This window comes from Blennius ocellaris (assembly GCF_963422515.1).
Source record: "Blennius ocellaris genome assembly, chromosome: 4".
NCBI classification, from domain to species: Eukaryota; Metazoa; Chordata; class Actinopteri; order Blenniiformes; family Blenniidae; genus Blennius; species Blennius ocellaris.
In genome coordinates, this window is record NC_137653.1 from 13,593,083 (window position 1) to 13,646,571 (window position 53,489).

Here is a 53,489-nt window from a genome sequence, read left to right on the forward strand (position 1 = left end):
TGTTGTGTGAAAATTATTTTGCATTACATTTCTGTCACAACACATACTCTCATACTCAGCATCACAGCTCACCTTTCAGTAGCAAGTATTAAATCAACTACAGTGTTTGTGTTGGTCCTTTTACCCTCTCTTGTATCTGTCTGTCTTTCCTGTTGCGATACATGTATTGGTTCCTTTTATGTAAAACAGTGGTACAACTTCCTCAGCCTCAGGGCGTCTATCAGTCCACAACTGATAACACATCAAACAAATGTCCAAGAAGAAACTGTATGGAAGTCGATGGAAACTGTACTGTAAACAAGGGACTCAGGAAGAGCATCCTGTTCACCACCAGTGATCTGCTCCGGCTGGCAGCGTGTTTGATGCCGAGCTGGCTCGACTGCCAGGCCGCCGTGTGGGCTTGTCTTTGCGTTTGTACTGGAATTATGTGCTTTCCACCACGGTCCCACTACGACCTCCGGATGAGGGTCAACATGCAAGACGCCCCTTCCAACATACACAATGGACCCCCATTCACAACCCGGCATTGAGAGAAGGAGTAAAAGAAGAAGAAAACGAGTGTTCGTTCAGACATCAGATCTCCTATCGCTCCATCGTTTCCCCTCAATTGTCTGACCAGAGCAGGCCACATGGGCTCTGCCCACATCCTCATGGGGCGAGCAGACCCCCTGTCTGCCGCCCGGCTCTTAAACTAACCCACTCAGCCCACAACCCTTGGCTCAAGCAGGCCAGCTTGGTCACTATGACTGAACCCAGGCCAAAGAAGCCTGGGGAAAGCCTGCAGCACGAATACCACACTCCCATGGAACATAATGACACGCAGTCCATCTTCTCCTGAATACCAGCTGAGTGTGAAGCACCCATGTATCACCTGCTGCCTCGTGTGACTACAGCCTGATGCCACCATCACAGTCAGAATGGTGCTGGTGGAGGGGTGGGAGAAGACGGCGTGGACCCTCGGGGCTGGGGCGGGCGGGGGGGGGGTCTGAGCAGAGAGAAGTGGAGGATAGCGGTTGTGAGTGGTGGTGGGTGGTGGTGGGTGTACAGGGCTGGTGTTGATGGGTGGGCGGGGAGACAGCGAGGATTTAAATGGAGATTGACGCCCCGGGGGTAACCTGGCAACAGGCAGGAGCTGCTGTCAGATTAGGATCTGAAAGAGAGAGATAACCACTTTACTGCCCCCTGGACTGAGGAAAGCTGGAGGGCTGCTGTGTGTGTGTGTGTGTGTGTGTGTGTGTGTGTGTGTGTGTGTGTGTGTGTGTGTGTGTGTGTGTGTGTGTGTGTGTGTGCGTGTGTGCGTGCGTGCGTGCGTGCGTGCGTGCGTGCGTGCGTGCGTGCGTTTTAACCCGCAGTGTTAAACACACACAGAAGGCAGCTGCAGAGCTGCTTCTAAAGACCTGGTTAAAATAACAGCAAAGAAAATCCATCCAATGGAAAAGAGAGAACACATCCACATAACATAAAGAGGTACCAACAGCAATGAGGGAGAAACTCTAATCTGTTGAAAGGTATGGGATGAACGCTCCCCCTATACTCTGCTGTTGTACATAAAATAATATGTTTTACAAATCAACAATTACAAACCTTGTATATAAATTAATTTAACATGATAGAGAATAGGCCAGAGAGGCAGCTTGTATTTACATGACAATAGTTTTTCAGCACAGCTTTTAACATCATAATCACTGCAAAGGCAAACAGCAACCTCTTTGCGTTGTATTTCTGGGCAAAGATCACATATCAGGAAATCTGCTGATAAACAAAAGATTTACAAATAGGAGCCTTGTTCAGCCTTGAATTTTACAGCAAAACCAACAGAGCTGAGCAGGAGGGAGGTGAAACATCTTGTCGTATAAATTTCACATGGACAAGTTGTCGTCTCCAGGTCAGGGAGGCTTCATGGTCGTTGCTTTATCTGCATATTGATACACGTTTCTTTGATCAGAGTTTTTCACAGCAGCCTGCATTCATTTACATATAACTTGGCACAGTCATCTCTGAGGCCTGCGGATGAATCGCATTGACTTGATTCATGTACTTCTCCTGTGGCACAGTGCAATTTCAGTCAGTCCATTGCCAGAGGTGGAGGCTGTATACTGAGGATGTAATCTCAAGTTAAACTACAGTCGCATTGCTCACATTGCACTCAGATACATGTCTACATGTTGTTAGTGAAAATACTCAAGTAAAAATAACTAGCGTATTACATAATTTTACTCACACCTATTTGCATCGTCAATAGCATACATTTCACTGAATTCACTCAAATAAAATATCAATATTTAACACACATTTCTCAAATAGATTGCATTGCTGACAATTCCACTATAAAAATCTGTTTTGTACACAACTCCAGATGTGAATATAGTGTAAATGTCTGAATTTTCTCTGTTTTTAACTTTCGGTCCTCAAAAACCCAGATCACAAGGTCACATCATCAATTTAAAACATGCATGTACACAGTAGAGTGCAATGATTTCAAAAGCATCATAATGAATTACATGATGTGAATTGTACTCAAGAAGAGTGAAATATTAATTTGGAAAAAAAAAAGAATACAACAAAACTGGTCTTGGCTGTAGACTCGCGCTTATGCTTCGTATCAGATCTTAAACGTAGTCATTTAGACAAGCGGTGATGGGTTCCCAGGATCATATACAGGTTACACCATACAAGACGATGGTCGGCACTTCTCACCTTCAGCGTACAGCTATTGAATGGTGCACCAGTCGCACACAGAGGATAGTGCAGATCTCAACAATGCATCAGGGTTGTATTTTTACCTGCCTTAGCAATAAATGCCGCTCCGCAGACAGTAATCTTCAGTGAAACTTCTTACCGTGGAAGACAAGATAAGATGGCTTTATAGGAAGGCTGAGTCTCCAAGGATGCAAATACAATAATGTGCAGTGACAAACTGATCGGACAGAGGATTGATGAATGCAACACACCGGCTCAAAACAAACTTGTATCGATGTCCATTACACTGATAAGCTCCTGAAATCAATGAATTGAGTGCGTGTCACTAGTTTTCTCTTCAAAAGTGATAATCAAGTAAGGTCTCTCTTGATCCGTTCTACAAACAGTCTGGGAAATAATTATGAACAATCACTCGTGCCACCTATACATAACTGTTGCGATTGACACCAAGCCCGAGCAGTGAGAGAGTTAGTCACATTAATACAGAAGCCATAAAACACACAGACGCACACACTCCAAAACTGAGGACGGTTTTAGACAAACAGACACACACACACACACACACACACACACACACACACACACACACACACACACACACACACACACACACACACACACACACACACACACACACACACACACACACACACACACACACACACACACACACACACACACACAAGCCCACTCAGGGCCTGCTGGCTGGTGGATTGAGAGGGATTTGTTGGACGGCACGCGACTGTGTTCTGGCAGAGCCTCCACCTCCTGTCAGCTGTGTTTGTGCAGGGCTGGGGAGGAGGGAGGCAGGAGCAGGGGAGGAGGTGGCCCGACGCAGGAGGACAATCTCTACATAAAGGAGTTCAGGGGGGTGTCGGGGGGGGGGGGGGGTTGTCATGTAAATTTTCTTGACAAGAGAGACGGCTGAGGAGAAAAGAGGGGGCACGGATGAGAGTTGAAACAATAACTTTTTCTTTTGTGCAGGTGTTTTTGTGTGCGCACGTGTGGAAAAGAGAGGAACAGTAGACTGGCTGTGTGCAAAGTGAAGAAGACACAGGCCGACGTAATGGCATTAACCAAATAATCTGAGTTCAGAACTGCTTGTTCTGCCGGTTTAACTTTTGCTCAATTTGCATCTGTCATTTAACACACACTGCTTGTGCTTGTGGACTTCAATGCAACTATTCTGAGCCAAATAAAGAGCCTGTTATTCATGTCTGGGCTATGACAACTGTGTTTTAAACTGAAAACTGTTTTTTAATCATATATCATGATAGAGACTTGTACACTATCACTGCTTATCTGGATGATTTGCATCACATATGTTTGGTCCAATCACAGCTGTTTGATGAAATCGGACTGTAATAAATACTATCATAGCAAAAATACCACGTGATCCTACAAATGGAAACTAAGGCTTTAATTACAAGACCCAAAGGACATCAATGGAGGATGGTCAGTACCGCGTGTTTTATTGTGTAGCTATAAAACCTAATTTATGTTTTGACTATAAACCTTATCCATCTTTAGAACCATGAGTGTGGTCCGAGAATCTTCAAAAGAAATTTAACAGTATACTGAGAGTTTATTGCTGGTGTGTAATCTGTATATGCTGTTGTTATCAAGGACTAATTTAACATATTTATGTGATTTATAAACAGGTAATTCCATCCTGAAAACCCAATAAAAATAGAGCAGGTCAACATTTCACTTCAAATGATGATAATAATGTTCAAAAGGCAGAAAGAAATGTCTTAAATGCTTGAAATGCTTTTGAAATGATAACATAATAGAGGAATGTTTCATGATGAGAGTTCTATAAGTCAAGAGGCAAATATACAACAACCTGGAGTTAAGTGACGATTGACGAAATCGTCGAGTGACGAAACTTAACAGGGAAAGACAACAGTTGCGTTCAATTACTTGGCTATATTTTATTCCCCAAAGCAGATGTACGGGCCACATTTGATCTGGTGAGTGGTGCCTCTTCATACAGCCACTGCTTTGGTTGCATTATGACACAAATCGAAATTCAAAGCTTCATCTCAGGTGTGATCTTGAATTTTGGGAGAAGTTCACCCCACCGTTGAAGGCAACACTTCAACAATGTTGTTGTTGTTTGAGGTTTTTTTTTTTTTTTTTGCATGTGTAGACTTCGAGTAGTTGTGGTTCTGTAAACGTTACCATGGAAACCAAAACGGAGCGTCCACATGGGCGTGTGTTCGAACACACATTCGTGTGACGCAGCGGAAGAGGAAAAATGTCCATTCAAGGAGCAGTCATGTGCCTCAAGTTGTATTCTCACTTACTTTTAGGCACCAGTCAGCCATACATCCAGTTTTCTTTATACAAGTCAGAGTTCGAGGGGGCTGAGCCGGATCCCAGCTGACTGCAGGCGAGGGCAGTACACACCCAGGCCAGGACCCCAGTCCATCACAAGGCAAACAAACAATGACAAACACACTCACATTCACACCGGCGGGAAATTTAGAGTCGTCAAATGGCATCAAGTGCATATTCTTGGACTGTGGGAGGAAATGCTTGTTTACCGGTGGCAGGCTGCGTTGGTGCAGTCCAAGCTGTGCACTGGGAGTCAAAGTAGAGCCCTGTAAGCATTGGGATTTAAACCTACGACCCTCAGAAGCTAAGCCTGCTTCTCTAACCTATAGGCCACCGCCCTGGAGAGGAGTCCTCAGGACTCATGAGGAGACATGGCGAAGCCTTTAACATAAACAATCCGCCCGTATTTATTCAACAGTCTTTAGGTCTGAGATGTTGAGTTATTATTGAATATAAAGTGAAGCACGCAATTTAGGAACAAAGCCATTGCTGGATAGAACAATTTAATTAAAAATGTTGTGGTTGTCCACAATTTTGTTTTTACAGAAATAATGAATAAAGCAAGTGAGAAAAGCTGACTACAGGAAATAAGTAGCATTCATGATATAATAATCAACAGTCAACACTTGGCAGGGATAGAAGGAGAGCACAGTAAAGATGAGGGGATAAAAGAAAAAGAGAGCCATCCCTGGTTCTCATTTCCAGTCTGTAGACATTACCGCTTCATTAGCAGGCAGCATGTGCTAAATATTATTCTGACTCCGATGGCTATCACACTCCTATGTAATGAGATACAGGCCCTCTGAACACTCATATCTTAGACGTTTTCTCTTCCCCTCCGACACCTCCTGACCCTCCTTTTACCCTGACATGAGTGTGTATGTTTGTGTCTGTGTGAGTGCGTGAATACAGAGCTGTACATTTGTAAGGGCTTTTCTGGAAACATCAGGGGACAGAGGGAAGAAAAAGTTAAAAAAAAAAAAAAAAATGAGGAGAGAATGATAGAGATCCCTAAACTCTAATCCATATCATATTCTACTATGTGTCTCTCTCGCTGTGATACCCAGATCTCATTTCATTTTCAGGAGTTTGGGGCCTCGCTCTTCACTCTTATATCTCCCTCTGGCTGATTTAGAGAATTATTCAAATGAAGCAGAAACTTTGTCCGATAAAGACCCTCAGATGTTCTTTTAAGGACCTTTGAAGGTTGCAGATGGAGGAGGGATTCCTCCAGAGTCGCTCCCTCATTAAGAATGATAATTGAGATCTGGATGTGTTTGATATAGTGTACACCATTAAACTAAAGGCCTGAGCTGGTTACTGGGGGAGAGAATGGCCGAGTTCAGGGCGAAAGAAATTTTCCACTGTGGGGGAAAAACCTCAAGAGGATTTTATATAATTTGCCTTTTAATTCTCTTTAACTCAACGTTGTCGTTATCGTTGGAAGAAAAATAGGCATGAAATATTTGACGGTGTAGTTCTGATCAAAGTAATGGTCATTTTCTATGGAAAGTATCCATACCATTTAATATACATACTATCCTAACAAGAGTATATAAACAAAAACATGTATTTTTTTTATTTTATCAGTACTTATTTGCAGAAAAACCTCTGACATTTAATTGAAACATTATTGCTGGTGCAATAATCTGTGAGCACTGCCTAAATTTTGTGTTTTATGGACACGTCTCTTTTTTTAAATGGTATTTTTTTAATCAATAAACGTTTCCTTACATGGATTATGCTTTATGCTTGAGTAAATGTACTTTCTAAAACTCCTGGTTTCACAGTTGATTAAATTATTTATCTCATAAGCCTGTAAACTTTAATTTGATTACAGATTTAAACATTGAATTGCCGTAAACTGATATCATTTCTTTACCTTTGACCGAACATCTATTTTAAAAGCTACAGCTCTGATAATGCATTGAAACGCACATAAAGATTTAATATTTACTGATGTTTTAGTAATACATCCGGAAAGAATTTAAAAAAAAAGCAGATGATGTTTATATGTTATTAAAAACTATTTAGGAGGAATGTTCATTTCTCCCAATAATTCCTCAAAAAAAGAGACAAACGTTTCAGCAAGAGAGGATAATCAGTTGACTAACTGATGATGAATCATCATGCAGCATGGCAGACATTTTTCTTATCAGTCTTCTAAATACATATTTTTATCACTTATTTACATCAAGCACTTGAATCTGCTCTTCTCTTTTCAATGAAAGAAAAAAAAACTCAAAACAGTATTGTTCATTGAAATTGAGTTGATTTTTGTCATCTTTTCTTGTGGGACAAACTGAAAATTCAGCAGGTTAAACAACATATAGACATAAACTCTTTTTTTTTTTCAAAATTAGTAATTGTAAATGCAATACAAATGTAGAAAAAAAAGATTGAATATGTATGGTAAAGTATTTCATCAATGAGGTTGATTGATTGACTTGACATGAAAATAGGAAGAAAAAAGTGTTTTAACATATAAATAAATGAGTGAAAGTTGAACAGCCTAATTTATAGGACATTTTTTTATGCTATGAATAGACATTTTTATATAATTTTAGGACAGTTTGATGCTTTTAAATTGATTTGTTTTAAATGTAAATGGCCCATAAGGGCTATTTTTGTTTTACACTTCTTCATACTTTCACAAGTTTGAAATTTCCAATTAATGAGGGTTTGTTAAATCTACATTGACCTGCACAGGATTATCCTGATTAGAAAAGAGGAAGTGGTGAATATATACAGTAGGATTTAGGAATATCCACAAAATAAAATATATGTATAATGTAAGAAAAATGTTCTCTCGGTTCACACTACATATGAAGCAATACATCAATGTGGGAGGTTTGTTTGTGTTTTTTGGAGCTTTTTTGCTATAAAGTAAATAGATAAATATACTATGGCAAACTATAAAAAAAAATCAAGTCAGTATTCTAACATACATTTTATTATTTGTTTCTCACTTCAATTGAAAATCTGAATAATATGTATTTGTCTTCAACAAAACTGATTTAAAAAGAGAAAAGCTTAACAAATGTCAATGTATCTGTATAAGTACTGTAAATAGTGTGAAAATCCTTATTACATAACATTATACAGCAGTTGTTTTTGTTATGGATGAGGCAGGTGGGAACTGTATTAGGGCCAGGATATAATGTTGAGTACTATCAGTGTGTCGGAGCTGAACTCTGGTATCAGTGTGTTATCGGGCTATTTATGCTCCACTGCAGCGAGGCGTTATGACCTCCCAATCAGAGCTGGCCCAGAGATAAAGGCCAATCAGAGCTCAGAGGGCTGATAAAAGCCAATCAGAAAGGCAGAAAGTGATAAGAGAGCAGACCTGGTCCTGCAGGTGATGAGCTCAAGCCTCCGAGCCATGCAAACCACATGCAAACACACACACACACACACACACACACACACACACACACACACACACACACACACACACACACACACACACACACACGGAAGTGTAAAGTTCATACTTGCTACATTGAACTGAGTCACAGGATCTTCCTCTTCATGTTTGTTTGCAATTCTTATCATTTGAGTCAACATCTATATATTGTTTTAAGTTTACAACAAACAGATTTACAATACAAACATATTTCTTAATAATTTTTTTGACTTTTTTGATTAAAAGTAACGTATTCCAAAGTATTGGCAAGAAATAGATTAAAAAAAAGACTAAAATATCTTCAGAACCCCTCCCCACTTCGCTACATAAAAGCTCAGACTGTGTTGTTTTCAGCAGAATAAACATGTGTAAAATCCTGCATTGTCAAAAGCGTTGCTGTTTTGTTGGTTACCTAATATGTGTGGCGTCTGCACACATGCAGTTCACGCACAGACTTGACAGAGTTCACTCGGTGTTTTTTGTCAACAAAAAACTGATTTTCTTTTCAAGTATGTGGAGGAAAAGGGTTGAAAGGTGACACGGTGGGTGGAGGAGAACATTTGAAAGACCTTCAAAAAAAAAAAAATCTTCTAAGGAAAATGAGAGCTGGGCCAGAAAGAGATCACAGACTGCAATTACAACAGCGTGCTGCAGCGATGGATGTGATAACACGTACTCCGGGTTGAACAAAAAACTGGCACTCTGAACCTCAGCTCACCCCGTCTTCCTCCACTTTGGGCCCAAAGCAGTTGAGTTGAGTCCTTCACTCCTCTGAAAAGAAGGTTTCCCACAGGTCAGGCAGAGGTCGGGTACAGGAAGGACGGAGGAAGTGCCCAGTGCAATCACAACTTCTCATCAAACATTCATTCTGTGTAATTTTTTTTTTTTTTGAGTGTGTGTTTTTTTTTTACTGTTACTTTTATTGTTTTGTTTTAGGATTTTTCTGTGATTGACATTTTGAATCACCTTTTCCTGCCTGCATTCAGTAAATCACAGTAAATCAACGCGGACCAAAGGAAAACTATGCCAGGTGCCGTGTGTGTCTGCATCATTTTATCATTCAGACGAATGCATGGGGTGTTAACAATTTGCAAAAACTATTATCTGAATAGATTAAAAAAAAAAAAAAAATCTAATCAAAATGCAGAATATCTGAGTCTGGACTTGCAATTTCAAACTACCTTGATTTGAACTAATGGCGTTTCTGTCACGCACATTTACGTTTGTGGTTACAACTTTACATTTTGTATTTCTTCAAACCTCAAATGTTGGTAACAATGTACTGATAAATAATTATTATTAAGATATGAATACAGCACTTGTGATGACTCAAGGGTTTGTGAGCTTGTTACTCACCACTTTTATCATGAATGAAAAGTTGTGTGGCTGCTGCTGCTTTCTGTCCTGTGCTCTGTCATGACAGTTAGCTTTAGCATTATCCCACAAAATTTACTTTTTTTCAGAACCTCCTGTTTACGGGAGGAGCAGCACCTCATTAATCCTGAACTAAGTCCTCCGGACAGCATAAAGACTGTCTATCTAAACTATCCATCTATCTGACTGCACGTTAAGTCAGTCTACATTAGTCTGTAATGTATCACAGCAACACTACGGTGACATAACTTTGAGTACATTAAGTGATCATCATAATAGAGACAGTTCAAAGCAATCAACTCAACTCAACTGTATTTCTAGAGCTCATGAAAACAACCACAGCCAAATAAAGCAGTAGCAGAGACTCAAGCTGGGTTAGAAGCAAAGGAATAAAAATAGGTTTTAAGAGTTTTAAAAATTAACAGAGAGAGGAGCTTGTCTTATTCGCAAAACACAAAATACATTTCCAAGTAACTACTTAATGACCCCTACTTTTTAAAGAACTTGTAATCACGTAATAGATTTCGTGGAAAGTGTAGTTCGTAGACATCTCCATCAACAGGCCCTTCTCGAGATTAAACAATTTAATCTCATAATTCTATAGAATTGTAGGGACTGATAAACAGCCTGACACAAGATAGCCTAACATAGATCACATGTTTATGAGTAAATCTACACATTTTTTTCAGTAAAAACAACAAGCGTGTTTGAATCATTTAGGTCTGGCTCAAATGTAATTGATGTACCATAAATCCAGCAGTGATTTCTAGGTATCTATTTCCATTTTAACCGCAATGGTTTTAACATTTAGTTCTTTAACGTCTTACCTCTTTCTGCCAGCAAACTGAATAAGTGAGTAAAATCAACCCAGGAAGGAGTTTAATGTCACAAAACTCTCTGTTGAAGAGAACTGGATATGTTTAGAAATCGAAAAGGTACCGTAAATAATACATATGAACATATATCACACACAATGTGGCATGCATGTCAAATCTCCGTATGTGCGCACACACACACACACACACACACACACACACACACACACACACACACACACACACACACACACACACACACACACACACACACACACACACACACACACACACACACACACACACACACAAACACAAACGTCTGTATTCACGCAGTCACAACTCACCTCCCACTCACCCCTCTTCCCTGGGTGGGAGACCATTTCCGTCTCTTGATACATAAATAAATAAAGGGGTATATAGTGCCCCAGGACTGGGATGGAAGACACAATGTTAGGGCCAGAATGAAAAGAATAGTGGTGGACAGACAGTCGAGAAATGAAGGGAAGGAGGAGGGCGAGGAGACGGGAAAGCAGTAATTGTTTCCCAGCTCGGGGAAGTTCAGTCCCAAAGCGACCGGGCCCGTCTCTCCCCACGGAGCCCCCCCCCACCCCCCACCGCCTTGCGTTCCCCCAGACACGAAAGGGAGGCCTCAATCAAACACATGAGCCACAGAACATGACCTGGCAAGTTCAGCAGGAAAAGAGGGGAGGAGGACAGAGTTAGTGTGAATTGATTGAATTACACTTGGCCAAAAACACCATGTGTGGGACTGAAAGTGGAGAGAATGACAGGCTGTGGTTAATAATGTCAGAGTACGCTGATTAAGAGCACTGTTACCACTGCTTATTTAATAATAAAGTTGAGCCATTATGGTTCTAGTATCATGGCCATTATACAGTATATATATATATATCTGTATGCTTGGGCTGGTTGGAGTGTCTTAGAAATAGAGAACCGACGGGGAGAACTAAGGTTAATCGAGTTTGTTTTGTTTGGTGCCAATCTAATGAGGGGTGAGAAAAATAAAGTAATGCCTATGGGCGACAAAAGAAGAGGGAAAGAAGGAGTCAAATAATTTAAGTAAACACATCTGAATTTGTTTTCTAGGGATCATATATCCCTTCTCCTTGCCTCATCTCATCCCTCACTTTGCCATAGAGGAGAATAATAGCTCAGAGCAGCAAAAAATAATTAAGCCTCCAAATTTATTCATCTAATTTAAAATGGCCATCTGCACAAGAGCATTGTCTTTGGTAGGAAGGGGTTTCCTGCGCTAATTCTAGCTGTAAGTGTTTACCGTCCTATCTCTTGCAGTCGTATCAGTTTGGGCAACAGAAACAAACTTCACCTGCCAATCATTAACAACCCGTAAGCGGCCTTAATTACTCATCAATGATGGTGGGAAAATGCTACAAAACAAAGACTGCACTGCTGCGGAGCTAAACTTAGAAATTTACTTTAAAACTGCATTTATCTGACAGGAGAAGTTTACATTTTTTTTAATTCTGTTTTAACAAGTGATAAGATACAGATACATGTGATTCAATGAAGGATAATAATCTGTGATAATGTTGGCAAGGTGAGGTGTTTTTTTTTTTTATTTCGTTGTTGGGTTTTGGTTTTTGTTGTTTTTAAGCTGCCCATGTATGTGGCAGCATGTAAGGCTCCATCCAAATGATATTGTGAGAACTCATGAAATCAAATCTCTCAGTGCAATACTGGATGAAAAAATAAACTAGAAAATTCATGTTAGACAAACTGTCATGAAACATTTCAATACTCAGTAAGGAAAAATAACACTTTCTGAACCACAAGTCACTCCACGTTCTCTACTTTTCACTCATATAAACATATTTAATTTACTGTGCAGCGCTTTGGGGCAATGCATATAAATGTACACTGGACAGTCACCGTCTCCACTGCACAAAAGAGCCAAAAGGATGACTGACAACACTGGTCAGAGAGATCATACAGCTCCATTATTCTTACATTAAAAAATTTTTTTTTTTTAAACTCTAAAAACAGTTAAAATCATGTACAAAAGATCAGATAACTCCCAGAGAACAAAAGCTGTTTCTTAAAAGAGAAAAAGGATATACATTTAGGGAGGAACAAAATTTCAAACATCCATGTTCCCCCCTTGACTTTAAAAAACGTTTGTGTTTCTATTTGCGGAGTAAAATTGTGGAGCAGATTGCCGGCGGAGCTCCGGCAGAGTCCAACCATGAAGCAGTTCAAACAGCGGCACAAGCAAATGGTGTTCACAGGGAGGAGTGGTGCCTGTTTTTTATTCATATATTGTGTTTATTTACTTTTTGATTGCTTTCTTTGCTTTGTTTTGTGGTTATTTAAGGTCTGGGTATGTGATTGGTTGGAAAAATAAACTCACAAAATGCAAACAGGAGGACTGGAGAAGGGGTAGGATTTAATAAGCTTATGCTTCTTTCTTCAACTTTTTGAGCAAGTTTTCGTATTCATTCTATTCATTTTTTAATTAGTTTATGATGTTTAGAATAAAATAAAACAAAGTAATATACAAGTATGCATGTGGTATTTCAATACATGTCCTGCTGTGTCTTCATGAGCCCGTGTGTTTAAAGTTGTCCACTATTGAGATGGTTGCGATCGGCACGTTGGAGTATTTGAGGTCACGCTGCGAGTCCACCGGTCGGACCTGTTCGTCCAGACGGGAGCTGACAGATAACGTACTGACTTGCAAACACGGTGCATTTGCTTACATTTTCATGCGTGCCGCTTTCATACTGGAACACGCAGATTACCTGGAGCCTTCATTGTTGCTAAATGGTGCGTTCAAGACCCAGGTCACCAGACAACAAAAACCCACCTAAAAGCATTCCCCAAAAGATAACATCGCAATGTAATGTACAAAGAAAAAACATTTAAACATTAAAAAAATCCAGCAGGCTGACTGACCGGTGACAGAAATAACTCGGCCACAGAGTGTAATCAACTGTGTGGTAAAACATTAAGTGACAGAGTGCATCGCAATCATCTGAAACTGGGCCATAGAAACAATGTTTGATTCTCGAAAATCCACTGCAGCAGTCGTCTACAAATCTCCAGCATCAGTGGGATATTGGGGTTTGAATGTAATTACTCTATGGGCACTTAGTTCAGGCTGTCACTGCTAAGGTCACATGAATAAGCCTCCATATTTGTCTCTAATCGAGCGACTAATCTGAAAGATCTAAGAGCCTGAATCAATCCTCCATTCTGCCTCTATTGATCTCATCTCCTCCGTCTACCAGTTTCACTCCAGCTTTTTTCCCCTCTCTGTGTCCTCACTGCTCGGCTCTTTGCAGTAATGGATACTGAAGATGTCAGGCAGATTTAACATTTATTGCTTATTCAAAACGGCCTCTGACCCGTGCACAATGCCCCAGACCATATCTCTGTCGGCGGGGCTAAAAAGAGGAGGCAGTGCATCTCCGCGGGTGTAGTTAACGTTAAGGGGCCGCCGCTCTTATTGTTGGGGCAGCCGTGGAATGATCAACCGAGGCTAATGGCTGCCTTATCTCTCCAGCAGCCTTAATAATGGCTGTTCAAAGCCTGCTTCTCCAGGTGGGAGTTATGCCATCACATTTCAATGTTACACATTAGAAAGACGACGATAACCATGTGGGCCGAGCTAAACGCCACACACTGAAAGGCTTTGAAAGCCTCAAGGCCCTATAACCAGAGAATCCGCGTCAGAAAGCCTGATTGTAAATGTCTACATGTGTCTGTCCCTCCTGTGTTCGCAATTATGTGTGTACAGTCAGTTGCACTAATGCCTGGCAGTGTTTACACAAGCTTGCAGAAAGTCAAATGACCTCTCTTTCCAACTTGGTATGATGAATAAAATTGAAGTGCTTCATGCATATTCATGCAAACGAAGCAGACATGTGAAAACCCCACAGGAGAAACTCCACATGCTGTAGCAGAGAATCATGCAGGGCTTCACTATGATCATGAAACTGACTTTTAAAACACCGTAATATCACAATTATTCAATAGATACATCAAAACAAAAACAGCGGTGATAGTGAGAAAGCCGACTGTTTCCACAGGCCCCAGTGGCTCCGCCAATGAAAACACATTGTTGATTTATGTACATAATAGAAACACAAGATATTTTCAGTACAAATGTAAACACCTGTTGAGTTGTGGTGAGTTTGTCAGTGTCTCAGGCCATGTCTAATCCAACACATGATGCCAGTGGATGCACTAATACGTGCTCACCTCTTCTCGTCCATCAGAGTTTAAGTTGAATGTCTTTCCAACAATTGAGCTCAAATTGCAATTCTCAGTGCATATACAGCCTAATGGTGCATGAGGCTGAATTTTGCTGCCTCACGGCGACCAAATTAGCACCAGGAAAGTAAAATAAAACGTTCTCACAGCTTAGTGGATGAACAGGAAGCAGTAATGGAGAGAAAACGTTAGACGCACAAAACAAGAGCTTAAAAACAGTTTTGCTTCATTAGGCTGAAGAGGAAAGAAAATAAAGTAGTAAAGGAAAGAAGCTGAATGAATTAAAGAAGACACGTCCTCCGCCAGTCAAAAATGTCTCCAGATGAGTGAGCTAACGCTTTCCATATGATATCATTCTGCCCCATGAGTTCACTGAGGTTTCAAATCAACTGTGCATTTTGTTAAACAAACAGTGGGATTACAGAGATTAATACATGGGGAAAGGAGTCGATGCCGAGCGATCAGGCCAAACAATGAAGATCCTGGCGATGGTGAGCAGAGTATTTACATGAACTCTGGGGACTTCATATCACTGCTGCGAAAACATACGCTGCAAAAACAAAAGCATACTGCGCAGCAGGGGTAAACACAAATGTGACAGCTTCTAATCCTCAAAATGGAAGATGAGGGACACGTTTCAGTGTTTCGGAGCTCGTGTTTACTGACAATATGAAGGAAAGGGGGGGGGGGGGGGAAATCTGTGAACAACATTTTTGAAGTGAGTATTCCTGACACCAGCAGCCTCAGATGAGGGTTTGTCAGTTCAGGCTGTTTGAGGTTTGAGCTTCATATTTCAACATTTGTTTTGCCAACAATACACTTCTTTTACTGTAATGTCCTGCTTTATGTGTGTTTTCATATGATCATTTAAAAAAATATTCCAACATTAGATGTTTAGATGTACAACTGTATGTGTTATTTAGAAAGATGTAACTTTACCTACACATGTTTAATTGATCTAGTGTATAGAAAATAAAACCAGTTCAATATTCTTATGAGCGAAATGTGGATGTATTGATCTTATCTGTCTTCAGCTTTAGATAGTCAACAGTGGAAACACTTTTGTGCTTTAGGGAAGTAGAACACATTTTAATGACAAGAGCACGAAATTAGAGATTATCATTTCGCGTTTGATACTTCATTCATTACAGAACGTAATTAGACAAACCAGCGCCTATAGATACATCCATTATTGATCGTCCACAGTCCAGCACACATCAACGTGTCTCTACTTGTAATGAGTTTTTCATTTCATCATTATCATTTCTTCCTGTTTGTATTCAAGAGTTTTTCTTTTAAGTTGAGAGAAGGCCAGAATATTATTTTCGAGGTCCATAAAGTGAAAACCAATCACCACTATAGATGTGTTTCTGTTCTGGGAGTCTAATCTTAAATGCTCACTGGGAACTTTCTAAACAATTGTAAACTACAGAATAATTAAGGGTTACATTTTAGACTGATGGTGAGAGGGGGAAACGATTGTCATCAATTATGTTTTTATGTTCTTCAGATCTTTTTTTCTGGTTTTAGGTTCAAGGTTATTTTTTTTGTACCTGCCGGTAGAAAACTATTTCTTTGTCTTTTGTTGTTGGTTTTATTGTTTTGGGGTTTTTGTTTGTAAGATGTACATGCTCTTGGTTAGTCCAGAGAATTCACAGGATAGGCAAACTGAACAGTGTTTGCGTTTTCTACATGATGATTTGTGATGATAAATAAATAATTCATTCATTCGTAAAGCCTTCTGCAGAGCTTTGTGATGAAACAAATCCTCTGTTTGTTGAAGCAGGGAGACATTTGTAATGTGGAGTGACTGTCGGAGTTCCTCGACAGATTTTCAAACAATTTGGAGAAGCAGACCAGAAAATGCCTCCTCAGATTTGTTTGATGTTTGCTGAATTTGTTTTGAGGGTCTCGGAGCTGCTCATCTATGCCTCCACGAGGCCTTTTCTTTCCGTCACTCTTCACCGCGGCTGTACGATCGCTCACCTCCTCGCCGTCTGGATTGCACTCACATCAAAGATGTGCTCAGAGCACCAATCCTGGCCGTGTACCAGCTGATAAAACAACACTTTATCCGTGGCCTCCACCACATCCCTTACGTCTCTGTTATCGTCCTATCTGCCTCAAACCAGTATGCAAGGCTGGGGTTTGTTTCGCAACCACGAATCAAAATGGCAGAAAAATGCTGTAGGGTGGAAAACTAGAGCAGAAAGCAGAGTGTGCATCTAACTCTGCTGCTAGACTATGACATGTAGAGATCCAGTTACATGCTTTAACTGTCTGGGCAAATAGGAAGCATTTAGGACACCCAACCCCCTCGCTGATATTGCCGATGAAATAATAAAACCATGATAATTGAAGTTTCCATTTATGAAATTGAACTCACAGTCCAAGCTACCATCAGGCCGTCTCCCCCTTCCCCAAAATCAAAACCAAACAGCCGACTTGTCACACACGCCCCGTGCCAAATGCAGACAAGGAAGAGGGGAAAAGAGTAAAATAAATAAATCCTCCATTTTAATGGCTCACTTCCATGGGAAACTACCCTTAAGCCTTGGGCCTGACATCGGTGAAGAGGCGCCTTCTCAGCCCCCATTCTCCACTAAATCTCCCGTCCACACACAATGTGAGCCGGACGAAGAGTTAGGAGTGTGTCTGATCCGATTTTTTCTGTCCGGCCCTTTTCTCCACACTGTTGGACCTGCTAATGGCAGAACAGGTGAGACGAGCTCAAACATGCTGAAGTCACAATAAACTACTTGTATGCTTGCACGTGTTTATATGTTTATATCTGGGAAAATCATCAACGAGAGAACAGAGATTGAATGTAGCATTTGCGAGATGGCAGTACAGTAAGTGTTCTCCCTATATATGATAATGTCGACCTGTAATATTAAAATACTCTATTTTTTGCCGATTTTGCTGATTATAATTTTCAAAAGAATAAAAATTGTGTGATTTAAATGCTTTGGAGACATGGAAGATCATGACAACAGAAGTAATTCTGTTGAGAATAAGAAATACTATAAGAAATACAACATAAGGAACAACATAAGGAATACAACTATAAGAAATAATTTTCTTATAGTTGTTCAAGATTTGGAAACAGTAAAAAATTACAATAGATAAATGGACATTGTTAAAGCTAAAAGTTTGTGAAATTCAATGGTTTAATGATTTGTTAAGTTCTGTTATACCATTTAAATTTCACATGATCTCCTGTATCATCTATCATATTTAAAATGAATTAAAACACAAAACTTTATTTTTATGGAACCTAATAATTATTCTCTGATTCACTAAATTTTAAAAATCCCTCTTTTAATGTTTGCAAATTTACTGCAAACTTATATTATCAGCATAACATTTTTCAAAAAACATATGGATTGTGTTTATTATGCTGACTGGACTGTACCCTTGTATTACTCATATTCATGTAAATATTTACTCTTTACACTGAATTCCAAGTGTGTGTTTAGCAAATATCACTTTCATCTGTTTTTCCACGGCTCAAAACTATTTCCTAACCAGTTATTTGAAATGGGAACGCTATATGTAACAGTAAGCATCAGTTTCGTTCAAAAGCTAATGAATGTGAAATTTTTAATTATAATCAAACAAGAGAAAAACAGATGGTCACATAAATTTAATTTCAGGTCACATTAACTCCTGTACATTGTTGCATCCAGACTAATATATCCCACAGAGTTATAAATAAAAGCCATCTGATGCTTTAATAAGCAAATGTGAAATCTGATGAAGAAAGAAAAGAGAGAGATATTTTGTTCGGCATTATCAGCCATTGTATCTCCCGTCCGCTGATACCCTTGAATGGTCTCTGCTCCTCTGTTGTCTGCACACTGCTGTGTGTGTCTGTGAAATGATGCTATGTACACACACCTGATGATTAATATGCAGCAATGAAGCAGTGAAAAGAAGGACGGTGGGATAAAGGAAAAACAAGCGGGAGAAAGGGCTGATGGGAATCTCTTCGGCACAGTAAACACTGCATGAATTAACCTATCAGAGCTCTGACAAGATGAGACGTGAGCTGCAAACGAAGTGCGCGTCAGAGTGAATACAGTATGGAAGGCTGGGTGTACTTTGCATCAGTAACATTACTCTGCAAAAAATTTTAAACAGTTGGGATTATCATCAGAGAGGCGTCTGATTGGTCTGAAATTAATTATTTGTCATGGCAATGACCCCGAACACACAACTATGAAAAGGTCCTTCATATCAATCAGTCCTGCAGCAGATGGTCTCTACATAACCTGGACAGATTTCAGTCTGGGACTTTGTGCAGCACCACACACGCTCAGAAATGTTCATCAAGATACTTGAAACAATCACCTCGGGGGAAAAAAAAGAAAAGAAAATTATTGTGTAAACTAAAGAGAACTGCTTTGGCTCAATGAAAACGGGTGTTCACACTTAACATTGCAAATATTACCCAAGTTCGAGGTGATTTATATTGTTACACAAAATGCTTATGTATGCATGTGTGCATAAGTGTGTATAGTGCACGCTCAACGTCAGTCAAGCTGGATTCCAATTAAGAGTTGCTGTGCAAGGTTAGCGATAGTTGCTAGGGAAGGAAATCACTATCAGGCTCCCATTTTCATATGAATGAGCTCATTTAATTAAACTGAACAGCTAATGAGAGCCTATATCAAAATAATAGAATGTTTTACCAGCTATGTAAGAAATGAACAAAAAAGAAAAACCCATGAGGATGACATATAGGACATTAAGAAAAGCAGAAAAGAGAGACAAACAGAGTGAAAGGCAGGGAGATTAACGGGTTCTGAGCAGGAAACAGATATCTGTTGTCTTTGAACCTGTAATGTTAATGCTATTTCAGCTCCGACAGAAGTTCAAAGAATCTGAGAGCCGAGATTGAGTTAGACTTTGGTGCACAAAAGGAGCGAGGAGGAGAAAGAGAGAATAAATGTCGACTTGCATGTTGTCTGTGTGTGTGTGTGTGTTTGAGAGAGAGAGAGAGAGAGAGAGAGAGAGAGAGAGAGGCATGAAGGGAGATCTCAGATGAAGGCAGAAGAGAAACTCCTCCATTGTTGAGACTGCGTGTGCTCGTGCCCGTGTGGCTGTCAAGCGCGCACACGTACTTGTGCGCCGACTATAATTTCTCCATTTGAAGGTTAATTAACGCTTGGAGTAAAAGCTACAGGACTGCAAATCAAAGGCAGTAAACAGTCTTCCAGCTGCCTGAGGGGATTATTAGAAAAATAAATGAAAGCTGCATAAAACAATTAAAAATATTTGAAATGTGAACTTTGAGGAGCAGTTTTTCCTCCTCTTTCCTTTGATAATGCTGAATGATCAAGGGCAAGTGAAATAAACTTAAAGTGTGTGAGCACAGCACTGCAAAAAAAACTATACACACCGTGCACACTGGATCTACAATGAAAAAGGATTTACAACAATCACAGATATGAAAACGTGTCGAACCGAGTATTGTCTGTGAAGCACAGTGTGATCGGTAAAGACTTGTGTTTGAAACATAGTATTGTCAGTGCTTCAATATTCATGCAGCACAAAAAGAATCCTAAATTATAATATGAAAGAAATACGTTAAAATGGTGTTCTACTGTGTTTGCAACTATAAATAAACAGATAATCGCTCCAGTCAAACTCCAATAAGAGCAAGAGCCACATAAATGCATTTTAGCAGCCTTCAAAGTGGCAGAGGAAGTTTGGGTGTGTGACGCTAACGGTCGGGAGAGCTAAATGTGTTTTGATTTCAGGCTGTGCCTCGTGCATGTCAACACCCCCAATCTGGCAAACCAGGGGGATATGAGCTAATTAAGGAGAAAGACAACCGAAGGGGCATAACAGGGGGAAGAAATCATATTAAAGGAAGGAGCGGATTAGCGGGAAAGGCAAAGTAGTTTCTACTTTTTGGAGAGTTTTGTGGAAAACATTTGGGAGAAGAGTGAAAGAGGCAAACGGTGATGGAGGAGAGAGACTGACGAAGAGAGCGTTCGAAGAGGTACTTCAGAACAAATCTGCATGGTCTTGTTTTTTATGTTTAGTTTGTTTTGCTGTCCATCTTTTATGTCTTTTTTTTTTTTTTGTTCTTTCCTCCGTCTTTGTCTGTCCTCCCATCTCCGCTTGCTCCCTCCGAGGAGCTGTCCCTGTCCCAGCCTCGGGGTTTATATCAGATGGGCGGTGAGCCACTGTTTTCATAAACACAGTTTTTGGAGGGCGAGCGTACATACATAAACAGCAGCACCACAGGCTGCAGTGTCAGATCTCCTCTAAACCTCCGTCACTCACGCTGCTCTTCTAAAAGCCCCATCAGCCAGTGTTTGGGCCAGCTTGACAAGTGCTGGGCTTTCAGACGGGTCCCAGGCAGAACCAGAGCCACAATTGGTTCCCCCTGCAGACACAGAGGCCCCCCAGCCCATCAGAACGACACTGTCAGTCCGGGATTAACTCTGTATACATGCAGGCCCATTAAAGTACGCACAGTGTAGGCCTCGAGGCACAATAAATAATCTTTAATCTGATAACTTTGTGTTTGCCTGAAAAAAAAAAAAAAAGAAAGTCATTTTGAGTTTTCTGGGGGTTTAAAATACTGTTAGCATAATAGCAAAGAAGCTGTAAATCTGGAAGCACTTTCTCACTGACAGTTAAAGAATTATTTGTGGCTTCCTGGGGCGACAATCCTGAGTGTGCTTTGGTTTTGTGATGCTCCACTTCATAGCTGCCCCATACAAGTACATTGTGAGAAGAATTAAAATTGTATGGAAAATTTTCCAGTCAGTCAATCCTTGCCTCAGGTAATACAGCTCTGTCCTCTAAGTTTGTTTGTTTGATATAAACAAGAAAAATGAACAGCCGATTGCCTTTCAGAGTTACTATATTGTGGGTAAAGTTCTCACCTTATACCAAGAAGGGCCAAGGGTTAATTCCAGGTTGGACTTCAGTGTTTGTCTGTGCAGAGTCTGCAGGTTTTCGCCGTGCAGACATGGATTTTCATACACTCCTCTGGTGTCCTTAAATTGTGCAAAATCACACATTTGATGATTACTGGTGACTTTAAATGGATGGATGGATGGATGGATGGATGGATGGATGGATGGATGGATGGATGGATGGATGGATGGATGGCAGCCCGCCACTGTCGTCAGCACTGTTTCCAGAGTCAGTGTGAACTTCCTGCCCTGCACCACAGAGCAGACGGACATAACTCAATAGTTTTGGCTGTAAACAATATTTCCCTTGGGACAAAGGAGAAACCAGTACCAGAGCTCAATGGAGAGATGATTATTGAATCACATTAATCCCATAAATTTGAGTGAAGAATTCAGATAAATTTGATTTAAGTGATAAAAATACGTCTTTGTTCACTTGTTCCCTTCAAAGTTTTCAAACTCCAAATAGCATTTGAAAACTTTTGCTCGTACCAAATACAATCAAGACTTGTTTTCGATCGAGAATCGGCAACAATTTGTTTGCCTGGGAGTATCCCCAAATCCAGAGACTTACATTTTTCAGATGCATCTTGTTTGAAGCGTGTAAATCTATTCACTTGTCCTATACATTTGTGTCCATCCCACTGACATTTAGGACTCCTGAGATTCAGGTAACGAGCAACATAACTTGCGTGACACATGCGGAGAGAGTTAAGATGGGCTTCTTCTGCTTGAGACTATCGTGTTTGGTGATTAATGGAAGCCTAACATCTACCTCTGGGTAGCAGCAGCCCAGATGGGCTCCTCACGACAACCTGGAGACATTTCATTAGACTGCATAACAGGCATGGAGATCCAAGAATAGTTGACATGGATTTGACATCCTTTACAAGGTTAAGCAGAGTGTACGTGACTTTTCACATGACCCTACACATCACATGACCCCCAACAGCAGTGATTTCACTGCTGGACCCCCGATTTTAGACCCTCCTCCCCGCAGCCTGAAGCTCCCTGCGCAGTAACAGAACGCTAGAGAGGGAACCGCTTCGGGCCTTTCCTTCAAATTCATTAAAATGTTGTTTTAACATAATTATGGGAAACATTTTGGAGCTACACAGGAACTCCGACCAAATTCCTGTCATTTAACAATAGTTGAGGTCATATTCTGAGCTGATGGCTTTGCTGAGGAGCAATAATACTACAGGGTTATTGGGACCGAACTCACATTAGTTGTAAGAAGTGAATGCCAGTGTGGAAATAAGAGTTATTCTGTTGAGATTGGAGAGTCATTTTGGATTGTAAATCGTGTATTCTCCTGATAAACAGCAGTGTGCACTTTAGTAGTTACTCCGACAAGTAATATTCGTCATACTTTCTATCGTTTCTCAAATGAATCGCCTATGAAAAGTTTTATATTTCCAATTAAACTGCAGAATTAAGCTCAACTGTACCAGATTTATGAGGCTGACACTAAAACTCAGAGTTAAACTCAATAATTAATATATTTTATAGTGATAGATTGTGGTTTGTATGAATCGTTAGCAAAGTGCGAGGATCTTTTACAGTTGAATCATAAACTCGTTTCAAACAACTTATATTAAAATGTTAAGAGGCTGAAATTACTGCCTCTATGTGCTGCAATTTCTGGTTGTCATCGTTGTAAAATGTACATATAAAATAAAGATGCTACAACCTCTTCCGCTCAATCTTTCAACATGTTGTTGAGGTGTGCTACGTTGGTACTATCTAACATTTTAGAAATCATCTTTGAATATTGTTTACAGGAACATTACACAGTTTAGCCTTGCACTTTGTTGTGCTGAGATTTTTTATGGATGAAAGTGTGGCAGGTGTTATATATATATATATATATATATATATATATTACACTTAAATAGAAAGACAAAAACGATGAAAAAACATTTCGGTATCAAAGCATTATTGTTTGTTCTTCTATGTGGGATTAAATGTGAAATTTGTGTAAACAGGATGTCTACTGGAAGAGGTCTCAGGGTTAAAAGTTGACATGGTAAATGTTGTGTCCTCCAACCTATTGATTACCTTCATTGTTTCAGTTTTCTCATTGTTTTATCCTTCGTCTCTGAGCTGCAAGTGCCTCCCTCACTCCTCGGTGAGGATCATGAATGACGACAACTGGCACACAGATAAAAAAAGCTGTTTTTTTTTTTTTTAAGGGCGAACTTTGACCTAGACAACCGCTTTCTCCTGAGCTCAGCTGTAAATGATTGAGTGTTGTTCTTCAGCCACTAGCCTCTCTGCCTTTCACTGACTGTCCACCCAACCTGAGCTGAGGAAGGAGCTGTGTGTGTGTGTGTGTGTGTGTGTGTGTGTGTGTGTGTGTGTGTGTGTGTGTGTGTGTGTGTGTGTGTGTGTGTGTGTGTGTGTGTGTGTGTGTGTATTTGCATGTTGTTGTTTTTTTCTGGTCAATGTAAATGAGACAGGAATGGATATGCAAACAACTTAGTGATGATGGCAGAATAATGATGAGTTTAACCCCCCCCCTTTTTTTTTTTTACCTATTATGGTGGTCGCCTGTTGTCTCACAGCAGAACAGATCAGCTGGGTCTTTTTAATAAGCAGAAGAAACAAGAAAATAAAACAACAACAATTAAAGACCTAAGTCACTGTCTGGAAATATGAAGCAGGATCAACATAGCTAATGAACATTTTAAGCTCATTGTAAAAAACAACAACATTCCTTTAAATGATCACATGAACTAAGAAAAAATATTAGTAAATATTGTTTTGATATATTTATAGCTGCAGTCAGGATGGCCGATTGTTGAATCAAGGCGTGTTTCATGGAAGGTCTGGCGTAGTGCTCGATCACCTGTATGGCTTCATAGCAGAAGAGCGGAGGTTCTGAACTGGCCTGCATGCCGTCCCGGCCTTTTCACCGATAAAAACGTGAATCCTTAAATGAGAAATTGACTGAATTATGATGAGCTGGGGTATGAGCACTATGATGCCACATGTTTCATGACATGCTGGGAGCCTTCTGTGTGGAGCATTCATGTCCCCCCAAAGTGTGTGCTTGGCTTTTTGTCTGGATAACCCTGTTTTCTCCCACAGCCCAAAAACTTGTCTCGGAGGTTAACTGATCAGTTTGTCTCCTGTCTCTTCGTGTTTTTTACTGTGAAGGACTGGAGGCATGTTCAAGTTATACCCCGTCTTCACTCACAGGCAGGTGGGAGTGGCTACAGCTCCATGAGACCCGAAATCTATGAAATTAGTGTAGAAAACGGGTGGAAATTACAAGAAGAGGGAATATTATACAGTGATAAACACTGTTCTGTCTCAACTATTCCACTACCATCAAATTCAAAGGTAGAAATAATTTTCCATGAGGAGAAATGTAAAAGTAATTCGATATTTATTGTGGATAAGCAACCTCTCACAATACAGGCAATCTCTACAGTTTACAAAAAACAACAACAATGCTTTAAAATATGTACGTATGTGTGTATGTATGACATTCATGGCCATTACAGTTAGTAGATCTCAAACCTATTAAACAACTAAGATTCAGGACTAATGTGTCAGCGTCTTTTATATTTACTATCAAAAAGTCAAGAGAAGACAATAATTTACTCCAGATTTTTTAAAGAGATTTAGAATAATGTTTTGATGGATCTGGACTGTAAAAGTGGCATAACACTTCCATCTGCAATACACAGGGTGCAGGGAAACTTTGGATGTGTGAATGTGAATGTATTACGGAAGATCAATTCTCCTTTCTGTTAAGTTGCGCAGTTAAACACGGTAATGTAAGTTAAACATGAATATTGACCTTGTACAAAAAGATTTTTAACAAAATGAACAATTCTCATAACACACCATATGACTACATTCAGCTGGTTTAAGTTCCTTAAAACTTTTCAATACAAAACCCATCAATATTGACTCTATTATTGCAAGACCTGATTTTCCATTTGCCTTGTTGGATTTTCTCTGTAAGAGTGCCTTCAAAAGACAGTGTTGTATTTGGTGCTAAATCAATAAAGTTAAATTGAATTGTATTCATTTGAAGGATTCCAAAATGTCAAAAATAAAAATAAAAAACTAATGCACCTATATAATTTTGTATCGCTATAATATTTTGTGCAAGTTAAGATTTATGTTCATGATTTATACATTTTTTTTTTTAAAAAGCAGATGTCAAGAACAAAGCATGGAGAAAGACATGGCAGATGAGAGGATTGGAGATAAGAAGCACCGGAAATGGAAAAGTCGATTGAAAGAAGCTGCTGTGGCATTAATTAAACAATGCCCATTTTAATCATAGCTAATTATATTTGCATGCAGGGGCTCAGAGGAATGGGAGAGGGGCTCAGGCTGATTCTATCTACGTCTGTGCTCATTAGGAGGATGGAGCTGTCTGATGGTAAAGTCGAGCTTCTGTCATCACATGATCAGCAATAAATATCACCCCTGTCAGAGGTGATACTGTGAAAACGGCGACAGTATCCAAAACATGAAATACTCACCAGAGGTAATAGAAAGATCACAAAAAATGTATTTCTGAAACTGTTTTCAAGCAAGAAAAGCAAAACGCTGAACAATACAGTGTGGACTATGTCGCAAAATAGAGCGTCTTAGGAGCCTGACTACCTCCCCACTGGTTAGATTGTTAATTATCTTCATCCATTTATCAGTCAAACAGCTGCTAATTACTCTTTTCAGACTCCTCTGCCTTCAACCACTGTTCTTCTGTCCTTCTCCTCTGCCTTGTCAATAATCCCGCCGCCATACTCTTCCCTCTTTTTCTTTCTCTTCCTTATCTGCGCTCATCAGTGTTTCTCATTTATAAACATTCAGGAGCTCAGACGATGACCCTCGCCTCCAGGCTGACCCGGAGGTCACAAGGGGGGGGGGGGGGGGCAAGGTTATTGAAGGAAAACCTACCACGACTGTATTTTGTCTCATCTGGAAAGGACAGTAGGGTTAGAAGGACAAGAGCACAGGAAGTCTTTTGGGAAATTGTCCCCGGGAATATGAGCTCTGGGCCTCACAACCGGGCCGAAATGCAGCAGTTGCCTTCAGAGGAAGGTTTGATCTTTTGGTCCCTGGTCCTGAGGGTGAGAGCAACACTCCCAGCCGCCGTCTCACAGCCTGCCCGACATTCTCTTTACTCGCCCCACAATCAGCTCTAAAAGCAGATTATTCAGTCCATCCAAACCTCCCCACCTAAGCTCAAAGGGGACTGTGGTGTCTCGCTCTTCTTCTCTCTAACCCACACAATAGGATTAGCATGCATGTTAAAGTACAGAGCGAGAAATGGAGCCCCGCGCCTGTATTAATGAAACACCAGAGGATCTTTATCAGGGCGAGAGGCATGAAAGTAATCGTCTTCTTTTAAACCGTGATGTAAATTTGGATATCAGTTATGTTTTGATGCAAGACTTCACAGTAATTTACACACACAATGATGCAATGATGTAATAAATGCTATGAATTGATGGTAAAATATGGATATGATTGCACTGCAGGACTGATATAAATATGAACGACCTATTGTTATTAAAAAAACAAAGAAAATATTGATATTGAAGAGTAACTGTCGTCGCATGATGTGGTCAGTGTTAGGACAGAGACCAGGGTTGAAGAATGGAAACAGACTGAAACGAGGTACAGCAAAAAAAAAAGAAAGAAAGAAATTGGAGAGACACGGGAGTAAAAAGCCACTGATTTTTTTTTTCTTCTGTGTAGTTTTCTATAAGAGGAAGGAGACGAGATAAGACTAAAAGGACTGTCACTCAGAGGAACAATCCTTCCAGTGTCTCCTCCTCTCTCTGATTCCTGCTGAGATAGAGTTGCTGTTCACATCGACGGTTTGCTGACATCATCTGCTACATACCGAGTGTCCTGCTCTCACTGCTGTGTGACTGACACACACACACACACACACACACACACACACACACACACACACACACACACACACACACACACACACACACACACACACACACACACACACACACACACACACACACACACACACACACACACACACACACACACACACACACACTAGTTGAAACAGTCACACTTTTCCACTATTCTCTTTTTTCCCATTTTAATCTTTTATTGTTATTGAAATAAATAATGATTCAGGTGAAAACAAACTGGGTTTATAGGGTAAAGCTCACAGAATTCAACTAAAATGTGCAAAATTGTAAGAAGAGAAAAAGCCACAATAAAGCAACTTAACTTGTAAAATTAAATCAAAGTAACAGAAGAACAAACTGATTTTGCCCGTTATAGATCTAAATATATCTCAAAGGAGGACTGCGGAGTGGACAGCACTGTTGACTCACAGCAAAAGCATCCATGGTCCCAGTCCTGACGCGTGGAGTTTGAATCTTCTCCCTCTCCATGTGTGTCTCTCTTTTTATATTTTTCAAAACAATTTTTGTTCCACTTCTTAGCAGTAGTGGTTCAGGCAATTTGAGCGCCCGTTCAATTTCCCCCATTATTCTTAAACATTAGCTTTCTTTGTCCGACGACTCCTCGATTATTCTAAAACTATTTCATTAGAATTTATATTTATTATAAAGCATAACTTATCCAAGGAAATGACCAATTGTAGGGGTGATAATGTAATCGATTAATGCTTTCGCATTGTATGAAGGATTTATAAATCTGCTCATTGGTTTTAGTGTTAGTCATTTTAGTTGCATCTTGTTACCATTTTTCCAGTCAATCAAATATAAAATATTTTGATAATCCCAGGGGTCATTTATGTAAAGCAGAGTTTTGTGGGGTGAAATTACAACTCCGATGTTCTCAGGCCAAACAGGTACTGTGTTGTCACCAGGGTTTATTATGCTTTACTAAGCGTCACCAATGATCACAGCCAAATAAACAGCCAGAGAAGGAGGTTTGACATCCAGCTAGTTTCATTTGTTTGGATAAAAACATCTGTGTTCCAGTGAAATCCAGCAAAAGACAGTCATTGTTCAGGCATCAAGTACTGCATCATGAAAATTGTTGGGGAAAAAAAAGAAAGGAAATGCACTCAATGTCAAAGCAGAGATTGAAGATTTAAAACTTGACACTTAATTTGATAGAATTACTTCTTTTTTTACAATTTGAGAGAAGATCTGGAGTTCAGGCATTTGAGCAAAGGTTGTATTTCCAGTCACCAGTTTTGGTTGAAAGAAGCCATGCTAAAGAAATATAAAGTCCGTTGCTTGTTTTAAGTATTGACGAAAGCGTGACAACAAAACATGATCAAAAGAAGTGATTTTTAAAAATTCAAACGCAAAAAAAAATAAAAAGAGAGCAGATTTTATCCTCACGATGGAGCAAACGGGATGAAGTCCAGCTCATTACATAAGACTCCCACACCCACTGCATTTCAGCAGACGGCCCAATGGACCGACAAGTATTCACCTCCCCCCCCGTCAGGTCATCTGAAGTCTGAGTCGTGTGTAGCGGAGGTCAAGACTGCACCATCTTCTTGTGAGGATCAAAGATGTAGCGCTTGAAATGCAGGTGAATGCTAACGGGCTGAGAATCTGACTTAGGCTCCTCTTCGGTCGCTGGTCCACCTTTCTGTCCACCCTTTCCTTTCTTCTTGGAGGTGCCGGACAACAACTGTTTGGTCTCTGGGCGAAGACCCTCTGAAGAAGAGAAAGAGTGTTTAAAAATGAAAGTGTTTACAAAAGAGCGAGGCTTCTGGGTGATGAATAAAATCAAAAAATGTGGTGTGCGCTATGTGGAGCATGTGCGTCCGCATAACCGCGTCAGTGGGTGTATCTGATGGATGATCTGGATCGTTTCTTCCCATGTGTGCAGTAGGAGCTATGTCAGGAGCTGTATTTTTTTTTCTTCCGAGTGCTGACCTCGAGATTTACAGATGCATTTAACCTCCTCGTGTGACTGATGAAAATGTGCAGAACAAACGGCGCTCAGTCCTCTCTGCAGTACGGCCACTGTGTGTTCCGTCTCCTGCAGACGTATGTTTTGTCTCATCTCTCTGTTTAGACTCAAACTCGTCACTCCGCTTTCACTCGGGCCCCGGTGCCGCTTCCTGTGAAGTTGTTGTTGTTTGATGCTGCTCATGCAAGCACGACAGCTTTTTTTTTTTTTTCCTCATGCGCCCTATCTGCCTTCTCTGTCGGAGGGAGACTGGCTGCTTGCCATTCGGCACACAGGAGGTAAAGAAATGTTCCGGGTTCGTTGCTTTACACGCTGGTTGTCTGACCTCACGTACAGCGGCGCCAGCATTCTTCGTGTTATCGTTATGCCAGTGTGAGGGTTGTCATGGTTGCAGTGAAGCCAGAAATTTCTCCTCGTTATCAACGATCGGCTGAGTGCGTCCGTTTGCCACCACGAAACACACTCACACCCAAACAAACAACTTGCGCTCTCGTGTCATACAAGGAGAGCTTCTGTATACGTCTCTCAACCCGGGAATGAGATGAGATTTTTCAGCACGGGTTGTGGGGGGGAGCATGATATAAAATAGTGAACAGACTTCAAGGTTAATGGAGATCTCAGGATGTAGAAATCAAAGTGCATTTATGAAAGAGGATTTTGAAAGTTCTTTGATTGATCCAGCCTGATGTTAATCAGACCAGAAATGACCAGCAATCAAGTATCAAATATTAATGAACAAATCTTCTGTTTTTTGTTCTTAAACAAGCAGAGAGTGCAAAAAAAAAGTGTTACTGGCTGCTCCCCAAAGTCCACTGTAATGTTTGGATATATTGATGTAAAATTAATTGCATTAACTTACTTATTAAGAGACACTTGTGGATTAGACGTGGGTGTAGAGTATGTCTGAGTTTAGAACTGTAAAAACAATATCAGGCTTTTTCATTCTGTGTTTTATTTGAACAATATAATATAAAATATATAGTATGTTGTGTGGACTTATGCAGGATATTGGTCACATTGAGGGTGGAAAGCATAATAAATGCTAATTGTCACCAAACATGATTAATTCTTTAATCGAAGGCAAACTGGTTAATCGTTTTAAAATTTCTGAGAGGAAAAAAAAAAAATAGGTGTGGCTCTAAAAAAATAATTAAGCTATTTGCAGCTGTTATGAAAAAGACAAAACATCCAGTGTGTGTAGTTTGCTTGAAAGCAGAGACTTCTTCCACTTTTTAGTCTCTTTATTTTATATATGCATGCTCTGGCAACATTCAAGAGAAAATGGAGCAGCATGAAGGATCCACACCAGAGATTGTTGTGGAAAACCCATCAGAAGTAGCAACTAACCACATATTACTCATGAAATTAATATATATATATAAGAAGAGGAATTGTACTCCTATAAAACTTTATACACAGTTAAATTAAAATAACTTTCAAGAGTTGCATCACAAAATAAACAAAAAAAACAGCCAAACCAGATTTCTTAACCTATAGAGACCCCATTGAATGAAGGCAGTATGATTGAATGAAGCTGGAGTCAGTGTGTATTTCAGATTTCTGAGTATGCAGGATCAAGGCTGTGAAGAGGATGTAGGTGAGGTCCTCTTACTAAATGTTTTTGTTTTCTCTTCCCCAACGGTGTGGATTCGTGGATTTTGAGCAACAGAAGGTAAAATAAACAGTGTTCAGACTTCCCCCGGAACACAGGCGATCCCTGGGGGAATCCTGGGAATGCGGCTCGAGACGTCGGGCCTACCACATCCTGAAAACTGTGTGCAAGCCTCTAAGCTGCGCGTGTATTGATAAAGAAGGAGACTCGTGTAAAGTCAAAAAAAAAAGAAAGAAAAGAGCAATATTGTTGAAACCCCCTATGAGTTTTGCGTTTGAACTGTTGGCGGTATTGCAGTTCTCTGGTCTGAACCAAAGCAGAATACAAAATAAAAACTAGTCCTTTAATCCAACTGTTTTTTGCATTTACACTGCCATTTGTAACTTTACACCAAATCATGTAAACAGTGAAGCCCTTGTGAAAGGATATAGTGTGTAAAAAATCCTTTCATGATGTCTACCACAACAGCGAGTTGTAGAAATGTTCAATCCACTCGTGGGGTTACTGTGGTTCCATTTTGACCAGTTGAGAAACAGAAAATCAACAGTAGATACACTTCCAGAACCAAAAAAAGGAAAAAAAAAAAGCTGCAAACAGACAAACAGTTCTAAAACATGTACCCGCCGATGTTTGGTTTATTCTGTGGTCTTTTTAGAGTTTGTTCCGACGTTAATTGAGCAGGACCCGTTTGCATTAACGTGAACAGAACTCCACTCCTCAAGGTGTCTCTGGCAGTGTCAACACTTGTGGTGCACTTTGCTGGTCTGGACCAAACGTTGAGAAGAAAATGAAAGCCTTGCATTCTGGTTGGGTGCTCTTCATGTTCCCTCTGACCAAAACCATACACTAAACAGCTGTCATGATGCATGTCTTGTAATAAAGCTTTCACAATGCTGTTTTCTGCACTGAATGCAAAATAATCTGGGTGGGATTTTTGTCGTTTTTTTTTTTTTTTTTTTAGATTTACCAGCTGGGAAATGACCAAAAGCCTATTCAAATGTACAGAGAAATTGAAATTGCTCAAGGATTTTCTATGTTAAGCACATCAATACAATAAAATGCAAAGATACAGTGCTAGAAACATCGGTCACCTCTTGTGTTTGATTTTGGAAGAACTTTTTGGTCCGTGCTGCTTCCAGACATCAATTGAACACTTGCAAACCTGGCAGGTGGTGGTGGGAGCTATTTTTTTAAATTGTTCTCTGCTTCTTTAGTAGGACACAGATGGTGATGTTCACACTTCTACAAATCAACTGCACCCATTGTAACATGGTTTGTTTTAACCTGACCAAGCAGGTCAGGTGTAAATTCACCATTATTCTGCAGGTTTCCAGGTGCAGCCAAGTTGGTTCTACCACAATAACGGTTTGTCGCATGTCACTGAAGTACTTACCTTGAATACGAATCTTGAACTTGCCACTCTGTCCGAACCCCCCCTCGATAACACCGCGCTCGCCCGTCGATAGTGTGACCCTCAAGCCCACGAAGAGCTGGAGGTTCGTCTCCTTCTTGAACAAGCTGCGGCCGATCACGGTGTAATCATCAGTCACCTAAAAAAGAGAGGGATATCAAATGAGCTTCGGCAGTATTGACACGCACAATGAAAGCACTGTGAAAATGCTCGTTAACAATTTGGAGTTTTCGTGATTTCATGTGGCCTTCATGCTCATTCCAGAAGGAAAAGCTGCTCTTCTGTCCTGTGCCCTTATCAATTGCGCCGTTCAGCATCGGCCACATTCTCTGAAACTCGCCGCCTGGCTGTCTCGTGCTCTCTCTTTCATATTTGCTTGTATTCCTTGCTTATCATCCATCACTAAGTCGATCTAACCCGCTACTAATCTGATAACGGGAGGGCACCACTCTGTCTCCAACTCAGCCCCACCACCAGCTCTTCCTCTGTCTTCTTCCCAACCCTTATTCATTCTTGAACATTTGACCCGAGTGTCCCTCAAGCGTGACTGATGCGCTGATAAAAAAAAAAAAAGAAGAAAAATAATACAGTTGCTGTACACGTCTGACGGACCGTATGAATTGTGACTGGACGAGCACGTCATATCGCAACAATGCCAGTAATGTGTTCTTTGTACCAGAGGAAAGTCTTTAGTCTCAAAACATAGCTGCCTCATTCTGGGAGACAGATGAACGACATGTGTAAAGTCACATGACCACCGGTTGAACTCGTACACACATGCTGCTTGACTGCCGATTCGATGAGCAGAGCTGTCGACGGCATGAGGTGCTAAAGCAGGAAACAAGTTCACACACTTGACTGGTGACCTAAATCCGACCCTGCACGAAGGTCCGACCAGACAAACTGTAACACAGAGACGACAGGACTCATCATCACTGACGCCTTCACCCTGAACACAAAATTAAATATATAGAGGTTGTTGACGTGTGGAAAAGTTGTTGAATCCCAATGCAAGTTTGGCAACTAATATGGATCAGAATGTAGCAACACTCATCGCTATTATGGAAATCGGAAAAGGCAATGACAACAACATGCCTATGAACAGCAGCGCCGTCGGTCAAAGTATTTGCATCCATTTGCGTATGTTGGAGTCTGTTGTTTGTAAAATGGATTCAAGACACCCAACAGAAATGTTCATGGTCAAAGGTTTCTTTGAACATCGGAAGATCACTTATTTGTCTTGGTTTTTTTGGGGGTTTTTTTTAAATCATGTATTTTTCTGACACCGATATCTCAAATAATTTGCGTAAAGGGGAAAGAGAACTGGAGACGCTCAGAGAGCAGCGAGAGGTGAGTTAACTTATAGTCATGTGTGTAATCCTGTGCCATTCAGGTGTGTCCAAATAGCGCCAGCCTCTGACAGCTAGACAGGACCGGTGGCGTCAGGCGGCCACCCACGCGCGCCTCTGTCACAGCACATGCTACGGCATGTGTACCACCTTTGCCTTAAACACCACCCACGCTGGGTTGCGTTTGCATGCTTGTTTGCGTGTACGTGTCTGTTTATGAATATACAATAGGGGCTCTGTCTGTGCGACATGCTCCAGTGCCACCAGCAATGAGAAACATCCAAGGAGCCGGAGCCACAAGAAGGAGCACAAGGTGATGAGAGAGCAGGAGACGGGACAGCAGTTCAGGGTTCAGGCACCGATATGCATAATTTCACAAAGCAGATAGATTCTTGAGCATCCACTCACCCTTTCTACCTGCCCCTCCTTCTGTTTCGTCTTGCAGATGCGAAGCTGCGGCAGGGCAGTCTCGGCGTAGCCTTTATCTTCAAACCCATGCAGCAGGCGGCCTTGGAAAGCGAGCCGGCATGCGTTGGCGTGGATGTCCGTGTCCAGTTTGGATCCGATTACCAGACAGAGTGACGGACATGTAACGGGTCGCTCAAACTCCAGTAAGGCCCATTGCTCAGGGTCCGACCCCGAAGCCCCGTCCCCCTGACCGGTGGCATACTCTTCTTGGTAGAAGTACTCTCTGTCAAAGGTGAAGGGTGTGTCGAGTGAGCATGGCGGAGGACCTGACGGAGGTGGGTTAGTGTCCGAGAGGGTATCTGAGGGTGGCAGGCCGAAAAAGGTCACCTTTCCCATGACGGTCTCGTGACCCACTGTGATGTGGAACTTGGCCCGGGTGGACAGCGACCCCTTGAAGTAGCCAATCTTTCTCACAGAGATGACGGCGGCAAAGAGGGTGCGCAGGGACCCCGGAGTGCACACCACACCACGCTCAAGAAGCTTGGGGTCAAACTGTGTCACGCACACGCCCACACGGTCCCCCTGCATGGCCCCATTTACAGGCTTCCGAAACATCTGCACAGACTTTATCTTCTTGGTCACCTGACATCAGAGACGGAGATATATAGGACAGTTTAAGACACATAAACACGATGTTTGTAAAAGAGCAATGTAATGATTCGTGTGCAAATATTTAACAATCAGTAGAAAGGCCCTGTATGCAAGATTTTGTAATGACTGCCTGTCAGTGAGGAATTTATACAAGCATAGCAATAAGTAGAAAGTGGAAATAAGTAGAAATAACACACCTTGCTGTCTCAATGAATAGACATATATCAACCCATTTTGTATTATGTGGGTAATTTGTTAATAAATACCACAAAAATTCATAAAGTGTCTTTTTTTGTTGATAAATATTTTATCAGAATGTAGAGTCAAATAGCAAACCACTATTTCCATGTCGTGTTTTGTTTCATTGACAAATGCATCTCCAAATATTCCCAACTGTACAAAGGGACAATTAAAAGATGTATATCTGGCTGTCTACAAGCCTATATCCATCTGCCATAGCAGTCTTAATCCCTTCCTTGACAACCTGTGCCTTTGTGGTTGTTTTTTGTTGTCTATCAAGCTGATAAAAATCCCCATCAGTCAGTCAGATTAAGGCTTCGAAACAAGTGACTGTCAATTTAGCCATATGCTGCCACCAAGAGGCGAACGTGAGAACTGCACAAAAAAAGGCCACTGATCCTTTAGTCAAAGGTTTGCATCTGGTCTAAATTACCCAACTCCCGTGCTGCCAACCCACCCCCCCAAGTTCCCTCATCCTTCCCTCAAATTAAACTGACACATCCTCTGAACCCAGTTAGCCCGTCCGTCCCTGTGCGTGCCCACAGCCAACTCAACTCCTGAACTTCCGAAACGCTGCGGTTTCTAAAGCTGCGTTCCCAACACTCGGGAGAGGTAGTTGCTTGTAAACATCTGAGAGTCTGATTGCCTGCACGTTTTCTGGAGTGTACCTTCAGTGCTGGGATTTCGACAGTGTCGTTAATGGCCAGCGACCCCTGCAGGATGGTCCCCGTCATGACTGTCCCCTGACCGCGGATGGAGAAGCAGTGGTCCACCGCCATGAGGAGAGCACCTCCGGGGTTTCGCTGGGGGAGGTAGGTCTGCTTCTTTAGAAGCTGAAGTGGACCAAAAAAAAAGAAAAAAGATCCAAAAACATTATGAGACGCATATCAATCCAACATAAACACTGACTGTTGACACAGTCACTTAAGTGATTAAGTGTTGATCCCACCCTAATATATGACTTGTACTATTCTTCTTCCCACTGAAAGAAACGAGCACAAGCTCTTCAGGTAAGATATAAACCAGCCTGTTTAACAGGAGCATATTATAGTTGAATCCACAAGGCCTCATAGCAACCAATCAATAACAGGATAATATGTAGATATAATCTATTTGAACACATTTAAGAAAGCAATTAAAAAAAACTAACCTTTGTAGCTTTTTATTCAACTTTAAAATCAACTTTTCAAATGGTTCCCCTACCACCGAGAAGCCCATGGAACTTCTCACAATACCACACAAATTCAACCCTGGAGGTTCTCTAACCTCCTCGGAAGAAGAGGAAGACAGTGGGTGTATTCAGCTGGTTGCAAGATGTTATCATGCACACAAGTCACACTGCAACAAATTATAAATCATCAACACTAACAACTTATACGTTGTTTTGACTTGTACAAGTAACAATATTAGGAGAGCAGTTTACCTCTATTAAGTCTGGAACTCCCTGTGGCTCCTCTGTGTCAGAAGCTTCTGGGCCACCAGGCTTTGCTGCCACAGCTATCACTGGACAATCCTTAAATCTGACCATCCAAGGAAATAAAACACAACAGGGCACTTTGACATTTAAGGTGCAAAAGAAAACATAAATAAGAAGTGGGTCGCGCAAGAAAAAAAGAGGCTAGATAGAGGTTGTGTAACGATTGACCTGATTTGACATTTTAACCTTCTCTACTGGAATTGTCCAAACACAGTCCAAATGAATTGTGGGTTTGTTTGTTTGTGAAACAGACCTGGTGTTCTCCAGCGTTTTGTGCATTCTCTTGGTCATTTTCTCAATGGCACTTTGTCTCTTGGCGGGTGGCAGCAGGTCGATCTTATTCAGGACGACAACCATGCGTGGGCACGTCAGCTCTCCTATCAGCAGACACTCGGCAGTCTGAGTTTGCACCCCTTTCACCACATCCACGACCAGCATCATGAGGTCAATGATCTGGGCGCCTCGAGAGAAACAGGGTGCGAAATACAGACGTGTAAGAAACGCAACAAGCTGAAAGCAGAGCAACTTCACTTTTCTGTGACTTTTCATCTGTGTAACATCTATGGATGTGAAAATGCACAAACTTTGACAAGAAACTATGAACCAAAAAAAACAGTAATGCAAGCAAGAATGGACACGGACGACCAACAACAACAGAAGAACAAGCAGATACATTTAGGGAGGGGTGCACCAAGGCAGAGAAAAGGCTAGAGGGTTGAAACTGGAGCTGCAGCGCACTTGGTTGTCTTTCCTTTCCCTCTTTTCTTTTCCTGACTTTGGCAGTTGAACTTTCCTGTGTTCCCCTCTTTTCTGTCCTTCTATTTGGCTCCCTCTCTTTCCTGTACTCTCCCCACTTGGGACTGGAGGGGAAGTTTAATACATACCACCAATCCACACTCTGTGCTTTCTCCCTAATATACAGCATGTGCCACTCCAGTCGTACAAGTTTACGATGTTTGCTAGACTAAAAAAAAAGAGCAACGACTGTCTGGAGGGCCTAAAGAATACAAAAATGTCAACTGTCTGCTTGGACAAGGTTTTTCATATAGAAAACTGTTAAATACAGTTATTTTGAGGGTTGATTAAGATGTGTTAAGATGCATAAGTTTCAGTCCTTTTGAATGAGTGTTCTGACCTGCAGCACCACTACAGTTGTTTTATATTTTAAACCGCATGTGTCAAACTCCGGTCCTCGAGGGCCGCAGCCCTGCACGTTTTGCATGCCTCCCTGCTTCAACGCAGCTGATTGCCATGAGCAGCTCCTTATCTGGCTTTGTGCTGAACGTGGTGATGAACCATCAGGACATTCAGTGGAGGGAGACGTAGAAAACGTGCAGAGCTTCGGCCCTTGAGGATCTGAGTTTGACGGCCTTAATTTAAACCATCCTTGTCAATGTGTTCAAAACATGTTTTTTGCAGAAAAGTGTGCCGCCTGCTGGATGGCTCAGATATGACTTCGGTAAGACACTGCAGCCTTGTTAACTTTTGTACACTCATTTAGAAATTCTCAATTGGGATTTTTTTTCCTTTCTCACTGATACCAACAGAAATGATCGTTTGAGAAAAAACAAGTACAACAAACTTCTTCCATTTTTGTGGCCTGAGATCATTTGAAGTTATTTAAGAAAACATTTGGCAAAGAGTGTAAACCTGCATTTGGACTGTCTGTTGTTTCATATTGATTGATTGTTTTGTGAATTCAATTTTGAGAGATTTTACTATTATAATGCAGTATTGTAAAGATATATTTAATCTTAATTGAATAACTATGAAATATACAACAGTACTAAAAACAATTGTAAGCTGATGAAATTAATGCTAACTGAAATAAATTATGTGATACTGTATTATTAACTCCAATGCCTCAAGTATTGGATAGTAGCCACAAAGTTCTCATTGAAACATGGTAAGGCAGCTTGTTGTTTATATACTGAAACATTTTAGAAAAGTCCATCAAAGAATCTGGGGAAAAGGCTGGAAATGTATACCAAAAAAATCAATATTCTTCATCTTATATTTGCAGATTCGATCCTACACCTCCCCTTGTAAATCTGTCAAAGTGACCTTGAGCAAGAAACGGAATGCCTCAGTCCCAAAAGATGGATTGAGCTCTTTGCAAGGCAGCCATCAACATTGGTGTGGGTGTATATGTGTGAATGTGACTGTCTATATTTGATTTATCAAGATTATTGTCACAGGGGTGGAAGATTATCACACCAAATATTGAGCAGGCTGTCAGTCCATGTCTACAGATCGCTCAACAACATACACACATTTAGAATGACAGCCAATTTAAATGAGGCAACAATGCAAACCATTGCACCATCAAGTCTCCTGCCTATCAGCCATTTTCACGATTTTATTTGTCTGCTGCATTGTCCGACTTGATGAGGTACAAATTTTGAATCTAATATGATTCGATGGCTCAACAAGGGTTCAAATATTTCAAAATAGTCCTCTCTGTGGATGTGCATGGGACAAGCTTCGTCCCACAGTCTAAAAACATTCATGTGGGGTTGACTGAAGGCCCCAAGTTGTCCATAGGTGTGATTGGGAGTGTGTGTGGTTGTCTTGTTTCCCTGCGTTTGCCCTGAGATGGGCAGGCTGCCTGTCCAAGGTCCTCACCCTGAGAAAACTGGGTTTCGTTTCAGCGCCTTGCTATCCTACACAGGATGAAGCAATATAGAAGATGGAGGAATAACGACTCAGTCACAATTTCTACAAATTCTAGCAAGTTGTTGGTTTTTTTTTTCCCAGTGATGCCTCCCCTTTACATTTATGACTGATGATGTCATGGTTGGGGATGTTGTTAGTGGGGTATATCATAATAAAATGTGCTTCTGGCGTTCTGTCCCTCCTATCCATGTTAATTTAATTGCCAAAACATGACAAAGGTCATTCTACATAATGGCGTGTTGTTCAATATCACTGCAACCCAGTGTATCAATTGTAAACAAATAGTTCAATTATACATTTTCTGACAGAATACAGAAAGACACAACGTTATTATCATTGTCAAAGCAACATCAGCTCCGCAGACTTGTCCTGAATAAGCTGGACAGTGCATTTAATGCAGTTTCACATCACATAGTACAAAGAGTAGTCGTATCATGTATTTTATGAGTCTTAACACTCTTCACGTACTATCTCGCTTCAGATGTTTCTTTAATGTCACTTGTTTTGAATATTTTGGTTTGACACCTGTGCTCACCTCCAATGATGGTCCGAATCAGCGACGCGTGCCCCGGACAGTCCACCAGGGTAAACTGGAGGCTGTCATACGGGAGCTGCCCTCCGCTGTCTCGGAGGTGATCCGGGAGATCCACCGTGAAGGAGGAGAAGCCGAGGTCCAGGGTGATCCCTCTTTCACGGGACTGCGGGTTCTTGTCGAAAGCGGCCGTGGAGGCGGTGCTGCTGAGCGCCCTAGCAAGCGACGTCTTCCCGCTGTCGACATGACCCAGGACCCCGATGTTGAAGTTCAATGTCTTGGTCCCGCTGCTGTCCGACGACTCTGTCATTTTATCAGCTGCCTGTTGAAATATTAACTAACCAGCGTGTTTGTCTTCCGAGTTGGACCTCGAGCTTTTTCAGGCTGCGAAGGGTCTACAAACTCCCCCGCACCTCAGCGTGTTAGTCTAAACCGAAACTCTCTAAGAAAAATTTAAAAAAAATTCCGAACACACTGTTCTAATAGATATTAGCTCTCATTGCAAAATTAGTTACGACTAAGCCAAACTTTTGAGGAAACTGTTGACAGGAGCGTCTCTCTTGGTGTCACTGTTCACAATCCCCGGGGACAACATGCTAAAAAGCGGAACTGTATACTGTGGAGAACAAAATTATTACAAAAATAACAAATCGCGCCTTAAACAATCGCACTTTAGCTATGATTAAATTGCAAACATCGCATAAAGCAGTTCTTTAAGTAAGTACAGTGTGTATGCGATACATATATTCGCACATTTAAAAGTTTCTAGTTGTTTCTCCTACGATGATACAACCGGGGACACCAACGGAAACAAAACCCCACGAAGGCGGTTCCTAAATATGATTGGCACATCATCAACCAATGAACTTCTTGCACTATTTGACAGCGTCCAATAGGTTTCTACATGCATCCAAAGAGGCGGGCCTACAATGTATCATGTCCGCTTATGTTCCCTAGTAACCCACATGGAAACCGTTCCCTCTGTGTTTTGGGTTTCGGCGCCGAAAGGAAATCACCTGAAGTTTCAAGAGTCTTTTGCTTCTCTTTGCTTCATCAGATATCGTTAGCGGACATAATTGTAAAAACAGCATCGCCATGAAAATAGAGGAGGTAAAAAGTACCACAAAGACCCAGAGGATCGCTTCTCACAGTCACGTTAAAGGACTCGGGCTGGACGAGGCCGGGAATGCTAAACAGGCAGCGTGTGGACTGGTGGGTCAGGAAGCGGCCAGAGAGGTAATGCTACATGGTACCCGACTTATTCTTTTTCGAGTAGATGAATTAGTTGCAGCGTTGTTGGCCTATTTCGGAGAGGATTTAGATTAATGCAAGAATTGGGCTGTGCTAAAATGCTAACACTGTTAGCATGTGTGTGTCGCTGTTGCGTCTTCAGGTGTGAGAGAGAAAATCTTTTTTTTTTGTAGAAGTCACTGTCATTTGTTACTATTTTAATCACTTTTTTTGTCTGCCGTTTGCGAATTGGTTAGGTTTGTGTTAATCATATCCACCAGCCGTAAGAATTCACGCTACTTGTGACAAACAATCTGCATCAGTTTTATTGTTGTATTTGTACATTTATTCATTACACTACTAGTAAATCTGTTTACACATCTTCATGATATTATACAGTTGTGAAGTCCAGTGATAAGCTTGTGGTCCAAATACAGACTGCCCCATTCGTTGACCTTGTTTTTCAAATATTTTACTCCTTGCTTTAAATATCCAAGATCCTATCACTCAGCCTCAGAATGACCTTCTAAACTATTCTTCAATCACCAACCAATGCAACATACTTTAAAGTCTTCCCAAATGAATTTATCTCTTGGTTGCTGGAATAAAAACTGACATGATTGAATGACTAATGGACAGCTGTGCAAGTAGTATAAAGAACCAATGCATTCACTCTGTCATTGTAATAGTACTAAACATATTATCTATGCATTACTCCTTATTAGTATATGTAGTAGTATCCATAGTAGCAGCAGCACTAGCATTGCATAAGCTCATACAAATATGTTAGTCCAGACTGGTTATATCCTCTGTGTTGTCCAATAGTCAGACATATTTAGAGGACATGGTAATGTGCTTGTATTGCATTAAAACGACTGAGCATTGTTTGATTTTTTTCTCTCTCTCTCTTTAGGCATGTGGCATTATTGTAGAGCTCATCCGCTCAAAAAAGATGGCAGGAAGGGCAATTTTACTGGCAGGGCCACCTGGAACAGGGAAGGTAAGCATGCATTCTGTTAACTTGCAACACAGCAGCTTCATTTTTGTCTCCGTTACTGGTGATGATTACATGACTTTTGCTTCTCTCGTCTACTCTCTTGCCCTCAGACTGCCCTTGCCTTGGCCGTAGCTCAGGAGTTGGGAAACAAGGTGCCTTTTTGCCCCATGGTCGGCAGTGAAGTCTACTCATCGGAAATTAAAAAAACTGAAGTACTGATGGAAAACTTCAGGCGAGCAATTGGTAATTGTCAAATAAATCATCAATCCTTACTTAGATTGATCATAGCCAACAGTAATGAATGACTGCTGTTATATGGTAGGTTCTTATATGTTGTACATTTGCAGTTATAGTATGCCACACAGATAATTAACACAAGTAGTGTTTCTAGATACAGCGTGTTCACGTTTGTAGCAAAGGAAAGAGAGACATCATTTAAACGATGGTCAAAATAGAACCATACAGTGACAGGTATATTTAATATTTGAATTTCCTTGAAACTCTGAGTGGGGCAAATTGTTATAGATGTGGGTGGGGGAAAATGCGGAGAGAAATGAACTCTCAAAATTTTTCTAGTCCTGTATTATCTTTCGCATTCTTGACTAGTTTCGACGATTCTTCAGAAGGACGTCCTTGGGCAGGGACAACACAGTGTCCTGCTCGCCCAGGTGTCATAAGCTGAAAGGCAACACCTGAAAGGGGATTAAAGGAGTTGATGAGAGGGAGGAAAGTCCAGCGAGAGAAAGGAGTTTGTCGGACCGCTGATGGTACCTGTCGAATGGGAGGAAATGGAGCTTAGCTGGTCATCAGCACATTCAACCCAGGTCCACAACAGGACCCACAGTGGGAGTTGGTTTCATGTGAAGGTTGTCATCACTTTGTCAATAACAACTCTGTGACAGACAGTCGCTGCCTTATGCATTGATTTCTGACCCTCATGGCCGAGGATCAAGCACCTGTGTGCTGCTCATACTCGGGGCCCACGGCCTGCACAAGAGACGAACAAGTGTGTGATCATGTTACACTGAATGATGCCAAGGCATTTCTCAGGCACGCACACGTCCCTTCCAGTAATAAAATACATTGTTCGGTGGTCTGGATGGCGTGCCGGCTTAGCTGATCAAGGTATATAAAGGCTCGATTGAGGTCTTACTCTGCACGTGTTCCTGACTGTAATGCCGCCCACATCCAGGTCTGCGCGTCAAAGAAACGAAGGAGGTGTATGAAGGGGAGGTGACAGAGCTGACCCCTTGCGAGACTGAGAATCCGATGGGCGGCTACGGGAAAACCATCAGCCATGTCATCATCGGTCTGAAGACAGGCAAAGGCACAAAGCAGCTCAAGGTCAGACTGTTAACAATAACCTGTCATTGCTCTTCAGGTTCACTAGTATTACCTTCACTACAGGCTGTGAAGATAATTGGGCTGCGTTGTGTCTGCGTATGTATTGGTATGTCCTCTCATGACATTGTTTTTTTCCAAATTGAAATTTAACCTTGACATATTTTACTTTAGTCTTGATTTTTTATTTTTTTTTTCCGATATTTTCATTTTGAAATTTCATTCATTTAGCGAAAGGCAGGTTATGATGCACACCAGTTTATTACGGGGCGACCACAACCACATACACTCTCACACGTGTAGCCAATTTAATACCACCAGTTAATATAAAATGGATGTCATCTTGACAGTTAGTTAGAAAATGGCTGATTTCTTCAGCCCGACTCTTAATTTTTTTATTGCTGCCATGTTTGGGATACTATTCTACAATATTGTAGTCAAACACTGACATTCTGTGATTTATAATATTAGTTCTTGTTGAAGGGTTTAGTTAAAGCCTAATGTCTAATGTCTTGATTTAGTTCTCCTTTGTTGCTTCAGGCATATGTTACAATATAATTGGATATCCGCAAGGTAATGCTGTAAGTTTGCATTTGACTTAAGAACGCGTGTGTCTCCTCAGCTTGATCCCAGCATTTACGAGAGTCTCCAGAAGGAGCGTGTGGAGGTGGGGGATGTCATTTACATTGAAGCCAACAGTGGAGCCGTTAAGGTGAGCCCTCGTCTTTTCACGTTTGTCGAATACGCCACACGAAAGAAAACTATGAAAATAGATGAACTCTCGAGATTCTCTGTCACAAATATAACATAAACAACTTCCGAGATGCACATGTTCTCGGTTCGGCCAGAGCAAGGTGCTCTCCATGTTGCCTGTCTTCCCCAGTCCTTCATGGTGGCATACTTTCATCTCTCTCAGCCCTGCTTGAAAGCTCAGCTGTTTTTTTTTTTTTTTTGCCGCACTCTCTGGAATGAGCATCTCTCATTCCTGCAGCTCTTCACGCTCCCTCTATCTCTCCCATCTTGCACAATGCCTCTCTTCCAGCAGTGGAGCTTGTGGCCTGTGTTGACAGGCTGTGGTGACGGCTCCTTTAATCGGCGCAGGTGGGCCAGGGCTGCAGGTCGGCTTTCGTCGGAGGGCAAAAGAGGAGGGCAGGGTGACACATTTGTTGCTGTTGACAGCAATCTGATGATTTGCTTTCTCAGACTCTTTCATCCAGCCGTGCCTCCGCATCGGGCTGGCACAGGGTTCAATCATACACCTGCTCATCTGGTCTTTTTTTTTTTTTGACCTCAGCAATGGGTTTTTTTTCCATTTGTGTTAAAAGGTGGATCGTTATTCCAACATGTTTGAAATGTGTGGCTTTGCAGCGACAAGGCCGATGTGACACTTTTGCAACAGAGTTTGACCTTGAGGCAGAGGAGTACGTCCCGCTCCCCAAAGGTGACGTCCACAAAAAGAAGGAGATCGTACAAGATGTCACACTGCATGACCTGGACATTGCAAACGCCCGGCCACAGGTACAGAACCATAATAATGCAAGAACATCTGTTCATATGCAACAGTGCAAATATTACGTTGCCACTCACTTTAATATTGACTGACTGTTAATTCCCAGGGCGGCCAGGACATTCTTTCTATGATGGGACAACTGATGAAGCCTAAAAAGACAGAAATCACAGGTAGAGTGAGACTGTTGCTCAAGGACTGACATACCCAGTTGGCTTCGCTTTGGCACTTTGGTTGGATGACATACGGCCTGCCTGTATTTTCTTTACTTCAGATAAGCTGCGTGCAGAAATCAACAAAGTGGTGAACCGTTACATAGACCAAGGCATTGCTGAGCTCGTACCTGGGGTGCTGTTTGTGGATGAGGTGCACATGCTGGACATAGAGTGCTTCACGTATCTCCATCGAGCCCTGGAGAGCACCATCGCGCCCATCGTTGTATTTGCCTCGAACAGAGGGAACTGCCTCATCAGGTGAGGGACGACGAGACGTTTTTAATGTGGAGGAAAAAAATGTGAAGGTTTGTTTGTTTGAACGCTTCCTTCCTGCTCATCAGGGGAACAGATGACATCAGCTCACCACACGGGATCCCGCTGGACCTGCTGGACAGAGTCATGATAATCCGCACGATGCTTTACACACCACAGGAGATGAAGCAGGTCCGTTTAGGCTCCTGAATGTCCAAATTTCTCACATGCCGGGTCTTATTTGGGTTCGTTTCACTGACAAGTTCTCGGCTTTCAGATCATCAAGATCCGCTCTCAGACCGAGGGGATCAGCATCAGCGAGGAAGCTCTGTCACACCTGGCTGAGATTGGCACCAAGACAACCCTCCGGTACAGAGATATACTGTGATACTGACGAGAGTGAAAAAATAAGCGGTGTGTCCACAGTGGTGGTAAAGGAGGGTGTGGCATGGAAGCATTTAGAAGGTGGATTACACCCTCAGCTTAGCATTTTGATTGAAATGGACTAAACCCTGGTGTTGACCCTAAGTATGGGGGACCTTTTTATGAATACCACCTGCAGCATGGAGGGCATTCAATGTGAAAACGAGCCAAGTGTACATTGCAGATTGCGATGACTTGCTGTGACAACCAGTGTAGCATCAAAAAAATTCGAAGAAATGATAGGTATTACCACAAAGAAAATGTAAATCCTTGTAATGTGCCTCATTATCTTCCATCGTAAACGTGTGTTAGCAGCTCTTGTCTCTTGTCACCTCAGGTACGGTGTCCAGCTGCTGACTCCAGCCAGTCTGCTGGGCCGAGTTCAGGGAAAAGAAACGGTGGAACGGGAGCAAATAGAGGAGATCAACGAGCTGTTCTACGACGCCAAGTCTTCGGCCAAAATCCTTCAAGACCAGCATCACAAGTTTATGAAATAACTGGATTTCCTCTTTTTATTTTTTATAATGCAGCACCTCAAAGGAGATTTTTTTGTTTTCAGCTGGTTGGTTCTTGTCTTTGTTCCATGTTGTTTCCTTTTTTTTTTTTCCATGTTTAATCTGCAGGCTAGTGTGCCTGCCTTGGCCTGATTGACTGTAGTAGTTCAACTGTTCCAGTATGTTTTCATTCATTATTTGTTGAGCAATTTTTGAATAAAGAGGAAAATATAAATTGACTCATTTCTCAGATTGCTGGACTACCTTTTACTGAAACACCTAAAGAAAATGCATAATGGTTGAAAGGATGTAAATGTTCATATAAGACCTTTCATTTATGTCAATAATAAATAAACATGAAAAAGGTGTAAATAGTCAGCCTGGATAAAAGCTTTCGGTCACCACTTGTTTTCCTTAAATTCAGTGAAACTTATCAGACAAAACCATTGATTATTGAAGTGAAACTCACAGACATTGTATTTTAGGTTACCAGCTTTATTACTGCACTCCTTCATGTTCATGACTAGATCTGCAAAACATGCCACAAGTAAACCATTGATGCGGAATGACAAATATGGCTGTGACCATATATGGAGTGAATTACAACAAAACAGACCCACCCCTTCACCCTGCTCTACTGCATGTTCGGGTTCTTTCATTCACTTCCTGGCTGGTTGAGTTGAGCGTGCGTTGAAAGCCGTCTCTCCTCCTGACCTGGCTCGACTGAACACGGACGGAGCAGCTTTACCCATTTTCTCTGTGGGGGGAGGGAATATTTCACTTGCAACTAAAGCAAAAAAAAAAGTAGGAATCTGAAATGCTTTGTCTCAATGGGAAGGAGGGGGAAGGAGCAGGGAGCAGTCTCACTGGAATCTCCCATCATTAAAACCCGTCTTTCTGTATATGGAGTGGAAACTTCAAGCACATGAGAAATGCCCCTCACGCAAATGAACAGCCGGAAAGTGATCCACTGTTAACCCCTTACAAATGCAAAATACTTTCTTTTTAAGCCAGACGGACCGTGTGTATGTATGTCCTTACCACACTCGTCCAATACTTCGAAGGTTTTGCTCTTTGCAGGCCCGCTTGTACCCAGTTTGGTCTTTGCGTCGGTCAGCTCCTCTTCTCTCACTTCAGGCCGCTGCGTCTGTTCGTCTTCCTGACCGGCCTGCAGGAAATATGTGCATCACTATCTTGGACATTTCCTGCAGCAATTGCTTTTAACAGTGCGAAGAGATATGCCTTGTGATGAGAAGTCTTACTTGGGACATGATGGCTGGGTAGCTGAGGATATCGTCTAAGGAATTCTTCTTCTGGCAGTCCTGTTTCTTCTGTGGATCTCGACCAATGCACTCTCACATATATACACACAACTGAGCAGCGATTCTCCTGTGGACAATAAATCCGGGCCCAAGAATAATAAATGACGTAACAAGTAAACGCACTCCTCCTCCTTTCTGCCTCTGGATGTTTTCATGTTTTGCTCTTCCCTGCCGTTTTAAGACAGAATTATGGGATCATTTCAACAGCTTATGGCGTCACATTTCACCAGGTGAAGCCTTGAAATGCAGGGATATGATAATGCTGGTTTGGATGGTTTTGTACAATTGTTAAAAGAGTTTCTTGTAACAAGCTGCACAAGCAAAGCGAGGTCAAAGTTTATAATTAACTCACAGGAGTAGTTTTTATCTTAAATTTCAAACTGATTGCAAACTCCACATCATTAACAGATCTTGTAAGGAAAGTCATAGGAGAGTAAACAAGCATTACCCCACTCCAAAAGAATGCCCTCCCACCCTTTCCTGCTCATGTTCCTATAATGACATCATTATTCAGCGTCTAGAGACCCTAAAATCAGCTGCAATTACATGAAAAACTGGAGAACCTTGTTTGCCACCAGCGTGGCAAATACTAAACTCAAACCACTCTCGAATGACGCACACATCACTAAAGTACATGATAAACCTAATAATGTCACATCGTTACTGCAATTTATGTAAATCATTGTCAGACTACAGCTACCAATCCAATGTGAAAATATATCTCTAAGTTATTCTACTGTTTAATTAATAGCAAGAACAGTAAAATATGCAAAATAGTTGAATACTTATAAGAAATAAAGAATTTCAACATTTCACACTCCTTAAGGAACCACAAAAACATGAAGACAATTGTTTTTGTTTTATTTGAAAATAAACAAAGCCTGTAAACAGTACACAGGAATGGTACAGTAAAACAACCTGCACGATTTGACTCACATACGAGGTGAGGTTTGTGGAAAAGCCTGCTTTCACGCAGTCAGTAACTGTATCAGAGAATCTCTCGTGGTCGTGGCAAGAATGGCCGCTTTCCTTTGGTACCGATCAGCTCAACGTCCTTTTTTGTCTGTATCGAGGCAGAAGTTGAGTCGTCACAAACTGAACGAGTCGAGTCTCTGTGAGGACAACTGCAACGAGCACGCACAACAGGCACACGGCTCCGACTCCTATGTGAACCAGCCTCAGCATCCAGCCGCTGCCACAGCAGAAAGTGGTCTGAAAACCGGAAAACAAAGAGGCTCAAATCAGGCTCTCTGATCTCCATGCGAAATGAGGAATGTCATTTGTTACAAAGGAAATGACGTGATACCTCAGAAATTGCTGTGACGCCTCCACTGACAGCGAGTGCCAGCAGCAGCAGCGGGGAGGGCAACAGGCCTCGAAGAGGTTTCCACTGACTGCACCTGAAGTACTGGTGGATGTAGAGCAGGCTGTGGACGATGCGGAGACCCATGTTGAGGCAGTTGGCCATAATGAAGCCAACACTACCAGCCCACCATGTTAGCACATAGGAGAGGAAGAGGAATGACACAGACAGGGCCAGCATGACCAGATTATACCTGAGGGCAAAAGAAAAAAAAGAAAAAATACAAACACTGGTGTTGACTGACGGGTTGTATGCAGTGAATTAAGAGTATTGTTGCATGTAGATAATCTTACTGCAGTCTTACTTATCAACCTCTTCTTGGCTCATAGCAGCAAAGACAAAACACTCTGATACACCGTTCACAGCAAGCAGGAGAACATAGCAGCTGTAGCACCTCAGCAAGCTGGGCCCTTTAGGGGGGAAAAACTGATAGATAAATTAAAAAAGAAAAAGAAAAAAAAAAAGAGAGCTCTACATGTGTTGACATCTTCTATGATCGGACTGCAGCTCACGTACCCGTTCCACTACTCAGCAAAGTGCCACCATACATATCCAGAGCCAAGTGAGAGTAGGCGTAACCAAACACTGTGAAGATCAGGCCGATCACCAGCACAAGCTTCAGCAGACACTCCAGGACCTCTGCCGCAATCATAACATCCTCCTGCGAACAAAACCCACAGCGAGAGATACAATCGGCAACCGTCCATTCAAATGCGTTCACAGACACGTGTTACCTTCACGGCACTGACCCGTTTCTGACTTTCCACATCGCGCCCTCTCTGCAGCACTTTGGCAAAAAATATGTAGAAGCTTTCCTCGATGGGCAGGAAGATGAATCGCGCCACCATGGAGCCCAGATTGTTGACAATGTCGTAAACACCCTGGTCTCCAAAGCTGAGGACATTCAAGAAGGTCATGACGTAACGCTCGCCCTCCGTCAGGATCTGCTTCAGAAAGGACTGCTTGAAGAAGCTCCAAGTGAGCCGGGCCAGAGTCCAGTCTATCCACGGCTTCAAACAAAATCAGAGAGCAGGGTTATTGGTCCTCGGTGGTGTTAAGCACATACTGAAACTTGGAACAGGATTATTGCGGTTGAAATCAGCAGAGTCCTAAAGTTTTGCTGTACCCATTCTCGGATTTGCTCCATACATCATTGAAACGTTATCCACAAACCCCCCACAAAAAGTGTGAACAATTTTTGAGCTTGTATATCTATTATTTCTGAGATACGATGGTTGAAAACTGAGATATAATCTGAAAATGTTGTGTTCATGCAGGTTCCTTCAAATATCCTGCACTAACAGAAAACCTTGGAAACAGTAGGTCAACAGTTTAACAATTGTAATTATGGCTTAGCGAATATTACATACATCTGAGCCTGACATCGACACTCAAGGCCACATTAAGGCGGTATTAATTGTCTATTCACTCCACTATCAAACAACTTCAGGTGTTTTATTAAACTTGACACACAGAATCTTGTGCAAGATGACCCACATCCAAACCCAAACTCCCAACAAAATAATGTGGCAAGATTTGAAGGACCTAAACACTCGGTAATGCACAATATTACTTTTACCTCTCCGTCTGTTCGGCTGGGCAGCAGATCTCGAACACGACACAGAGGGAATTTCTTCCTGGCTGATTCTTTGGACCTCAAGAAACGAATGAAGTAAACGGCGTAGCACAACACGAGGAATCCTGTGTACACCAACTGTGGAGAAAAGAAGACTTGGAGATTTTTTATGATGTTCCAAAAATTGTTTCTGAAATGACCAAATCAGTGTTACTAAGCTTCAAAACAATACTTTCACCAATTTCAATGACTTAATACCAACAGCACTGCTTATTATTATATGTTAGAACAATAATTAAAAGGGATCCTGTTATCATGGACACTGTCTGACTCCAAACTGAAAGCAAATAACAGATGTATAGACCTTTCCGTGACAGGAGATTTAGAAGCGGCAGCATGAACAGTTTCATGACTTATTTCCTCAACAGATTCCTTACGTGGGCAGCGGAGAAGATGTAGAGGCCCCATTCACGGGCAAACGCCACCAGCACCACAGTTATACTGCACTTTGCGATCATCGCCAAACTCTCAGCCACGGCTTTCAGTCGGACAAACATGTGAGCCTGAGCCAAGACCCAGAGGGGCTCTGCCAGGAGCTCCTGCACTCCTGCGAGGGCAAACAGCACCACGGCAGGACCGTAGTATGGAATAGTGTGGGCATCGGGGACCTCCAGGAGCCACAGCCACACACAGACCAAGAGCGAGGCCCATAGCACACCCAGGGGTAGCCTGCAAATATGAAGGACAAATAGATGGATTTGGCACAATGAGGATGGCCAACAAGAAGAGTGCTGATCGGAATACTCACGTCAGCCAGAGGAGGTTAATAACTTGTCTCCAGCTGCGATTCGTCCCCGATTCCCCGCTCAAACAGGCTCTTCTGAAAGCCTCTCTGGATAAAAACACTAATGTGGAGTACAGCAGGGTCAGCCTGCCCCACAAAAAAAAAATAAAAAAAACACCTTAGAGCAGCTGGAGACGTGATCCCGGAGCTCGTTGTGATTTCTGACACGTTTACCTGACATTGACAACTCCGATCAGCTCTTTGGACACAAATCGTAGGGTGAAGGCGTTCAGCAGGAACGTGAGCACTCGGAACATCACCTGGAATGGAAGAAAAAAAATAAAATAAACGACACAGACATTCAGCACACCTACACCTCGGTGGCGTTCGGAGCTCAGCTCTCGTCCAAGTTCACCTGCAGCAGCACGTTGTACGACGCCAAGGTGGACGCATCTTGGAGTATCTCCTGAGAACTCATCGTTCCTCTGCGACCCACGTCTGCCCGGTGAAACGTTGACCGCGTGTCCGGCGCTGTTTACGAAGGATCGTCATTTTAAAGTCATTATGATGGGAAAACTACAGACGAAACCAACGACAGGAGTAGAACGAGAAGGAGAGACACCGGCCAACACAAACACTTCCGTACACATTGGTCGGACGTACGTCACGCGGTGACGTGGCCAAACGTGAGGTTCGTGCGTGTCTATGCATGGGGCTGTCGCGAGAGGGCGCGGTACTCATTGATCACGTCTTCTCCTGCACGACACCAGCCCCTGTGTCTATTACTGACAATCTCCATCTGTGGATGAAACCTTACATACTTATTCCACATGCATTTATTTATCTATTTATTTACATACACTATGACACATTGTCTGCACATGACTTATGAAGGCCAACCGATTCTCGAAATGCAAAATAATCTCTTTCTCTTTCAAAAAACAGTTTACTTTGAACTCAACTTGAACGTTTGGCATTTTTGGCTAAATGTTTTTGGAATTGCGCATTTCTATTATGTGATCATTCAAGTCTTAATCTAATGCACACGCGTCAAACTAATTTCACTTCAAGGGCTACAAAGAGCCTCCTTTAATCTTAATAATATACTGTGATAACTTTGCCTTTGTTTTAGTGCAAAGACTTAAAGGTTTACGCTTAATATTTTTGTGAACAAGAAAGCCAGTGTGGACAGCTTGGGAATAATAGTTGCTTTTATTGGTAATTGGCAGGGGAAGTCTTCATAATTTACAAGGTCCTGAAGAGTGACATATTGGACTCTCCTCCAGGCTGGTTTTTGGCCCACAAGCGCTATGCTTAATACTCCTGATTTATTTATCTAATTTGATCCAACTCTGACTTCATCAACTTCTTGAGTCTTTCAAAATGGAGGTACATGTTTTGATCAACCACTATCACCACAGCAGCTCCATATACCTCCTGTACATGAATTTGTGAGACAAATGTCTGAGGCTATAATAATCTAAACTGTTTGCAATAGTAATATTTCCTTGTGAGATATGATTCTGTGACAAAACAAATACAATAAAGGTTACTTTTGAATGTTTACATTCCAAAACATGTTTTAAATTCTACACAAGGGCTTGCCAATCAATATAACATGTTAGAAACATGAAATTGTTACAATTGTTATCAATCTGTCGGAGAAATTGTGTGCTCAGGCTTTCACACTGCAGAAATACTTTAATCGAGAATATTTTGCTTATTTACATTCAGAATGTGTTAAAATTACAATGAAATAAAAACATGCACAAATTGTTGAACAGCTGCAATACAGTAAAGCCCAGGAAATATGAACTTGCATCTTTATTGGTAATGCCAGTTGGACCCTTTGAAGAACATGCAACAATAAAAGGATTACTATTGCAAAAAC

General features: G+C 41.5%; 3 protein-coding genes across 3 annotated transcripts; 1 reads left to right on the forward strand and 2 right to left on the reverse strand.

Moving 5' to 3' along the window:
• Positions 1-28,797: 28,797 nt before the first annotated feature.
• eefsec (eukaryotic elongation factor, selenocysteine-tRNA-specific) lies at positions 28,798-40,570 on the reverse strand. The gene is made up of 7 exons (XM_080495846.1): positions 40,098-40,570; positions 37,140-37,347; positions 36,833-36,929; positions 36,078-36,242; positions 34,519-35,160; positions 32,744-32,900; positions 28,798-29,479 (listed from the first exon to the last, which is right to left on the reverse strand). Exons 1-7 carry the CDS (start codon positions 40,402-40,404, stop codon positions 29,298-29,300), a joined length of 1,758 nt encoding a protein of 585 aa, XP_080351972.1. The 5' UTR covers positions 40,405-40,570; the 3' UTR covers positions 28,798-29,297.
• Positions 40,571-41,067: 497 nt separating this feature from the next.
• On the forward strand, positions 41,068-46,792 carry ruvbl1 (RuvB-like AAA ATPase 1). Its single transcript, XM_080494667.1, has 11 exons — positions 41,068-41,330; positions 42,238-42,324; positions 42,432-42,564; positions 43,514-43,665; positions 44,285-44,374; positions 45,031-45,180; positions 45,279-45,342; positions 45,444-45,642; positions 45,726-45,828; positions 45,914-46,005; positions 46,397-46,792. The coding sequence occupies exons 1-11, from the start codon at positions 41,190-41,192 to the stop codon at positions 46,554-46,556; spliced, it is 1,371 nt and encodes a 456-aa protein (XP_080350793.1). The 5' UTR covers positions 41,068-41,189; the 3' UTR covers positions 46,557-46,792.
• A 2,007-nt stretch (positions 46,793-48,799) lies between these two features.
• Positions 48,800-52,209, reverse strand: rft1 (RFT1 homolog). Its single transcript, XM_080494658.1, has 10 exons — positions 52,014-52,209; positions 51,833-51,918; positions 51,623-51,745; positions 51,252-51,543; positions 50,818-50,952; positions 49,988-50,248; positions 49,755-49,899; positions 49,543-49,648; positions 49,182-49,431; positions 48,800-49,087 (listed from the first exon to the last, which is right to left on the reverse strand). The coding sequence occupies exons 1-10, from the start codon at positions 52,074-52,076 to the stop codon at positions 48,917-48,919; spliced, it is 1,632 nt and encodes a 543-aa protein (XP_080350784.1). The 5' UTR covers positions 52,077-52,209; the 3' UTR covers positions 48,800-48,916.
• Positions 52,210-53,489: the final 1,280 nt, after the last annotated feature.

What these genes read in the sequence shown, in the direction of transcription:
- eefsec (XM_080495846.1), bottom strand. Translation starts at nt 40,404, where the DNA reads ATGACAGAGTCGTCGGACAGCAGCGGGACCAAGACATTGAACTTCAAC. An exon ending in GATTCGGACCATCATTGGAG is followed by an intron (nt 37,348 to 40,097) that starts GTGAGCACAGGT and finishes GTTTCTCTCGAG; the next exon opens with GCGCCCAGATCATTGACCTC. An exon ending in AAAACGCTGGAGAACACCAG is followed by an intron (nt 36,930 to 37,139) that starts GTCTGTTTCACA and finishes TTGGATGGTCAG; the next exon opens with ATTTAAGGATTGTCCAGTGA.
- rft1 (XM_080494658.1), bottom strand. Translation starts at nt 52,076, where the DNA reads ATGAGTTCTCAGGAGATACTCCAAGATGCGTCCACCTTGGCGTCGTAC. An exon ending in ATCGGAGTTGTCAATGTCAG is followed by an intron (nt 51,746 to 51,832) that starts GTAAACGTGTCA and finishes TTTGTGGGGCAG; the next exon opens with GCTGACCCTGCTGTACTCCA. An exon ending in AGCCAAGAAGAGGTTGATAA is followed by an intron (nt 49,432 to 49,542) that starts GTAAGACTGCAG and finishes TTTTGCCCTCAG; the next exon opens with GTATAATCTGGTCATGCTGG.
- ruvbl1 (XM_080494667.1), top strand. Translation starts at nt 41,190, where the DNA reads ATGAAAATAGAGGAGGTAAAAAGTACCACAAAGACCCAGAGGATCGCT. An exon ending in GGCCACCTGGAACAGGGAAG is followed by an intron (nt 42,325 to 42,431) that starts GTAAGCATGCAT and finishes TCTTGCCCTCAG; the next exon opens with ACTGCCCTTGCCTTGGCCGT. An exon ending in GGCACCAAGACAACCCTCCG is followed by an intron (nt 46,006 to 46,396) that starts GTACAGAGATAT and finishes TTGTCACCTCAG; the next exon opens with GTACGGTGTCCAGCTGCTGA.